At 42.7% G+C, this 72,089-nt stretch overlaps 2 pseudogenes across 1 annotated transcript; one reads left to right on the forward strand and one right to left on the reverse strand.

The window, feature by feature from the left end:
- Nucleotides 1-7,127: 7,127 nt before the first annotated feature.
- Nucleotides 7,128-26,587, reverse strand: LOC102724922 (putative aquaporin-7-like protein 3; annotated as a pseudogene).
- On the forward strand, nt 25,255-38,969 carry LOC102724904 (methylenetetrahydrofolate dehydrogenase (NADP+ dependent) 1 like pseudogene; annotated as a pseudogene). Its single transcript, NR_160669.1, has 4 exons — nt 25,255-25,894; nt 28,057-28,164; nt 30,506-30,658; nt 38,257-38,969. The product of NR_160669.1 is annotated as a methylenetetrahydrofolate dehydrogenase (NADP+ dependent) 1 like pseudogene (transcript).
- The last annotated feature ends 33,120 nt before the right edge of the window (nt 38,970-72,089 follow it).

The raw sequence follows: 72,089 nt of genomic DNA on the forward strand, positions 1-72,089 counted from the left end.
GTGTGTTCATTGCAGCACTATTCACAATAGCTAATACATGAAATCAACCCAAATGCCCATCAATGATAGACTGGGTAAATAAAATGTGGTACATATACAATATGGAATACTATGCAGCCATAAAAGGAAATGAGATCAAGTCCTTTGCAGGGACATGGATGGAGCTGAAAGCCATTATCCTCAGCAAACTAATGCAGGAACAGAAAACCTTGAAATATGAGCTATAATGAGGGGCACTAGAGGTACTTGGCTTTAAAAAGACATAGGTGCAGTGACATGATGTTAGTTACATAGCCTTTGAAGCCATGTTGTGTGAAAGAGCAGTTGGATATTGACATTGGCTACCAAAACCAATGGGTAGGCATTTAGATTTTGGTTCACTAGAAAACCTGAACTATCTATCGATTAAGCTCTCAAAAACTAAATAGACTGCTGCCTCCTAAATAAAATATGTCTCCCACTGTGGAAATGTCATTGATTTTCAATTTGTATAGCTTTTATTATTATTATTGTAAGGCCAGGAATGACAACTTCTGAGCCCTTCACATGTTGGTGATAAATCCAAAAGTCCTGTAATGTATTTGTTTTCTCATTTTTTAAAACCAAATATTTGAAGCTATTTTATTAAGGGTTTCCTTTTCCTCAAAAAGTAAATGCATTAAATATAATCTAGATATTCTACACTCATGAGAAAGATATTTCATTGTATATAACCAGAGCTATAGGCCTACAAACATTTGGACTTTATCAGAGGTAAATAATAAGAGATAATACTATTAGTTAAAATTAAAGTATAAATTTAGATCATTATTTTTAATTGGTTATTTTTTAAAGGTGACATAACTTTAATTTACAATGTAAACTCAGGAATGAAAAAGCATTAAGTAACTCATGATCTGTAATGAAAATTTCAAAATTTAAGGTAAGTAATGAGATTTCCCCATATTTCTGTGTTTAATTCATCAATGTTTTTAAAATACTTAAACCAGCTAAGAAGTGTGTTCAGGTTTCTATTTATTTTAAAAGTGAATTATGTATTTTTCTCACAAGGGAGGATGATTGTAGAGGAGTTTAGAGCCTGCATCGTGGTTCCAAGTTAGCATCACCGTTCCTGGTCCTTCCATCTTTCTGCTTAGTCATATTTAACTTGTGTTTATTTCTTCATGATCAGAATATGTGTCTTTTTCAACTATCATATGTATGTTCTAGGTAGAAAGGAGAAAAACAAGAATTTATGTTGTTCTGTCAAATTATAGAAAGTTTATTTGATAATAAATCAACTGTTAAAAAGTACCCATTAAAAGTTTAATAAGTATACAATATTAAAAGAAAGCATGGGACTTTGCACAATTGTGAAATCTATTGAGAATTTTGTAAGTTTTTAAATTTTGATCTGTGCTGTCATTTATTAATTCAGTCAAAATTTGCTTCAAAAACACATAGTTGTCAGAATATGTAAGTGCCTTAGAAGAGTGCAATCTATAAGTAAAATAATTCTGAATATTCATCTGAAATAGTTTGAAAAGGTTTTGAAAATCTACTGTCTCTCTTATTTCTTGTAATCAACATATTTCTCAATAGGAAAATTCACCATTTGCCATCAAAATGTATTGTCTGAAACTTCCACTGGAACCTTCATATGGCAAAATATGTAGGCATTCTGAGGAGATGCAAAGTTTGGTAAGCAGAATAAATGTGTTTTAATATTTAATAATTATAAATGATATTTGGAAAATTATAAAGATGTTCTTAGTTCAATTAATAGAGTAAGATTTATATATCTATTAAGAGTGCTGGGCCAGACAGGGTGGCTCACGCCTGTAACCCCAGCACTTTGGAAGCCCGAGGCGGGAGGATCACCTGAGGTCAGACCAGCCTGGCCAACATGGTGAAACCCCATCTCTACTAAAAATACAAAAATTAGCAGGGCATGGTGGTGCTTGCCTGTAATCCCAGCTACTGAGGAGGCTAAGGCAGGAGAATTGCTTAAACTCGGGACATTTCAATGAGCTGAGATCTAGCCACTGCATTCCAGCCTGGGTAACACAGTGAAACTCCGTCTCAAAACAAAACAAAAAAAACAAAAGTGCAGGCAACATATTATAATCAATATTAAAAGTTTTTATGTTGAAAGATGGATAAGAATTAAAACTTTGATTTTTCAACTGAGATATTTAGTTGAGATATTTGAAATTACTGGAAAGCAAAAGGAAATTTTAATGTACTGCGGAGTAGCCTAGGGTAGTATGTGTATGTATTTCTACTAAATGCAAAAGAAAGCACCAGATAAAAATGCAATAGGCTTCTACTTCTAGTTCAGGATGGGAAAAGATGGGGAAGACCAAAAAAGATCTGCATAATGCACAAATCCATGTGATTTCTGAAGGGAGTGGACACGATCAGTCTTGATAAACTGATAACTAGTTAGTGGATCTGCAGGTTTCATCTGTGGTATTTTCTTTTAGATGATTTGTGTAGTGACTAAAAAACAGTCAATACATTTAAATAAACTGCACATTGTGCACATGTACTCTAAAACTTAAAGTATAATAAAAAAATAATACAATAAATAAATAAACTTATTTTCTGGTTTAGTAATTGAGGTTCACCAATGTCTATTATTAATTGTTAACTATTTCCTAACCAATAATCTGTCTTATATTAAACTGTACATACACATTACAAGAAATTTGTTACACTCACACATAACTGAATAACATATTTAATGCTTATATAGGTGTGCATTTAATGTTAAAATCTAGATATAAAAATAAGAAAATGAAACCATAATTTTTAAGTAATGGAACTTGTTCCAAAAAATCAAATGTGGTTATGCATTGGTATGACAATTCTGAATCCTGTCCTCAGGCAGCATCTGAACACTGTTTTATTAGCTATCAATAAATTGTCTGCACTGCAGGCCGATGATGGTTTAAGGACAGCAGTGTTAATAATAATGTTCAAAGTGTCAGTCTGGAGGGGAGGCAATAATTGACTATATGAGACTATTAAGCTATAAAAACAATGTATAATTTTGAGCATCAAAATATGATAGACAGAGCTTCAAATGCTCTTGGTGAAGTCATTATTAACACATACAAAACTGATTTTCATTCAACATTTACTGTAGAGAAAATTATATTCCATCAGGCTTTAAAATTGAGAAGAAAACAGAAAGAGTAAGTCTTAAATGCCTTTCTTCCTCACCTTCCTCCTTCACCTAGTTTGCCTGCGGACCTACACTGTTACATTCCCACATACCTCCTGTGTGTATTTCTTTGCAGATCATTTACCTTACATTTCTACATTTCCCCTTAATTTTTTCCTCATCAATAGATGAGAAAAAAATTTGTTAAATCATGGTAGATGAATATGGACCAGATCATCCCATGAACTACGTTCAATCATTGGTTTTACCTTTCAAAAAATTCTGAATGAAATATGTAATAATTTAATATTCTAAAACTTTATTTTTTCAGGAATATTTACATATATTCACCCTTCCTTCTAAAACAGTGGCCAGAGCAGTTAGAAAACAAAAGCATGAGAAACAGTAACTCTTACAGTTGTATTATGCCTGTATGCCTCCCCAGTTCTGCAAAGATTATGAGGATTTTTTTAGGTCTGTACATAGTTTTAAAATATCCTTAAACAATCCACATAAATAAACTCATTACCATAATAATCTGCAAGATAGACATTGTCATCCTCAAGTAATATCAAATAAATCTTATTTGCCTGCAAGATCTGAATCTGAAAATCCCAAAGCTCAAGTTTACCTAGCTAATAGGTAGTAAGACTGGGGCCTCAATCTGGTTTATCTAATTCTGAAAAGTGTTTTGCTATAAAAGCACTATAGGAAATAAAACATTAGACTTTATACCTTTAGATAATAAGAATATTTATGTCATTGAACCTGAAAAGATACTGTTTAACTTTCATGTTCTACTTGTCATTTTTCTTTTCTGCTTTTATATGTAATTTAGGTAATAGATACCCAAGAATCAACTTAAATTCCCATCAGTGGTAGACTGGAAAAAGAAAGTACGGTACATATACACCATGAATTACTATGCAGCCATAAAAAAGAATGAGATCTGTCCTTTGCAGCAACATGGATGGAGCTTGGAGGCCATTATCCTTAGCAAAGTAACACAGGATCAGAAAACCCAATACTCCCTATTTTCACTTATCACTGGGAGCTAAATAATGAGAACACATTGACAGAAAGAGCAGCACAATAGACACTAGGGTGTGCTTGAGGGAGGAGGATGAGAGATGGGTGAGGTTCAGGGAAAAAAAATTGTTGGGTACTATGCTTACTACTCAGGTGACAAAATAATCTGTACATCAAACCCCTGAGTCACGAATTTACCTAAAGAACAAACCTCCACACGTTCCCATGAACCTAAAATAAAAGTTAAAATATTTAAAATAATAATAATAATTTAAAAATGTGAAATGTTGTGATAATTACTAAAATGTCAAATAGAGACACAAGGTGAGCACGTTGTTGGAAAAATAGAATGAATAGACTTGCTTGATGCAAGATTGCCACAAACCTTCAATTTGTGAAAAATGTGTTATTTGTGAAGAGCTATAAAGTGAAGCACACGCAAAAAAAGTGAGTTTGATTAATGCAATTCATTGTTGCTGAAAGATACCTTGAAATATGAGCTATAATGAGGGGCACTAGAGGTACTTGGCTTTAAAAAGACATAGGTGCAGTGGCATGATGTTAGTTACATAGCCTTTGAAGCCATGTTGTATGAAAGAGCAGTTGGATATTGACGTTGGCTACGAAAACCAATGGGTAGGCATTTAGATTTTGGTTCAGTAGAAAATCTGAACCATCTATCGATTAAGCTCTCAAAAACTAAATAGACTGCTGCCTCCTAAATAAAATATGTCTCCCACCATGGAAATATCAAGCTAGGGTCACAATTCAAGTAATGTAAATATGAATCTAATGACTTCCAAGATGCTTTTCCAACTTAAAGTTTTTGACAAGTACCTTTTAAAACAGTATACCATTTGAATTACCTGCAGCCATTTTAATATTTCTGAGAGGGTTTTTTTGTGTGTGTGCTCCTTCTGTCATCACATGGAGAGTTATTTTGCCTTTTAGGGTAAAATATAAAAACAAATGCACGTCACAATATGATGTGGCAAACGTTACCCAGAAGCCTTAGTGATGTTGTTGCGATGGTATTAGCATGCACAGAGTATGCAACTCGCAGCTCTGCTGTGTGCACTTGTTCTTTTGCTTTCTCTCATGTGTTCTGCTCCATATATTTTAAGAGAGTTTAATGTGGGTGTTCCAATTCAATCCCATTAGAGTACTATGTATATTATTGTTACTAAACCTTGCCTTCATAATCATTCCTATGTATGTGGTCTATTGAAAAGCAATCATTTATATCTTTAGGAGGATGAATGGGAAGTCACAGATCTAGAACAATAATCAACTTGAACTCATGCTGCTAGCACAGGTATGGATTTTTAATATAATCTCAGGCAGGGAAGTGCTTGTAGGCATGTTTTCTCAGTCAGGAGCTGAGAGCATATGCACGATGGCAGACACAAGGTAACTACCCTTTGGCTGGTTGAAAGATGAAGTCATTATAAAGCTGGATTTTAAACCAAATGCAGTGCTGGCTGTTGTCTGGACTTACCTAAAACATACACTATATTTTAAAAAGAAGGCTGAGAGTCACAGAAGTAAAACAAATAAATTCCAAAGTTGGTGTTTTATATTATCATTTATCTGCAATAAGTGATAATTGATATTCCAAAAATATACTTTGCTTTGAATTCAAATTGTTTATTTTGAACAATTAGTGAGTTCATCTCTGCACATGCCTAAAGAAGATAAATCAATAAATAAAAGAATAAAAATTAAAACTCTATATAATAAACACTTGATTTCTTAGTCCTGATTTCTCTTTTATTATGAAGACCAGAAGCAGAATGTTATTCTATTTTACCTAAAAATATATATATGATCTTTAGAAACTCCTTGTCAGCAATCATCTATCTGTGTGTGTGTGTGTATATATATATATATATATATATCTCATACAAACAATATGTATCACATTTATATGTTATCAAGCACAATCATATAATAAACCCACAAATGTCCAACTCCAAAACTAGAAAATTATTAATAGCTTGTACTACTCCTGTGTTCTTCCCCATCTGCCTGTAGGAATTATTTCTTTTTCTAAAATAGTTTTCTTACATACATATATATATCAAAGAATGTGTTTTTGCTTATTTTTCAGCTACAAGACTGTGTCACACTGTATATAGTCTACTGTATTACTTTTTTTTTTTTTTTTTTGAGACGCAGTCTCACTCTGTCACCCAGGCTGGAGTGCAGTGGCACAATCTCCATTCACTGCAACCTCCGCCTCCCGGGTTCAAGGGATTCCCTCCTGCCTCAGCCTTTTGAGCAGCTGGGATTACAGGTGCCCAACTACACCAGGCTTTTTTTTTTTTTTTTGAGACCGAGTCTCGCTCTGTCGCCAGGCTGGAATGCAGTGATGTGATCTTGGCTCACTGCAACCTCTGCCTCCCAGGTTTAAGCAGTTCTCCCACCTCAACCTCCCGAGTACAGCTGGGACTACAGGTGTGTGCCATAACACCCAGCTAATTTTTGTATTTTTAGTAGAGACAGGGTTTCACCATGTTGGCCAGGATGGTCTTGATCTCTTGACCTCGTGATCCACCCACCTTGGCCTCCCAAAGTGCTGGGATTACAGGTGTGAACCACCATGCCCAGCTACTGTATTACTTTTTATGCCTCCAGAATTTTTCTGTGTTGTTGCAGGTGTCTGTTGTGCCTTAATTTTTGCTATTGTAGAGGATTCTATTATGTGCAATTGTGCAGCAGTCTATGTATCTGTTCCCCTGTGGATGGACATTTGGGTTGTGTCCAGTGTCTCTTGACAACCTACCTTGTGCCATGCCCCCGACCCTCCTGCCATTACTCCACAATCTAGCTACATCCACAAAGCCATGACTTCACAAAACCCTGTCTTCCACTTCTGAGCTCCAGACCATATAAAAGGCATAATTGTGTTTATTGAGCACTTACTCTGAGCTAGAAATGATTCTCAACATTTTACATGTGGTAGCGCATTTAATATTCACAGCAACACAAATGGGAAGTAATATTCTTATCACCGTTTTACAAATGAGAAGCCCAAGGCCCAGAAGAGTTGAATATCTTGCTCAAGATCACACACCTTTTGCCACCCCCCATTCCAAGTCCCATAGGCAACTCAGACTCAGCACATCCATGATGTAACTTATCATCTTCCTCTCCAAACCATTTCCTCACTTGTGCCCTACTCTCAGTGGGGACATCTCCAATCCCCAGGCCCAAGCTGGAAACCGGAAGCCATTTCTGACTCCTCCCTCACCCACTCCATCCAAATGGAGCCCAAGTCCTGTACATTGTACTTCTTGGGTATTGATCAATCCCGGCCCTTGTCTCCACGCCCACGGTGCTGACCCATTGTTAGGTGCCCGGCTGCTGCTCCTGGGTCATCACTTCCCAGCACTCTCTTTGCAGGCCCATCTCCACCATTTCCAGCATCCTACACACTGCGGCTCAGGTGTGCTTTCTAAACCTCACCTCACCATGTCCCCATCTCCAGAATGAAGCCCAGCCTCCTCTGCTCATCCCCTCAAACTGTAAAGTGCAGATCCCAGACCCAAAAAGGACACCCCCCACCACAATACCCTGCTCTGTCTCCTCCTCTGGGAAGCCTCCTGGCCTTGGCCCAGAGGCTGGATGTGAGCTCCCCCACCCCAAGCCCCACAGCCTCCAAGCCTCCCACTCTGCACTCACCTTCTTCCTTATAATTACCTGTCACCCATTAAACTGCAACCCTCAAAGGCAGAGCCCAGTGCATCCACTGTGCATCCCCAGTGTCCAGGCAGGGCCTGCACACAGTAGGTGGACAATAATTGTTGAAAGGCAAAATACATGAGCAATGACAGGAACCATGGGTGATACTGCCTTCTGAGCCCCAGGCAACAGAGTGATTCCTGCCTGGCCCCAGGGTCAGTGGATCCTGGCCCCTCACCCCACCCAACCTCTGCAGCTGCTTCCCTGGAGCCCTTGGAGCCCTAAGAGGCCTCTTCCTGTGTCTTCATGTGTTCGAAGGATTTCCCTCTTTGCATCTTCCTTTCCTATTCCTTCATGTGGGAGCACTCTGGCACCAGGAAGAAGAAAGAGGAGCCCAACCCCTTACCAGCCTTCAATCTATAACAAGCATTCTCAAGGGAATTAAAACTGATTCTTAAAAGGGGAGGTGAAAAAAAACTTACTCTTTTTTACGTATAAAGCACAGAACATATACAGAACATAAACAGATGTATAGTATATCTGTGGTATTAAAATTTCATGTGATTAAGAAAAAAAAATCTGGAAGAATACTAGGGAAGGCACTAATGAAAAAAAGGCTAAAAAATTCTGATCTACCTTCTTGGGCCATGCCTTGTCTGGTCCAAGAACCGGCCAGAACTCGGGGAAGTGAACAACCAGGGGAGAGTCTAGAGTCCAATCTCAGGATCCCCTCAAAGTATTTCCAAAGCCAACCCCCCATCAGTCAGCTACAGTCCTTTCACCAAAACCGCCCTTCCTTCCCCCTTGCCTGAAAATCCCTCATTCTGTTTCTGTCATTCTTTCATCTTACCTTGTTCCTACTGAGGGCGCAGGTCAGTTCTTCCCCATTCTCCCCCTGGGGCACCCCAGTTCCCAGGGCATGAAAGACTTGAGGTGCCTCACCTCTACACCTTGGGCTAAGACATAGCCCTAGAGCTCCTGGAAGAACCCAGGAGGGAAGCCCAACCACAGGAGGCCCCCAGGAAGTGGGGGTACTGCTGTGGGACAAGCTTCTCTTTATTGGGGAAGGGATGGGATCACAAATAATCTCTGCTTAGAAGTGCTCTAGGGCCATGGATTCATGTAAGGGTGGGGCAGGGTGGACTGAAGATCTGTTGGCAGGGCTCATAGAGATGAGGGTAAGGGGAGAGATCATGGGTTCATGAGATCCCATCTTGGGCAATACAGTTATCCCATGGTCTTCATATGCCACAGAGTCCTCCAATTTCAGTGGCTCCCGTGGGATGGTGGAGCCAATGAAGACCAGGTAGATGATGCCACCTAGAGAGGCACCCAGAAGTGGTGCCACCACTGGCACCCACCACAAGTTCTCCCCATTGCTGCAGGCAAGAGGCAGAGGCCAGCTGAGGGGGCTGATGCCCAGGACAGCACCCTCATCCACCTCGGGCCAAGACTGGTTGAGCAGAGGAGTCATCCTCAGGCTAACCCAGGAAACACCCCCAACCCGGGGCCCTGGTCAGCCTCAGCCCGATTCAGGGACAGGGTTGACACTCAGTGCAGGTGCAGGATCTGTATCTGTACTGGCCTGGGGAAATGTTGGGACTCACTCCTGCTCCCCAGGCCACCTGGGGGCTCTGCAGGACCCTCCTGTGCTGCCCCTCACATCACCCCCCACACCTCAACACACAGGGGCCCCACAGAAAATCTCAAAGGAATGGGCCTGGGCAGGGGAAGTACCTGAAGACCTGTTTGCCCCAACCAGCAATGAAGGTGAAGATGCGGGGGGGGCAGGTCCCGGGATGGATTGATGGCATATCCTGTGTTCATGCCATGGGACACCCTGATGATGACCACGAGGATGCCTATCACCAGCGCGTGTGTTCCTGGCAGTGCTGGGTTTTTCTCCCGGTCCGTGATGGCGAAGAGACACAGCTGGAGCATCCCGGTCAGCCACTCCTGAGGAGCAGATGCTGTGGCAGCTCACCTGGGCCCCTCCCCAAGCCACAGGACCTCGGCAGTGCCCCAGACCCAAGCCCACCAGCAGAGACACATCTTGGTACAGTCTCCATCCAGAGTTCTTGTCCTGTCTATCCGGAGGGACTCCCTGCTGGCTCCGTCCTGAGGGGTGGAGGGCAGGGGGAGGGGTACTCATCCTGGACCACTGACCTCATTCAGGAAGCCCCGCCACAATGTCATGTGATCAGGAAGGTAGGTGGCAAAAATGCCAGCTGTAGCAACGGGACCGGTCACCATCAGCTCTCCACCCGAAAAGTGGAGAATGGCCACTGTGGAGACACAGACTATCATGCGAACCTGCCCCCAACTAAGCCCCACCGGGGTCCCAGAAATGAGGTTATAGGTTAGAGGGTGGGAGACCTCCAAGCCTTTTTTCTCCCAGCTATTTTTTACAAATCAGGACACTGAGGTCCAATCTGCCCATATTTCATAACAGGCAGTTGAGGCCAGAGGCGGACACCCGGGCAGGACGCTCACTGTAGAAGAGTCTGTAGATGGTGGCAGCCGCCAGGAAGGAGCCCAGGAACTGCCCCAGCACATAGACTGGAAACTTCCTCCAGGGCACACGGCCCAGTGCACAGTTAGTGAAGCTCACAGCTGCGTTCATGTGGGCTCCTGCGGGCAGCAGGCAAGTGTGTCAGGGAGTGAGAGCAGAACAAACAACAGTGACAAACAGTATGAGAACAACGATGGCTAGTGTGTATGACAGCATGCTCCGTGACAGAGTTCTCTCCTTGAGCCCTCACAACCACCCCGTGAGGCAGGGGCCACCATCTTCGTTTCACTCTTAAGGAAACTGAGGAACACAGAAGGCGATGGCTTGCCTAAGATCACCCAGCCAGTGAAAATGGTAGGTCGGGGGGGCCAGGAAGAATCTGGGGCAGACACGTCATAGGCACGGGCTTCAGAGGAGACTTCCTCCCGCCCGGTGGCCAGGCTGAGGCACTGGCTGTGCTGGCAAAGGAGCTGGCTGAGGCAGGCAGGAAAGAGCCTGTTGGGGACACCTGGTCTTGCCCGGTCCGGCAGGGCCTGGGCTCACTCACCAGAGATGCGGCCTGCCACGTGCACTCCCATGGTGACTCCGAAGCCAAAACCCAAGTTGACACCAAGGTAGCTCCCAAATGTTTTATTTAGAAGCATATGGGCCACGGAACCAAGGCCGAATACCTACAAGGGAGGGCCTCTAAGGGGGCTGCCTGCCCAGAAGCCCCAACCTCAGAGGAGGGCTCAGAGCTCAGTTCTAGCTCCTCACCCCCATGCCCTGGGCCTCCCTGGCGTTGCCTCGAAGACCCTCTGCCATGCCCTCTTCCTCCAGAGCCTTCCCTCCTCACTGCCTCCTCTCCTTGCCCCTGCTGAGGCCTCTCAGACCTGAGCCACTGAGAGCCGGGTGGAGCGGCAGAGTTAGAAGCTCTTACTACAAACATCCAAGCACCTCAGCCCCAGGCCCACCTGAAGTTTTGGGGTAAGGCAGGGCTGCAAGGAGGGGATGGCTGGCATGCATTGCACCCCCTCAGAGTCCCTCACACTTCAGGCTGACCTGAAGGAAGTTTCTTCAAGGGACCCCCAAATCCATCCATGCCTGACTCTGCCAGGAACCCCTCCCTACACATGCACACACTCCACCGCAATTCCCACAATGCTGGAACAGTGGGGCCCTAACTGTCTTGCCCTCAGCTTCATTTCCACTGACCTCAGGCGGCATTCCCAAGCTGCTGCTTCTTGCCCATCCCTCACGGCTCCTCAGATAATGCTGCCTTTACAGGGGAAGGGGCCTACCTTCAGGCCCATTACCCTCAGTCTAGAGCCACTGTTCCCTTCAGCCCTGGCTCCTGTGCTATCCTCTCCCTCTGCAGAGGCCTCCGTCTCCCCCATACCTTCCATCCTCCCATTGATCGGCTCCCACACACTGGAGTCTCATCCTTCCCAGCAAACTGTCCCACCCCTGCCCAGTGTCCTTCTCCAGCTGTGGGTTCCTGGTTGCCCCCTCCCTGTTTCAGTCAGGCTGCAGGAGAGAACACACTGGCCAGCTGCTTCACCCCTTCCCTCGCACCCCCTCCTCAATCTGGCTTCCACTTCCACATGTCACAGACACCAAAGCTCTCTCCAAGGGCTCCAGCAGCCTCCTGATTTTCCAAAGGTCTTTTCAGGCATGGTTTTACCACGTAGACAGTCTCATCTATGCCTGATGCACTGAAATTCCCATCATCTCCGTGGGGGAGCCAGATGCCTATTTGCAAATCCCCACTGCAACTCTCCTGGTGTTCCGCGGGCGTCTCAGGCTCTGATGAAGGTTCGCCATCTCACAGCACACCTGCTCCTCACTCTATGTTCCCCATCCCCGTTGGCCAAGCCAGAAACTCAGATGTTGCAAATGATAGTTAAGCACTATTATTCTCCCCCACTTGACAGATGGGTAATCTGAAGCTTAGAGAACTTGAATGGCTTGTCCAAGGTCACACAGCCTGTACATGGTGAGCCAGGATTAAATCCAGGCAGTTACCTGTGACAGATGGCCTCAAACCAAACAACTGCGCTGCTCCATGCATGCCTTGCTTTCTTGTGCCTCTGTTTTATTTGTTTGTTTGTTTGATGCTTGAGATAGGGTTTTGCTCTATCACCCAGGCTGGAGTGCAGTGACATGATCAGGGCTCATTGCAGCCTCCATCTCCTGGGCTCAAGTGATCCTCCCACCTCAGCCTCTCAAGTAGTTGGGACTATGGGCATGTGCCTCGGCACGCAGCCAATTTTTTTTTTTTTTTTTTTGAGACAGTCTTGCTCTGTCGCCGAAGCCGGAGTGCAATGGCGCAATCTCGGCTCACTGCAACCTCCAACTCCCGGGTTCAAGTGATTCTCCTGCCTTAGCCTCCCGAGTAGTTGAGATTATAGGTGCATGCCACCATGCCCAACTATTTTTTTGTATTTTTAGTAGAGACAGGGTTTCACGATGTTGGCCAGACTGGTCTCAAACACCTGACCTCAGATGATCAGCCTGCCTTGGCCTCCCAAAGTGCTGGGATTACAGGCATGAGCCATTGAGCCCTATCCCAGCTAAGTTTTTCAATTTATTTTGTGTAGAGATGAGGTTTCACTATGTTGCCCGGGCTGGTCTCGAGCTCCTGGCCTTAAGCAATCCTCTCACCTCAGCCTCCCAGAGTGCTGGGATTACAGGTGTGAGCCACCATGCCTGGCCAGAATATCCTAATAATTTTACATTGATTGCATCTTGAAATAGGATTTTTGCTATGTAGGTTAATTATTAAAATTAATTTCACCTGTTGCTTTTTACCTTTTTAATGTGGATACTAGAAAAATTTAAATTATACAGATGGCTTGTATTGTATTTCCCCTGGAGAACTCTGTTCTAGAGTTGATAAAGGAGAAAACCTGAAGAATTGTAGACATAAGGGCCGAAGTCAAAGCCGACAGAGGAGAAGGCCCCAGGAGAGGGTACAGGGTAAGAAGGCAGACCAGGCCGGGTGCAGTGGCTCATGCCTGTAATCCCAGCACTTTGGGAGGCCGAGGTGGATGGATCACTTTAGGTCAGGAGTTCAAGACCAGCATGACAAAACCCCGTCTCTACTAATAATACAAAAATTAGCCAGGCGTGGTGGTGCTTGCCTGTAATCCCAGCTACTCAGGAGGCTGAGACAGGAGAATTGCTTGAACCCAGGAGGTGGAGCTTGCAGTGATCCAAGATCACACCACTGCACTCCAGCCTGGGTGACAGAGCAAGACTCCATCTCAAAAAAAGAAAAAAAAAAGAAAAAAAAAGAGTTGAAAGGCACCAGTGTAGACTCCTCTTCGAGAACTCGCCTGAGGAGCGGGGAAGAGAGAACATGATCCCGTGAAGGGGCTGACAGGGTGAAGGGAAGGATGTTTCATTTTGTGTTGTTTTCAGTGGAGAAACTTCAGTATGTTTATAGGCTGAGAGAGGGATGGGCTGAAGATAAAGGACAGAGAAAAAGGACAGAGTAAAGTACCTGAATAGGCTGGACAGCTGGATTGGTGCAGAAGTGGAGGTGTCCTCCAGGAAGGAGAGGACCCCGCCCCAGCCAAGGGGTGATATGTGGATACACGGGTGGTTAATGGGTCTGGTGGTAAGAGGGACAAGAGGGTGAGCTGAACATAGGAAGTGTTGATTATTTTACCTATCAAGCAGCAGATCAAGCCATTTGCTGATTTAAAAAAAAAAAAAAAAGTCAGAGTACAGAGCAGCTTTGGGGAAGTCTGAGAAAATGTGAAATAGCCCAGATATGGTGGGGGAGAGGCAGCTGAGCAGAGCCCACTGGGTCCCTCAGAAGCCCCAGGACAGAAGCAGGGGAGCCCAGAGCTGGGCTGGCTTCAGATCCAGGATAAGATACAGCAGGAGAGGACAGGAACAGATGGGGGTGCAGGGGGGAGTGAGGTCAGGACAGGTTGACAGGCTGGCAGGGTCAAGAGGTAGAGGGACTGGAGGAGGCATGGAGGGTCTGAAAACAGAGGGGCCCCCATGGCCTTTCCTGCATTCCAATACCATGTGCTAAAAATACTGGATGAGCATAGGCCGGGCATGGTGGCTCACGCCTGTAATCCCAGCACTTTGGGAGACTGAGGCAGGCCGATCATGAGGTCAGGAGTTCGAGACCTGCTTAGCCAACATGGTGAAACCCCGTCTCTACTAAAGATACAAAAAATTAGCCAGGTGTGGTGGCACATGCCTGTAATCCCAGCTACTCGGGAGGCTGAGGCAGGAGAATCACTTGAACCCGGGAGGCAGAGCAGTGAGCTGAGATCACACCACTGCACTCCAGCCTGGGCAACAGGGTGAGACTCTCTCAAAAAAATAAAATAAATAAAATAAAATACTGGGTGAGTGAATGAACCCCACATGATTCCTTGTGTCAGGGTTGCCAACTGGCAACTCATGCACCTAATTCATCCAGCGCACAGATTCTGTTTAGATAACTTGGTTTTGAAGAACAGAAGTTTCCATCTCTCTTGAAAAATGAGCAGCTCAGGCAACACTGGCCTGCATTCCACCCTCCATGGCAACAGTCAGCTGGAGTGGCAGCAGCTATACAGCCTTGCACAGATTGGCACTCTGCAGCCAGCCAAAGTCCCCACCGCCCTGAGTGGCCGCTCTCTTGGCCCCCGTAGTATGTGATCTACAACCCTTGCCCCGTGTCTCACGTGTATGGCTGGTTTTCCAGGGCCCGGATGGCTCCAGCCCCTCCTCTCCCTGATCAGTGAATGTGGCCTAGCCCATCCAACTCTCCCCCACAGCCAGGAGGCCAGCTCCAAGGGCAACACACCTGGAAGCTGCAACACAGATCAGTCCACTTCCCTTGTCCTGGCTGCAATAAATGGGGCCAAGGTCACACTAGCTTTTTTGGCAAAACATTCACCCTGGTGACTCACTGAGATTCCTATATATATATTTACAAAAAAAAAAAGAAAAAAAAAGCCCTCACTTCTTGGCACAGCCTGGCAACTAAAAATAACAACACCACAATATCCGATATAGGCTTACGCCTCACAAAGTTCTTTTACAAGTGCTACTGTCTTCAATCCTCACAACAAATCTGCACAGCAAGAATTTTTCTCCCACTCTATAAGTGGGGAAACTGAGGCCGAGAGAGGCATCTTGAACTACCTGAAAGTGAGGACCTTACCCTGGCTGGGGGAGCATTAACAAGCCAGTCTTTAAAAGCTGGCAATATTTAAGCTAAGGTACAGAGCATAGAGGTTAAGGGTCAAGACTGTGATATTGGGCTGGGCACGGTGACTCATGCCTGTAATCCCAGCACTTTGGGAGGCCGAGGTGGGAGGATCACTTGAAGTCAGGAGTTCAAGACCAGCCTTGACAACATGGTGAAACCTTGTCTTTCCTAAAAATACAAAAATTGGCTGGGCATGGTGGCATGCACCTGTAATTCCAGCTACTCCAGAGGCTGAGACGCAAGAATCGCTTGAACCCGGGAGGTAGAGGTTGCAGTGAGCCGAGATTGCACCACTGCGACAAAGCAGGACTGTATCTGAAAAAAAAAAAACAAAAAAGACTGTGATATTAGACTGCACTGGATTTAATCTTGACTTAAAGTGTGACCTTGGGCAAAAGGCTTAGTCTCAAGGAGCCTCAGTTTTCCCATCTGTGAAACTGGGATAATAATAGTACCTGCTTCACAGGGCTATTGTGAGGATTTGGGAAGATGCTGCACGTAAGGGGCTTAGCATCACAGAGCCCGGGATGCATTAGGTGATCAATGAAAATCTCAACAAAAGGAGGAGGAACACAGATGTGGGCAGGTATCAAGCATGTGGGCGGTGCCTATTTCCCTAACAGCTCTCAGAGGATGCACCCTCCTGCCTCCGAGGTTCCAAGGGTTAACAGCCCTCATGGGGCTGGAATGTCTTGTGGTAAGTGAATTACTTTGCCCTGGATTAAGGAGGGACAGGATCCAACTGCTGTCCTCACAGCTCAGGAGCCAAAGCAGGTGGGGAGGTAAGAGAGGAGTAGGGGAGGGCCAGAGACAGAGAGGAGACAGCAGCTAGAGCACCCGTCGTAATAACAAGGGACCAATACATGGGTACCACACTGGGTGCTGAGACTTGGCCTTCTTCACACAAGTCCTCCTGTTAACAAATAAGGAAGCTAAAGTTGTGGGCCGGGCGAGGTGACTCACGCCAGCAATCCCAGCACTTTGGGAGGCCGAGGCAGGAAGGTCACCTGAATTCGGGAGTTTGAGACCAGTCTGGCCAACATGGTGAAACCCCATCTCTACTAAAAATAGAAAAATTAGCTGAGCACAGTGGCACGTGCCTGTAGTCCCAGCTACTCAAGAGGCTGAGGCAAGAGAGTCACTTGAGTATGGGAGGTGGGGGCTACAGTGAGCTGAGATCGTACCACTGCACTCCATCCTAGGAGACAGAGTGAGACCCTGTCTCAAAAACAAGAAAGCTAAATTTGTGAACAGTTAAGATACTTGTGGATAGTCGCACAGCTAGAAGATAACAGAGCTAGGATTCAAACACAGCTCCAAAGCCCACGAAGGCCTAATTCTACACGATATAAGTGAGAAGTCAGGCTTTAAGCCAGGGAGAGACCTGCCCAAGGCAACTGGTCACTCAGTGGCAGGGTCAGGCTAAGAACCCTGGTGTTCCAATTTCCTCTCTCCCTTGAGCTCCATGGGCCCCACCACACACACAAACAGCCTCTCTCACCCCACCTTCCTCTAGCATGCACCTGGCTGCCTTTGCCTCCCTTCCCAGAGGCTGCCCCTTCTTTTTCTAGACCCTGGACCCTGCATAAGATGCAATAAACATGGCTACAGTCATGTTAAGGGCAGAGGCTCACTGGGGTAAGTGGCAGGGCTGAAGCAGGTGGAGAGGGAGCAACCTCACATCCTGCCTGCAGTCTGGATTCTGTCCCAATCACACACTAAAGAAGAGCCCTTGTCAAGGTTACCAGCAACCTCCACGTTGGCAAACCCTAAGGCCCCTTGCCAGTGCTCACCTCGTGTGGCCCATCTGCCGCTGCCCATGCCGCTGACGGCTTCTTCCTGGTGGAACCACTGCCCCCTCTGTCACGCAGTCGGCTCTGGTTCTCCTCCCACCTCTCTGACCATTCCTTCTCAGGCTCCTTTGTGTGCCCCTCTTCATTCCTCAGGGCTCTGTCCTCAAACCATCCTTTTCTCTTTCTGTACACTCCTTCTAGACAGTGTTGACAACCACCACCTGTGTTGTGATGAACTTCAACTTTTTCCTTCCAGACCAAGCCTCTCCTGAGCTCCAGCCCCTTGCCTGTGTTTAACTATCTCCTGGATTTCCCCACAGGCATCTTGCCTCTCACCCTGTGCTGGGTCCCGTGCTCCAGAACAGCTCATCGGCGCTTTGCCCACATGTTCTGTTGGCAGAGTCTCCCCGATTCTGTCTTCCACAGCCCTCTCAAACATGTGCTTTCTTCTCCAACCCCAGATCAGTCATCACCCTCTCTGTCCCAGATCAAAAACAGCCTCTTAACTGGTTCCTTCTTGCCAGCCTTGCCTGTCCTGCTTATGCTCCACACTGCACCCAAAATTACCTTTAAAATCCAAATCTGATCATGTCACTCCCCTGCTTGCCAGCCTTCAACATCGCCCATTGCCCTCTGGATTCATTATCAGAGCCTGATCTTCAAGTTTCTCTTCAATCTCTCTCTCTTTTTTTTTTCTTTTTTTTCTTTTTTTTTGAGACAGAGTTTTGCTCCTGTCACCAAGGCTGGAGTGCAATGGTGTGATCTCAGCTCACTGCAACCTCCACCTCCTGGGCTCAAGTGATTCTCCTGCCTCAGCCTCCTGAATAACTGATATTACAGGTGTCTGCAACCATGCCCAGCTAATTTTTGTATTTTTAGTAGAGATGGGGTTTCACCATGTTGGCCAGGTTGGTTTCGAACTCCTGACCTCAGGTGATCCACTTGCCTAAGCCTCCCAAAGTGCTGGAATTACAGGCATGAGCCACTGCACCTGGGCCTCTTTAATCTCTTTACTCTGGGTTTCCCTTCTCCCCATTTCCAGCCTTGCCCCGGATACCCCAGTGCATGATTTCATTTGACCCCCACATATTATGAGCCCTTTCTGTCCAAAAAGACTTGATGAGAAAGCCCCCCCTCCTTACTTTCCTCGCTGCTTCCCCAGGCTCCCAGCTCAGAGGCAAGGAATGGACAATGTGACCCATGGGGTCAGAATGGGGAGGGGGTCATGGAAGGCCATGGCAGAGCCCCACTCACTTCGTGCTGCCCACCCACTCACCATCATGACATATGTGCTCATGAACTCAGCCAGGAACTCTCGCTCCATCTTCCTCTCATCTTCCTCGCACCATATTTCCTGGATCTTTGCTATCACGGACCAGGAGACCATTTTGGAGCCACGGGTGGACCTGATACAGTGGCCCGAGCCCATGGACAGTAAGGAGACTCAAGTCTGCCTGCTGCCCATCGGCTCTTCAACTCACAGCTGAGTTAATAGGTAACCCAGCAGACTTGCCACACACACCTCCTCTTGCCTGGAGCAGCTGGGACAGCTGGAATTGGAGACACTTGAGAGCCATGGGGACATGGAGAGGAACTGGGGTAGATGGCCAAGCCATGCCCCTTGTAGTTGGGACTGGACCAGTAAAAATGGCACACCAATGAGGCCACTTTGCAGACGGGCAGGTGGGGAGCTGAAAGTGCAATCCACGGTGCCAACAAGCCTCTGGGAAAAAGCAGGGTGGGAGAGAGCAGGCTGGAAAGTAGAGCTCAGTAGTCTATGTCTGTCCATCTGTCTGTCCGCCTATCTGCTAGAGCCAGAACTTTGGGGTCACAGGCCAGGGCCTGGCAACAGTGAGGCACTCTACAAACAGCATGAGGTGTGACAAAGTCTGCTGCTTAGCTCTGTAAACAGCACTGAGTGCTGAAACATGCGCCAGGTTCTGTCAAAAATGAAGGGGTCAGCAAAATGCACCAGGCTGTGCAACCAGGTCAGTGCAAACAGAGGTTTGTGAGAGAGTGAGTGAATGAATGAATGACCAAGAGAGAGGGAGGGAGAAAAGGAAGGACTGGATCTACTTCCTGGTGTATCTTCAGTGCCCAGCACCATGCCAGGCACATAGTAGATGTGCAATAAGTATTTGTTGAATGAGTGAAAACTGGGGAATCTGTCTTACTCCCAACTAGATCCTCAGAGCTTCCCAAAGGGCCTGGCACTTGATTTATATTTAGTTAAGTGCACGGTTAGATGGAAAGGTAGATGAAACAGGTGAGTAACATGTCCCAAATCTGCGTATAGGGAGAGGTATAGGACTGGAGTTTGGGGAAGGTGGCGGGGTGGGACTGGAGGATAAAGAGGAAGAAGAGGGGCTGGGCCCGGTAGCTCACGCCTATAATCCCAGCACTTTGGGAGGCCAAGGTGGGCAGATCACCTGAGGTCGGGAGTTCGAGACCAGCCTGACCAACATAGAGAAACCCCATCTCTACTAAAAAATACAAAATTAGCCAGGCATGGTGGCGCATGCTTGTAATCCCAGCTACTTCGGAGGCTGAGGCAGGAGAATCACTTGAACATGGGAGATGGAGGTTGTGGTGAGCCGAGATCTTGCCACTGCACTCCAGCCTGGGCAACAAGAGCGAGACTCCATCTCAAAAAAAAAAAAAAAAAAAAGAGGAAGAAGAGGGATACAGATACCTCTAAGTATGGCCTTAGTCACTCTGCTATCTCACTGTCTGCATGCCCGGAAGCTGACACCAACCCCTCAACTCCTCTGGCCAGCCCATCCTTGCACATCACGTACTGCCTTAGCTGCAGGCCTTTGCACATGCCAGTCCTACACCGAGAATGGTCCCCTGCCTCCCCAGAGGCTCCTTTACCCGCCAGCCTTCTTTTCTTGACCTAAATTTCCCTTTCTCTGGGAGAGCCTCCTACCCTCTCCTCTAGGCCATTCACTTCTTCCACATGCCACACGGTGCCCACTCTTTCAGCTGGGGCAATGCTCATCACACTGCATAGTAATTGCTCAGTTAGGCCAGGCACAGTGTCTCACGCCTGTAATCCCAGCACTTGCCGAGGCGAGCTGATCGCTTGAGCCCAGGAGTTCAAGACCAGCCTGGGCAGTATGACAAAACCTCATCTCTACAAAAAAAAAAAATACAAAAATTAGTCAGGTGTTGTGGTGTACGCCTGTGGTCCCAGCTAATGGAGAGGCTGATGTGAGAGGATTGCCTGAGCCCAGAAGGCAGAGGTTGCAGTGAGCTGAGATCACACCACTGCACTCCAGCGTGGGTGACAGAGCGACACCCTGTCTCAAAAAAAAAAAAAAAAAAAAAAAAAGCTTAATTAATTAACGGTTTTTCTTCCTAAGGGCTGGGATCATACCAGTTTGCTTCACTGCAGTGCCTGAACATAGTAGGCACAGTAGATTCAATAAATCTTTGGTTCCTTGGCTGGTTGTTGCCTGCTCTGTGCTGATGAGAAAGGAGCCAGGCTTCCAGGATTCTCTTGGTGTTCTTGGCTCCCTGCTCTGTCTACCTCTCCCCTGCCTCTATGGTACCTTCCCAGGACTGTCTTTGGGCTGCTGCTTGCATTGGTAGGGTCTCTTCTTCAGGGCTGAGGAGGCTGGTCATGTGATAATGAGACCCCTATACGATGCTACATGGGAGCTGGAGTTGGATGGGGCCAGTGGAATATCCGCACAACTCTGCATCCCCCTCCATCTACTCATCCCTGGTTTTGTTTCTCTGGGGTAAGGAATAGAGCAAGGACTGGGCTGGGTGAGCTATGAACAGAGGGTCTCAGCTGAAAAGTGGAAGATGTTTTATTCCATGCCTGGACGTCTCTCATTCCCTCTGCTTACTTTTTGCTGCTGTGAGGTCAGGGGAATTTAGGAGCCCTGAGGAATACTGCTGCTCTCCCTAGCAGGGTGAGGTGACCCTCCACTGGCTCCCATCCAACCCCACCTCCCATGCTGGAGGTAACCACAGAAGAGGAGAGAGAAGTGGACAGAGCAGAAATACAAGAACACCAAGAGAATCCTGGAAGCCTGGCTCCTTCCTCATCACCACACAGCAGGCAAGACACAGTAAGCAACAGATAACCACCAACCAGCCAATGAACTCAAGATTTCTTGAATCTACTGTGCCTAGAATGTTCAGTCACTTCAGTAAAGGACACTGGTACAATCCAGCCCGTGGGAAGAAAAGCAATCAATTGAGCAATTACTATGCAGTGTGATGAGCATTGCCCCAGCTGAAAGAGTGGGCACCGTGGGGCATGTGGAGGAAGTGAATGGCCTAGAGGAGGGGGTAGGAGGCTCCCAGAGAAAGGGAAATTTAGGTCAAGAAAAGAAGGCTGGAGGGTAAAGGAGCCTCCAGGGAGGCAGGGATCACTCTGGGTGTAGGACTGGCATGTGCAAAGGCCTGCAACTAAGACAGTATCCAATGTGCAGGAATGGGCTGGCCACGGAGGAGTGGAGGTGGCATGAGATGGGCAGAGAGGGGCCAGGGCCAGGTGGCAGAAGGCCTCATGGCCCACATTAGGGAGTCTGAACTCTACCAGAGGGCCATGGGCCAAGTGGAGGATTTCAGCAGGAGAGCTGCCTCCCCTGTGGAGGCCAGGATGGAGGAAGTGGAGTGGAGGCAGGGTGAGCATCAGCTTCTCCACAGATGGGTGGAGAAGTGGTGGCAGCCTGAGCCACAGAGATGGCAGTGCCAATGGCCACAAGAGCACAGTCAAGCTGACAGGCTTGGTGTTTGGTTAGAGAGGGAAGGGAGCGGGGCAGCTCAGCGATGCCCTCAGGTCCTGGCTAGGGCAGCGGAATGACTAGCGTGGGGCACAGCAGAGAAGCTGTGGAAGAATGGACAAGGAGGCCCTTTCTGGACATGTTGAGTGTGAGGAGCCCGCTAGACACTTGGGTGGGATGGCCAGTGAGGAGGCAGCTGGTCATGTGGTCTCACTTACAGACACATTTGGAGGACAGCAAATCACAGATGGTCATCTGAGCCATGGGCATAGATGAGAGAGCTCAAGGAGAGGGTACAGACTAAGAAGAGGGGCCCAAGAAAGCCAGCCTACAAAGCAAGAAACTGACAGCCAACCAGATCCCCTAAGTTATCTGTTAACCAAGGAACTAAATAGCTAACAACTCACTAATGCCTGTTTCTTTTCTTTTTCTTTTCTTTTTTTTTTTTTTTTTTTTTTTGAGACAGGGTCTCACTCTGTCACCCAGGCTGAAGTGCAGTGGCACAGTCACAGCTCACTGAAGCCTAGACTTCCCAGGGTTCAAGTGATCCTCCCACCTCAGCCTCCCAAGTAGTTGGGACTACAGGAGCATGCCACCTTGACCGGCTATTTTTTCCTATTTTTTGTAGAGATGGGGTTTTGCCATGTTACCCAAGCTGGTCCCAAACTCCTGGACTCAAGCAATCCTCCAGCCTCAGCCTCCCAAGGTGCAGGGATTTCAGGCATGAGCCACTATGCCCGGTGGCTTACTAACCCTTTGACTAACCTATCAAAAACCAACTAACTGATTCTCCTGTTAACCAGCTATTAACTCATTGAATTATCTAATCAACCAGTCAACCATAAACTATCCAACTAACCACGAGCCAACAATTCAACCTGCTAACCAACATTTCTTCATTCAACAAACATTTGTTGGCCAGGCATGGTGACTCATGCCTGTAATCCCAACACTTCAGGAGGCCGAGGCAGGTGGATCACTTGAGGTCAGGAGTTCAAGACCAGCCTGGCCAACATGGCAGAACCCCATTTCCACTAAAAATAAAAAAAAAAATTAGCTGGTCGTGGTGGCAGGCGCCTGTAATACCAGCTGGGGTGGGGGCTGAGATGTGAGAATTGCTTGAGCCCAAGAAGCAGAAGTTGCAGTGAGCCGAGATCATGCCACTGCACTCCAGCATGGGCAACAGAACAAGACTCCATCTCAAAAAAAGAAAAAATTTTTGTTGAGCACCTACTTATGAGTCAAGCACCAGGGATACAAAGTCAAAACCCACTCTCCACTCTTGGGTCATTCTGTTTAATAGAAGAGATGGGTAATGGCAACACCACCAGAGAGAAGCAGCCTGGGACTGGGGGAACTCAGGGGAGGCATGGGAGGTGAGGCCTGAAGGGAGTTTTGAAGAATGGGCGGGTGGTGGCCTGACATGGCCATGGAGGAGTAGGGTGGTGGTAGAAAGAATGGTGGAAGCTGTGCACATTCTAGATATTTTAGGAGATTGGTGACTGGATGTGAGGCATGGGGGAGAGGGAAGTATCAAGGACATGACCTTGACTTCTGGCTTGAGCAACTGAAGATAAGGGGACCCCTGACTGAGCCAAGAGCACAGGAGGAGTGGACTTGTGGGGGGCGGAGGAAGCTGTTTCCATCTAGGAGCTGAGTTGCCTGTGAGACACAAGTGGGTCTCTAGAAACAGGATCTAAAGCCCTGGAAAGAGATGTAGGCTAGAGGCAATGATGTCAACAGAGGGGCACTATTCATTCTCTCCGTCCAAGTGTACAACAGGCAAATATCCCTGCTTGTGTGGAGCTGACAGCAATGAAATGTAATAAGTAAGTACCTTTGTATAAGCGAAGGTACCAGCTCCTATGGAAAAAAACAGAGCAAGGGGAGGGGAATTGGGAGTGCAGGGGCTGGAGATGGGGTGTGATTTCAAATAGGGCAGTCAGAGTAATCCTTGTTGAGAAGGTGGCCTTGGAGCAAAGCCATGAAGGAGATGAGAGTGGGCTGTATGTTAACTGCAGAAAGCCTCTCAGATGGAGGGAATAGTCACCAGAGGACTCTCAGCATGTTTGAAGAAAGCAAAGAAAGTCAGTGTGAGGCCAGGTGCAGTGGCTCACACCTGTAATCCCAACCTTTTGGGAGGCCGAGGCGGGTGGATCACCTGAGGTCAGGAGTTCAAGAACAGCCTGGTGAACATGGCGAAACCCCATTTCTACTAAAAATACAAAAAAAAAAAAAAAAACTAATTAGCTGGGCATGGTAGCGTGTGCCTGTAATCCTGTAATCCCAGCTACTCAGGAGGCTGAGGCAAGAGAATCGCTTGAACCCGGGAGAAGGAGGTTGCAGTGACCCAAGATCGTGCCATTGCACTCCAGCCTGGGCAACAGAACTGGATTCCATCTCAAAAAAAAAAAAAAAAAGAAAAAAAAAACAGAAAAGAAACTCAGTGTGGCTGGAGGAGGGAGAGCAGGGGGCTGGAGTGGGGAGGCCAGAAAGCTAACAAGGACTACATAGGCAGGGCCTTGGCCATTGCAAGGACTGGCTCTTTTTCACCCCAAAGACAGCTGAGCCTGAGAGGGTGAGAGGTGCTGAGTGCAGTTGAGTTGAAGGCCACCTGCATGCCTTGACCCTCATCCAAGTATTTCTGAGCCTCCCCTCACCCCAGGACCCAGCCCAGGCAACAGGTGGAAGATGCTTTTCTTCTGGGACCTCAGAGACGAGTGGGTGGGTGGGGAGGAGGAGGTCGAGGGGGGACAGCTGCCCCAAGGGAGAGGCTGAGGATGGAGCAGGGAGGGCACTGAAGTGGGCTGGGTGGAGGACAGGGGGCTGGAGGGTGAGAAGAGGGTGGGGTACTTACCGCCTGTGCCCAGATGCTTGAACCATGTTTTGTCCTTCAGATTTGTAGATGCTGAGGAGCCAAAGAGAGGTCACTAGGGCTGGAGGACACAGAACTTGGCCCCACACTTCCATCAGACCTTGGTCCCCAGGGGAGAAGCCCTGGGGCAGCTCCTGCTAGTGCCACTCCCTTAACCCAGCCAAGCAACAGGGAGGGAGGAGCGGTGCTCAGCCAATGAGGCGACACCCTGGAGCCCCACCCCACCCATGCTGGCCCCAGGACCCCAGCCCCAGGCCAGACCCTCCAGTGCTCCTGCTGACCTTCCCTGTCTGCAGCCCAGCTTTGGACTGTGGAGATGCCCTCAGCCTCTACTCAGTGGCTCCAGCCTCATATTTGCGTGCTATACCTTTAACCTCAAGCCCTCTTGCTGCTAACTTAAGCTGTGACTGTCCAGGACCTGCACACACACACACATGCACGCATGCACACACACACACACACACACACACACACATAAGGTGAACACACAGGATGAGGCCCTGAAAACTCATTTCACCCGTGTACCTCACCCAAAAATTCCCCTTTGTACTCTTATCTTTATCTCTAACTGACAGCATGAAGGTAGCCCGAAGTCCCCTCACCCTGTCTGTCCTCCTGATTCTCTAGCCCAGTTCCCTCTAGCTCCAGCACAGACTCTTATCTCCAGCCCTGACTGCTGAAACCCTCCAGCCCCAGCTCCAGCCCCTCAGGAGGGGACTGCGTGGGAGGAATGACTCCAGCAAGCCGGCAGCTGACCCGTCTCCTGCCTGCACGCCTCCCGCTGTGGTCCACTGCTGGTGGTCTTCAGCTCTCTCCTCGTCCCACCCCCATGGTCTGCTGACAGCCCAGCCCAGTGCATCCCTGCCATCTCTGCTCTGCCACTGGTCCTCCCAACAACCAACTTACAGGTAAGGAAACTGAGGCCCAGAGAGAAGGTGTATGTGCCTGTGTCACACAGCAACACAGGACTGCACCATAACAAGAAAGCTGGGACTTCCACTCCCAGCCGGGGCTCCTTCCCCAAACAATCCCTCAGTCACCTCCTCGCTGTATGGTACCCAGCGAATGGCCCTTCCAGATCTGGGCACTGAGGAGGCTGTCCCATCCCCACCCTGCCTGGAGCCCCACTCACTCTGCTGAAATGTCTTCTGATTCTCAGCCTCTGCCTTGGGGGCTTCTCAGTTAAAGCGCATCTTGATCTTGTTCCTCTGTGACTGTCCCTGTCTCAGCTTCCACCCCCAGCTGGGGCTCAGCTATCCCTGTGTCCCCAGTCCAGAGCCTGCCTCTCAGCCCTCCCAGGGCGGCCTCGAGTGCTGCTCCTGCTCCTCCAGGGGAGAGGTCAGTAAGGCAGGGATTTGGCTGGTGCCACTTGAACCAAGTCCAGATGCACTGCCCAAAATAACATCCCTCATCTGGCCAGCAGTGCCGTGGAGACCGAGTTCTGAAGCAGGCCTTTGTGAGGTCAGAGGTGGAGTTCTGGGTGGGCACTCTGGGCCTCACAGTCCCAGAGGAAAGGCCTGTCCTCCAAGCCAATGTGCAGCCTGACTCTGGGGCCAGCGCCTGAGGAAGCCCTCCCTGAGCCCCAGCCCTGGGGAAGGCTGAAGAGGCCTCTGAACCCCCAGCGCTGGGGAGAGCTGTGCAGAATAGGACTGGAGGTGGAAGTGTTGGAGATTAACAGCCAGATGGAGGGGACGGCGGGAGGCCCTGGGTCAGTCCTCAGGGAACCCCATTCTGAAGGGGGAGAGGGAAACTCAGGCCCAGTCCTCAGGGGCCCCCAGTCTGAGAGGAAGGAGGACACACGAGCCATATTTGCAGAGAGACACCAGCCTGCGAGAGGAGGTAGAAGCCCAGGCCTGGCCCTCCGAGGGCCCCTAGTCTGAGGAGCAGTCCACCTGCCCTCGGGAAAACACCTCCCTTAGGAAAGGCCAGCAAGGCCCCCGTAAAGGAGCCACAGCTGGATCGGGGCATGGGGCTCGGGGCCCAGCGGCGTGGGAGCTCCGGGACCGAGGTGCAGTCAGGAGAGGCCCTGGGGGCCAGCGGCAGTCCAAGAGGACTTTTGGAGCCAAGGCCTGACTGGGTCTCAAACAATGGGGCAGGCAGTTTGGGGTTTCAGCAGGTGGCCCAGTGCTGAGACACAAGGGAGTTGTTTCTGGTCTGCAGACACTGAGGACACTTGCTATGTGGCGTGGTGGATGGTGGGTAAGTCCTGGGAATTTCTGGCACCAGGTTCCATGGGTGGGAAGGGGCATAGGATTCAGTTGTCCAAAGCTCAGGTGTGGGAATGGAACTGTCCTGTAGAGGGTGCCAAAGACCAGGTCTGGAAACTGCATAGCCCCAGTCCCCACCCCCACACACACCATCCCACCCCTTCCAGCTTTTTCTGCAGATCTTTCTGCAGGGGTGAGGCAGGGAGAGGAAGGGGTCGGCCGCAGTTCCGGGGCTTCCTAGTCAGAAGCCCTCTGTAAGGCACTAACTTCCCTCTTCCCTCTGCAGATTTTTTTTTTTTTTTTTTGAGACGGAGTCCCACTCCACCCAGGCTGGAGTGCAGTGGCACAATCTTGTCTCACCACAGTCTCTGCCACCCAGTTCAAGTGATTCTCCTGCCTCAGCCTCCCAAGTAGCTGGGATTACAGGCATGCACCACCAAGCCCAGCTAGTTTTTTTGGATTTTTAGTAAAGACAGGGTGTCACCATATTGGTCAGGCTGGTTTCGAACTCCTGACCTCAGGTAATCCACCCGCCTCGGCCTCCCAAAGTACTGGGATTATAGGTGTGAGCCACTGTGCCCGGCCTCCCTCTGCAGATTCTACGTGGGCTCTAAGCAGCCTCTAAATTGCCTGAACACCTAAGGCTTATTTGCTAGTTGACATCTGATCTATTCTGACACTGAAAATTTCAGTGCTTTAGGGTGCTAAAAGGAAAAAAGAGGGTTTGCAAGGAATCCTGCAGTTGCTGAGGGGGACCCTGATAAGGGAATTTTAAGCAATTATAGTAAGTGTCACTAAACTTTTTAAAAAATCTTTAACCAGATTAAACTTACACAATTTTGTTATAATTTGTGTTTCTGCAGCTTCCAATTGTGGACAAGATAAGGACCATTGCCCAGGCTGTCTATGGAGCCAAAGATATCGAACTCTGTCCTGAGGCACAAGTCAAAATAGATCGTTACACTCAGCAGGTAAAAGTTGTAATTTTAGGGGAAAAGAAAAAATTCACCTTAGGCTCTCAGAATACTCAGCTTGACTTGAGGATTTGTACATGTCTCACCAGCTAACCTCTGCTTAATCTATTTTCTGATTAACAAAGATGAAAGCAATATCCTCGGGTAGAGTGTACACTATATTTAGAACTTTATGGTGAGGCATGTATCCTCTGATCCATGCACCATTTACTTCTGTGACTATAAATGTGTCTGATATGGGTGGTATCCCTGTTTGTAGGTGATGTGTGATCTTTCATCCCTCCCACTCAGCCCAGAATGTTGAAACTATCCTTTGGAGTAGAGCTGCGGAGTCAGATTTACATGAATTGCAATGCTTCCTCTTCCTTACAGGCCTCTTACTACCTTAAAAATGCTAGCAAGGTGCCAGGGTAGGCAGATAGGAGTGCAACCTATAAAGATGGGAACGTTTGCTGTTCTTATGCAAGCGGTTCATTGGCTTTTTACTGAGCTGGTCCACTGAGGTTGAAGGCTCCATCATCTTCTACCTCTAGCCACTGAGAAAGGCAAGTAGGCAAACAGCTGGGAAGGTGGCTATGATCTGACAGCATGTGTCATCACCTAGTCCAGTGACAGTCATGATGAATCAACTCCATTACAGGAGGCTCAGCCACCTTTTACCAAAAGGACCATGTGCCTCCAGTGTCCCTCCTACTTTGGTGTAATCAGATAGATAGAAGTCAGAACATTTTAAGAGCCTGCTGGCTAAAGAGCTTCATGATTGGTAGTGTTGACCTTATCTTTAAAAACAATCTCCAACTCCTTATTCTTTTTTGTAAACCCATTTGAAATTTTGTTAAATGCTACCATTGCCAGCCAGGGTATTTGTTCTCCTAGGTTTGGTAAAATAGGAACTCAGAAAGTTCTAAATTCTTAAAATTTTCCCTGATGTTCTTGGCTTACCCTTTACAAAAAGGATTCCCAAGCACTGCTCTGTGCCTAGGCATTGTGGTGAAGTTTTCATTCATGTGCAATGAACCAAGTAAAATAAGGTCATTCTCATGAGGTTGCTTTGTTTTTTTTTCCCCTGAGTTTTTAATAATGATATTTAAGACTATCATTTATTGTAATATTAAGTCTTTTCTCCTTTCAGTGTTAAAATGTTATTTCTTTTATGAAGTAATGTGGTGACAGTATATAGCATACTGGTTGGTTTCTGTTTCTTTTTAATATGCCTACTGACAAAATTTTTACATTAGCAAACCTATAGAAATTACTTTAATATTTAACCATGTCTGAAATTCAAAATTCTGGCACCATTCTGAAAGGCAGTTGTGATTCTCACTCAGCAAAATTCTTATCAGTATAGAAGAGTGGAGATTTCAAAAAGAAAATGGCCCCAAGCCCAAGTCCTCCCTAAGTTGATAAGACTCTAAGATCTTCCAAATAGTTTTAGGCTAAGTCTTATGAAAATTTGACTAAAGATTTCATTCCCTTTATCTCTATCAAGGAAATACTCCTTAAAACTCGTGTCAACCAGGCATGGTGCTCACACCTGTAATCCCAGCACTTTGTTGGGGCAAGGCAGAGGATCAGTTGAAGCCAGGAGTTGAGACCACTCTGAGCAACATAGCAAAACCTCCATCTCTATTTTTATTTTTTTAAAAGTTAGTGCCAAGTATGTGGTTGCAATGAATTAGCAAAGCCTCTAAAGGAACACTGTGTGCCATTTAATCAGAAACAGGCTTAGAGGACACTGTGCTTTTTGTGAGACACCACATGTGACTTCCTGATCTTTCACCTTTGGAACTCTGGGTCAGACATAGACTTTGGTCCTTAAAAACAAGAAGCTTAAATAGTGACCTCATCTTAGTTCTTGTAATGTAGTTGCAGATCAAATAACCATGATTCATAAACCAACACAAAGGAACCCTTTGCTTCTTGACTGACTCCAGAATGAGTGAACAACATAACTAAGAGCCTAGTCGCAGAGCCTTTCTCCAGATTACCTTGCTGGGTCCCAGATATTAATAGTCTTGGAAAGCGGTTTCTACAGCTGCTGCTTTGCCTGAAAATAGCAATGCTTTTCCCAAACATGCACATAACACTGCCTTCTCTTAACGAGACCTCCAAAATAAACAATAGTCACCCTTGACCTACTAAACAGTCATCACATGGAGATGAGTTTTTATCCTCACCTTCTTGCTTCTTCAGTGAACAAGTAGTAACAAGCAGCTCCTGCGTGTGCCTCGATCTGAGCTGGCATACCATTGCTGCCGAGACTGTATAAAGTGCAAATTGAAGAACACAGGAGACTCACATCTATATCAGTGAACACATTTTCTTTCCTTTCTTACAGGGTTTTGGAAATTTGCCCATCTGCATGGCAAAGACCGATCTTTCTCTGTCTCACCAACCTGACAAAAAAGGTGTGCCAAGGGACTTCATCTTACCTATCAGTGATGTCCGGGCCAGCATAGGTGCTGGGTTCATTTACCCTTTGGTCGGAACGGTGAGTGAGTCACATTTTCCAAAATCCCTCCCCATTCTGCATTGTCGCAGTGCCTCAAATCGTTATGCTCCACCCGCTCTTTAAAAATCATGGATTAGGGAGAATTGGGAGTAATTAATAGTACAGTATTCGCTATTTTTCTAAACACTCTGTCTCACCTACCTTTGCCATTGTGGTTTGGGTTTTTCTTTTTTTAGATCATGTGTTCAGGATCCTTAGAGTCATAATACTAATTTCCTTCCTAAGGCAAGTAAGAACATAACTTGGGAGAATTCAGTCTATTTAAATGGTAGAATGGCTTAGGACAGTGGTTGTCAACCTTTATCACACATAGCACCCAAAATGATGTAATCAGTAGGGTTGAATGCTCACACCAGACAGGATCTGCCCAGTCACCACAAGGGCTGGGGAAAGCAGTCCTCACCCTCTCACTTCCCCAGCACATCAGGTGGGAAGTTCTGGCTTAGGAAATTACTGAATCATATGAATTCTCATTTTTGATGTTGTTGTGATGGGATTATGTTGCTATTGGTTGATTATTCTGTTATTTTGTGTTATCTATGGAGGTAAAGGAGATGAGCAGAGATATAAAAGCTTATCAAAGTGCTTAAAATCCATGAAGATTGGCTTCATTTGGTATAGCTACACAGTGATAGCCTTCCATTGGTACCATCAGTGGCCTAAATTTGATTTCTTGTCTTTGGGAGTGCTCCTGAATTTGGTTTAGAATAAAAAAGAATTCTTAAAACCTGGCAGATCCCATGGCAAGAAAAGAAAAAAAATTCTAACCCATCATTATCATCATCATTAGTGCAAAGTGATCTGAGCTTAAACAGCATACATTATAATAATTTTTTATAATAAACCATGTGGCTCTATTGTGCAAACAAGCAATAGACAGACAAAAAGTGCAGATTCTTGCCTTGATATTTACATACTTCATCTAATATTGGACACAATGTTTTTTCAATCAGCATCATTTGAATTCTTCCTGCATGTGAGGCACAGAGATTTTAAGATGAGCAGGTGTGAGATGCATGGATTTGAATAGCATAGAGGTATCTGGAGAGCATTGTGTTGGTATTCTGAATGCCCTCAGATCCCAGGGGGATAACAGCTCATTATGCCTGGGGTAGAACTTACCTGGGCTGTGGAAGAAGAGGGGATTCTTCAAAAAGGGCTCAACCTCTGAACTGGCAAAACAGTGAGTTTTGACTCAAAGGCACCAGAGTACTAATACATGACATCCTCTCCTGGGGTGATCCAATGTGGCTGGAGTTGGATGAGGTGGGGAGGCTGGGGATGGGAATGGGAATGGGATTGGGATAGCAGGACGGGGTCACATGGCCAAGGATCTTGAAGACCATCTCACGGAACTTGAGTCTGATCTCTACACACTGAGGAGCCACGGTAGGGTGGGTTTTTTGTTTGTTTCTTGGTTTTTTATTTTTTTGATTTTTTGTTTTTAAATAAGGAGGAGAAGAATGTGGTCTGATGTGTATTTTAGAAAAATAGCTCTGGCAGCAATGTGGAGAATGTTTAGTGAAAAGAGAACCAGGCCCAGATAGGTGGGTTAATTCAGCTGGGGCCAGAGGAAATCAAGGTCTGCACTTTGGCCACAGAAGTAGATACGGAGAGTGGGGGTGAATTGCAGACATACTCTAAAAGTATCCTCCTACAGTAGGGGCCGGGTGAAGGGACTGTTCTAGCTTGGTGACTGGCTGGTGATGCCATCACCGTGTCATGGAAAGGACACGGGAGGAGGCAGATTGGCCAAGCCAGAAATGAGCCTGGCTTGAAGAGAGAGAGCTCAGAGGGTTAATAGGATCTAAGGAACAGTCTGTGTCTCCACTGGAAATACAGATACAGCTCTCCAAAGAAAGGGGAAGGAAGGTCGCCCTGGTGGGTTTAAGGATATGGGTGAAGGCACTCATTAAACAAGAGACACAGGGATAGCTGGAAATCAGTGAGAAGAGAGTAAAGGAAGACACCCCTGAAACACCCACTTTAATGCAGCCGACTCCTGGCAGGGGTGCCTTCCAGAAGGCAGGAAGGAAGGAGCAGGGGCATGGCAGAGAACGTCCAGAAAAATCCCACAGACACCGCTCACAGCAATGTTGACACAGAGAGAAGGGTCCAGATGAAATGGGTTCTGAATGACATTTTCAGGTCTACAGTTCAGATCAGCAGTTGCCAGGAGTTGGGGGAGGGAAGTGTTTGACTGCAGAGGGGCAGGAGGGAACTTTTTGGGATAATGGAAATATCCTATGTTTTGACATGGTAGTGATTCCATGGCTATATACATTCTTCCAGACTCATAGACCTATACACGTGTGTTGCCCAGGCTGGACTCAAACTCCTGATCTCAAGCAATCCTCCCACCTCAGCTTCCCAAGTTGCTGTGACTATAGGTTCGTGCCACTGTGCTGGGCCTGTGTATCATTTAGTTATACCTCAGTTAAAAATGGGTACTGAAGAGCTTGCTGTATATTCCTTAGAATGGCCTCAGTCAGCCGGGTGCAGTGGCTCACGCCTGTAATCCCAGCACTTTGGGAGGCCAAGTTGGGCGGATCACAAGGTCAGGAGTTGGAGACCTGCCTGGCCAAAAGGGTGAAACCCCATCTCTACTAAAAATACAAAAATTTGCTGGGCATGGTGGCGGGCACCTGTAATTCCAGCTACTCGGGAGGCTGAGGCAGGAGAATTGCTTGAACCTGGGAGGCAGAGGTTGCAGTAAGCCAAGACTGCGCCATTGTGCTTCAGCCCGGGTGACAGAGCAAGACTCCATCTCTAAATACATACATACATACATACATACATAGAATGGCCTCAGTGATGGCCACTTTACTCCTGAGCTTTAGTTGGCAAAGGCCTTGGCTTAGGGATAAGAGGGTGGCTGGACAGTGCAGGCCCAGAGAGACTGGACCATCAGGGGAAGTGAGGGGTGACGGAGGTGCCCAAACAGAGCATGAAATGGTAGAGTAGATGAGAAGGTTAGCCTCGATCACGATCTGTTCTGTCCTACCCTCTGCGGACTCTAAACCCCGCAGCAGTTCACCCAACAAATTCATTCACTCGGCCAATGCTGCATAAGGCACTCAGCTCGGGGCTACAGGAAGCCCCAACCTAAAGAAGCTTTCTCTGCTTCAGGTAGTTTACAGCTGGTAGACGCAGATAGAAGTGAATTAGCAAAGAAAATAGTTTGATATAAAAATTGTGCATTTAACTGCAACCTTAATTCACTTCTGAGCATTTAATAGCCATTAAACAAAAACCAGGGCCCACACAGTGGTTCACACTTACAATCCAAGCACTTTTGGAAGCCAAGGTAGAAGGATTGCTTCAGGCCAGGAGTTCAAGACCAGCCTGGGCAACATAGCCAGACTGTGTCTCTACTTAAACCAAAATTAGCCAGGAGTCATGGCACACACCTGGAGTCCCAGCTACTCAGGAGGCTGAAATGGGAGGATTACTTGAGCCCAGGAGTTTGAGGCTACACTGACCTATGATCATATCATTGCACTCCAGCCTGGGAGATAGAGTGAGACCTCTGTCTCTAAAAAAATGGAATAAAATAATAAAAAACACAATATAATTTAAAATCTTTGGAGTCACTAAACAAATATACAATGTGAATCTCCTCCCACTCCAGCTAACACTACCATATCCAACATCAGGTAAAGACCAAAGCCGTTCTGGGAAATCAGAATCTGTTGCCATGGCTCATGCCTGGACACCAGGCTGTCCGCTCCTGATGTCACTCTTTGACTTATGACTTGTTAGAAAATGAATGCGTGGAATGGCCCTGGAGGAGCCGCTGCAGCTCTCTGGGTTTCCTGAAGTGAGCCCTCTGTGTCATTATCTGGTCTTCTCAGCCCTCAGCCGAGTTCCTCCTGTGGCCACATGTGGGGTCGCAGTGAGCATCAGTGCACAGTGATGAAATCTGGAACAATCGGGTGTGGGGTGTGAGGGAAGGGAGTGGTGCCTGACTACAGAAGTTCCTGGAGGTCAGGAAACTCTCACTGGAGGCGGTGGCCCTAGAGGGCTGCTTTCTATGACAGAGCAGGAAGCTGCATGTGTAGTGGGACACATGCATCAGAGGGGCCAGGATCTCCTAATAAGGACTGGTATTTACTTTTACTTGAACCCATTCTGGGCCTTACCACAGTCTGCTGAAATGCCTTGAACATTCATCACCCATGTGGGAGACAGGATAGTAATTTCCTGCTGAGATGACTGAGGGGACAGGGAATGGGGACACCAGGGGGACTGGCTCCTGCAGGTGGGAAAATTCTAGCAAAACGAATCACTCTTCTGCTTAGTCACCCAATGTGCGCTTATTAGAGTGCTGCTGAAAAACATATTCGTCTATCCACTCCAGAAAGATAGTCCAAACTGAGACCTCAAGATCAGAAAGGCTCCCAATCTCCTGCAGGGTTCATTCATTTACTCAGTGAATTATTAAATGCCTACAGCACGCAGGGCCATCAGCCCAACGGCTATGAGAAAGAGATTCAGTCCTTTCCTCACAGGCCTTATGATAGACTCCAGTAAATAAAACAATACAGGCACAGAATGTGGCAGGCTTTATAAGAAAGCCTCTCTTGTTGTGTCCTCAAGGGAAGCAGAGAATCTCCTCTCTGGCTCTAGTTGGAGAATCCCAACCCAAGCAAGTCCATCTTTGAACAATAAACATCTCCAGTATTGCTGGCTTTGGAAGACCCCATGGTGAGATGCTGGAGCTTTTTTCCACTCCTGATTTCACTTTCTAAATATTTACTTTTACTTTCCATGTTCACTTGTAGGCCAGATTTTTTTTCCTACCATTGAATTATTTCATCATGTTCTATTTAATTATTGTTTTAATTGGCATTGGTGACCACAAATAATAATAAATACTATTAACTGGTGTAACAGCTTCACTAGTCTATTTAACTTCCCCATGCTGTTGTAACTGAAGCACCCAGCACAAGCATTCCCAGCTCGTGGACGTCTAAGACCTTTGAGGTCATTCTTACATGCATTGCTAGTGTTTTCCATATTCCTTGATGGTAACCAATTTTTCCTTCCTAAAATAACTTTCTTCATTCCTAGTAAGCTTCATATGTATTTTGTGTATTCTTCCCTCTTTTTTATGACATTATACATATTATTGAAAGCTAGAAAATAATACAAGATGCTTGACTGACATAATACCACTTAGTACATCTTTTTGTAAGAAATAGATTTTCTAATACAAATCTTTGATATAGGAAGAAATGAGCAAGTTGTTTTTTAAGGTTTTCCAACCCTATATTCTACTACAAATTACCCTGTTATAGTATGCTTCCAAAATTCTTTCAAGGATTACAGTTTATAGTGTTCAATAAACCTAATAGTTTATAAAACTTCTCAAAAAGTAATCTCATGCCAAAAATAATTTAGTAGTAGGTGGTCTTTGTCTTGTGGTCACATTGTTTTGATATTGTCTTTAAGTTTCTGTAATTTACAAGGGCCGTTTAATCAGTTGGCATAAATTTCATGACAAAAATGCTAATATGTAAGCAAAGTATATGAAATGATATTTTTGAGAAGTAAATTACATTCCATATAGAAAAAGACTAGAAAGACTACACCAAAACCTTAAATTAGACAGTGATATTATAAGTAGCTTTTTTTCTTCTCTTTTTTGTATAGATCAAATTACTACGTTGGGTGTATATCACTTTTATAACATGAAAATACAGTAAATAGGGCGATGATAAACTGCAAGTGCTTGGGGAGAAGGCTTAACTCAGGCCACTTGCAAGAGAGTGAGAACACACACGCAGCCTGTGGGAGCGGGCTCCGTGCCGTCACCTGGCCGGTCCTGGCTGTGTTGCTGTGTTTTCGCACCTCAAAAGTTGGGACAGCAAGGAAAGGCCATAAGAGCTAGAATGTTTCTATAAGAAGTGTATTCAGTATGATTTGTCTAGCTCTGACTAATGTGTGCAAACCCCAGATTCCACTAAGCAAATGCAAGATTGTTTTTCCCTGTTAATTTGTTCCTGGGCCCTTCTTGCTTACTGTGTTGGGCATTGGAGAGGGGGTGATTGACTTCGTTCTTCTCACAGTGTTTTCTCTCGCTCTTTTTTTTTTTTTTTTTTTTTGAGACAGAGTATTGCTCTGTCACCCAGGCTGGAGTGCAGTAGCATGATCTCGGCTCACTGCAACCTCCGCCTTCCAGGTTCAAGTGATACTCCTGCCTCAGCCTCCCAAGTAGCGTGGACTACAAGTGCAAGCCACCATATCTGGCTCAATTTTTATATTTTTCATAGAGACTGGGGTCTCACCATATTGGCTGGGCTGTTCTCAAACTCCTGACTTCAAGTAAGCCACCGTGCCCAGCCATCTCTCACAGTGTTTTTTAAAACAACAATGCATTTTCACAACAGTTGGCCTGGAGAAGTGTCCAACCAAGTTGGAATTCATAGCAGATATCCATTTGAAGTTAATTTTTGGTGTATTTGACTGTTTTCCATTGACTTCACATTGAGGCAGTGAGAGAGACTTGAAGAACTTAGAATATGAACCCTTTTCTCACTGGCAAACATGGGACATAGAGGCATGTCTTGACAGCAATTTATGGCAACACTCTGGGCTGGAATCTAGGGGTTAGGCAGCCTGGCCGGTTTTGTAAATTAGCCAGGCCACCCTCAGAGTCAGTTTGAGGGTTTAGTGGGAAGCCTGAATAAAAAGAGAAGTTAAACTTTTAAGAAAAGGGTCAAGCTTTAAAACTGGAATTGGCTTTTCAAATTTAATGAGTAAAAAGAAACCCCAAAACTGGAATTGTAATTGTGGAGAAGTACAAATTATAGTATTTGGAATATCATCTACAAGGAATGAAACTATTCAGAAGCATTTAGATGGTAGTCATTGATTGTAGGGCATCTCTGGGGGCAGGGTGGCTCCTGGCACTGTAGAGAAAGACCATCGGTGCTTCCGTCTCCCAGTTGGAGGAAAGGGATACACTGTGGAGGTCCCAGCAGCTTAGGGCCTGCCCCCATGTGGTTATGTCTGCATGGTTTCCTTCCCTCTGTCTTCCTGTAACTCTTTCACCCTGGCCCCTGTGCCCTTTCTGGGCAGAGGGTGACAGGAGGCACTGCATGGGTGCATTCTTTTTTTTTTTATTTTTTGAGACAGAGTCTTACTCTGTTGCCTGGGCTGGAGTGCAGTGGTGTGATCTCGGCTCACTGCAACCTCCATCTCCCGGGTTCAAGCGATTCTCCTGCCTCAGCTTCCCGAGTAGCTGGGATTACAGGCAGCCACCACTACGCCCAGCTAATTTTTTCCAATTTTAGTAGAGACGGGGTTTCACCACATTGTTCAGGCTGGTCTCAAACTCCTGACCTCGTGATTCACCCGCCTCAACCTCCCAACGTGCTGGGATTATAGGTGTGAGCCACCGCCCCCGGCCAAGTACATGCTTTTTTTCCTCTTGTTGGGATTGGCCTGGGCTATACCTATCTCATGGTGGAAGCCTGCCTAGGGACCAGGCCCTAGAAGACCAGCAGTTTATTTAACTGGGTTGGCTTTTGTCCCCACTCCCTGTGACCCAGCCCTGCCATATCTTTACCCAGGTGCACCACTGACATCATTGCTCGGCTGGACTCTGGAAAGCAGGAAATTGCTGGAGCATGTTTGGGGCATCAGTGATGTCACCCGCTACGAATGCCGGGTGGGGTTACTGGACTGAGGGCCATGAAAAAAGAAAGCTGCGGCCCTGCCCCGTGGACTCACTGCCATTCTGTTCTTTCTCACGTTTCAGTTCAGCTCACTTTGTTTTCCGTCCCCCTCCCTCTACTGTAAAAGTATGTACTCAGTGTTTCATTTCCTGCTGGATCTGATTCAGGTCAGTGATGAAGTTCTTTGCGAGCTCAGTGGGGAGGCGTTTCCTCCCTTTCATACCGGCCCTGCTTAGGGATGCATGGTTGGTTATATACTTGCTTCACTCAGTTAGGCATGGAGGAGAATTCCTTCAGACCTCATAGGTTTAAATCAAATGCATGACCCTTCACATTTTCCAGAGATTTAGACAGTTACAGTGAGACAATTAAACATTCACCCCCCAAGCTGCACTTGGAGATGTGTAAGCAGTAATGTAGTCATGCGCTCCCCATGATATGAGAGTGTGCAGAATGCCACTCCCCACAGCAGGTCCACCAGGACCTCCTCAGGGAGCATCTTGCCTACAAAATCACCCATCCCTTTTTCCCCACTCTCTTCACTTACCCTACGTTTCCACTCCCACACCCACAAATAAACAAAGAAACTTTGAGCTTATTTTACAAAAGTCTTTGAAATGGCCCTCCTCTCTCCGATGCTCCTGGGCCCTGGTTTGGCCCCATCTGTGCAGTTTCTCTGATGAGTGTGAAATAAGCCAGGTTTGGCTCATGCTCTCCCTGTGAGCTTGCTCTCCCCGTGAGCCTGCCCTCTCCATCTGGCCTCACTTTGTTTGTGTCCCTGTGTCCTTTGTCTCTGATCCTGGGATCCTGGTGGTTTCCTCCTCCCCGCCCAGCTTGGATCCTTTTCCCCAGGGTTCTTCCCTATCTCTACATCAGAATTTCCTGCTTTCTCCCAAATATGCATTTCCCTGGCCCAGGCATCCATTGCTTCCTCTCATCGTGAGGTCCCTGCAGCAGGCTGCCGATGGTGTTGTGGCCATGCCTTCCTCCACAACCCAGGGAAAGCTACATGTGTGTCTGTCCCATAGGGAAGGAGTCATCCCTGTCTCTTCAGTGTGGCATGTTCAGGAGGAAGGAAAGTAACCAGCGTCGTTCTCAATTTCCGGAAACTGTTTATCATACTGACAAGAAGAAGAAAGCTTTGTGACTCATGAGAATGATGTTTTCCTCTCTGGTACATAAGGTTATGTAGGTCCAATCCATTGTGTAGAGGATCTTTTCTCCCTTAATGGGATGTACACTTATTTTTAGCACAAGTATAAAACTACTTTAAATGAAATCAGCCTCAGCCAGGGAAATATGCTGAGTAATAATGTTGCCAGGTACTATACCACTGAGTTGAGTTTGCAGTTCACTGCTATTAATCCCTGCGTGGTAGTTCTGAATTTTTACTCTTTGCATACATAGAAAAATGGTGTTTCTCTTCAGAGTCAAGGAGGGAAAAAAGAAAAGATAAAAGACGCTTATAACACTTTTGTGTCCACCCCTAAAATCAGCATATTGATCTACTATTTTTCTAGGTATTGATGGAATATTGACTCATATACTTTCATACAACTGGTAATATATATATATATATATATATATATATATAGACTCATTTTTCTTCCACTTTCATCTACAGCCTACTTGTTTTTTTCCCGCCATTTTTCATTTGGATTCATAGCAAAAATTGACAACAAAGATACATCTCAATTTAGAGCTTCCAAAAGGCACCCATAAAAGTATCTGGTGCTCATGGAACTTCTCTTTCTTCTGTGTCTCTTAGTTACACTTTTCTCTTATTACACTTTTCTATCCAGCCGTGGCTAAGAGGCATATAATCAGAAGCAGCTAAGCAATGTATGCAAGGGAAATAAAATGAACGCAAACCAAGATAACCGGTTTTGTAAATTAGATAGCAAGGCCACCCTCAGTGTCAGTTTGAGGGTTTCGTGGGAAGCCTAAGAAATATAACTGATATAACTGATATATTATCAGTTATAAAAAAAGTTATAAGAAAAGGGTCAAGCTTTAAAACTGGAATTGGCTTTTCAAATTTAATGAGCAAAAAGAAATCCCAAAACTGGAATTGTAATTGTGGAGAAATAGAACTGATAATATCTGGAACTTACAGCAGTTTACAGGCTTAACTATGTATGTGTTCCTTAAATTATCCACCCGCAGATATCAGATTACAAGAAGTCCTCACTTAATGTCATTGATAGGTTCTTGGAAACTACCACTTTAAGCAAAAGGACATAATGCATACAAAACCAATTTTCCCAGAGTCTAATTGATAGGAAAAAGAGTTGAGTTATGAAGCCACACAGTACCTCGTTTGGCTTAAAGTCACTGTTTCCAAGAACATATCCACAATGTTAAGTAAGGACTTACTGTAAATGAAAATATTTGCAGTAAATCGCTTTTGAGAGAATTGGTTATCACACTCTTCTCTGGGTATCACTGAAAATTCAGAATGTTTAGTTACATCAGGCTATACTCACTGGTATGAAATCAGGGAGCAAGTATAAAGTAGGTGTAGGGAAATAATTTATGTTGGATTAAATGATCCAATGAAGGAATTTTATTAAGCCCCTAGAAATCCCAGAATGAAAATGTATAACTGCATGACTAACCCCTGTAAGAATTTGCTGGGGTTTCTGCATTAAGTACGCTTCCCAGGCCATTTGTAATGAAGGTACCGTGATCTGTTAAGGAAGAGACCTACACCTGGGAACATAAACAGCCAATTCCATCCTGGACATCAGTCTCCTGTTTGACTCATTCCAACCCCAAGAATATGTTGTAGAGTGTAGGACCCATGAAAGTTACCTACTGTGCTTCCCTGTACCTTCCATCATCCAGTTCCCAAACATACCTGTGTTTCTTCTCTGAATGCATAGTTACTTGGGATCCCATGTTGTATTAGTCTGTTCTCACACTGCTGTAAAAAACTACTTGAGAGTGGATAGTTTATAAAGAAACAAGGTTTAATTGACTCAGTTTTGCAGGCTATACAGGAGGCATGGCTGGGGAGGCCTCAGGAAACTTACAATCATGGGGAAGGCAAAGGGGAAACAAGTACATATTCACATGGCGGCAGGAAAGAGAGAGAGTGAAGGGGCAGTTCCACACACTTTTAAACAACCAGATCTCATGAGAACTCACTAGCACGAGAAAAACAAGGGGGAAATTCATCCCCATGATACAGTCACCTCCCACCAGGCCCCTCCTCCAACACTGAAGCTCATAATTCATGAGATTTGGCTGGGGACACAGCGCCAAACCATATCATATGCCTTTCCCAGGACTGGTGTTGGAGGAACAGTGCCTTTGTCACACCTACCAGAATATACTCACCCACTTCCAGACACTCCATTTCTCTTTCAAGCACACCTCCTCACTTGTGCCGCCAGCTAAGGTTTACTGCAGTTACTTCCTTTGTGTGTCCTCTTACCTTACCAAGTCGCCTCACCCACCATCTACTGTTAATTAAATTACCACCTCCCCCACTTCCCCACCTCCAGAGTAGAGACTGTGTCTTCAGTTCTCTTGGCCTTCCCACAATGGGAAGTCTGGTGTGGAACATACCCTAGGAGCCAACTAAATGTGGTAGTGGCCTGCCAACCCTGCAGAGGGCTAGCAAATCTTCAGGGAGTCTGCTGCCGGTGGAAACTCACCAGTACTAGAATCCCAGGCTCCAAAGAAGTTTAGAAAAGTACGTCTTTTAAGGAGCTAATAAGAGGTTCAAGTTTCCACAAATCCTATCTGCTCTTGGCCTAGTTCTTTTGGGATCAGTGTGCTAGTCTCTCTTCTCAAACTAGTTACTGACCAGCAAGACTAAAAAACCAGGCCCAAACACATTCTATTCATGTGCTTAGATATAGACCTATGGATCAAATATCCCACTATAAAGCAAAAAAGCAAACTGTTTTTCCCTTGTACTCTCACACTCAACAATAGCACACTTCTGTGGCTGGCTGTGTGGGGGCTTTTCCTTACACACCAAACATTTCTCACAGAGACCAACTGGGTGTCCTCTTATTCAATTCAATCCTGACACTGTCTACCTGCAGATAGTGTCCAATCCCACAGATTGACGGCTTGATCCCATGAGACCAGCCCCACTTCAGGTACTAATTCCAAGTCCAGGCGACGCATACTTCTGACTGCCTGGCTAAAAACTACATCCACGGCCGGTCATGGTGGTCCACGCCTGTAATCCCAGCACTTTGGGAGACCAAGGCGGGTGGATCACTTGAGATCAGGGGTTTGAGACCAGCCTGGCCAACATGGTGAAACCCTGTCTCTATTAAAAATACAAAAATTAAGCTGGGCACGGTGGCTCACACCAGTAATCCCAGCACTTTGGGAGGCCGGGGCAGGCTGATCACGAGGTCAGATCAAGACCATCCTGGCTAACACGGTGAAACCCCATCTCTACTAAAAATACAAAAAAAAAAAAAATTAGCCAGGCATGGTGGCCGACGCCTGTAGTCCCAGCTACTTGGAAGACTGAGGCAGGAGAATGGCCTGAACCTGTGAGGAGGAGCTTGCAGTGAGCAGAGATCATGTCACTGCACTCCAGCCTGGGTGAGAGAGCGAGGCTCCATCTCAAAAAAATAAATAAATGAAATAAAATACAAAAATTAGCTGGGTGTGGTGGCGGGCTCCTATAAGCCCAGCTACCAGGGAGGCTGAGGCAGGAGAATTGCTTGAACCTGGGAGGCAGAGGTTGCAGTGAGTTGAGATCCTGCAACTGTACTCCAGCCTGGGAGACAGAATGAGACTCCATCTCAAAAAAAAAAAAAAAAAAAAAAAGGGTTCGCATGAGCCCCCTCCCTGGGTTCAATTAAGTTCCTAGGATGGCTCACAGAACTCAGAGAAACATTTACAGAGCTGTTATGATATATATTGATTTTCGTTATGAACATTGATGCAAAAATCCTCAATAAAATACTGGCAAAACGAATCCAGCAGCACATCAAAAAGCTTATCCACCATGATCAAGTGGGCTTCATCCCTGGGATGCAAGGCTGGTTCAATATACGCAAATCAATAAATGTAATCCAGCATATAAACAGAACCAAAGACAAAAACCACATGATTATCTCAATGGATGCAGAAAAGGCCTTTGACAAAATTCAACAACCCTTCATGCTAAAAACTCTCAATAAATTAGGTATTGATGGGACTTATTTCAAAATAATAAGAGCTATCTATGACAAACCCACAGCCAATATCATACTGAATGGGCAAAAACTGGAAGCATTCCCTTTGAAAACTGGCACAAGACAGGGATGCCCTCTCTCACCACTCTTATTCAACATAGTGATGGAAGTTCTGGCCAGGGCAATCAGGCAGGAGAAGGAAATAAAGGGTATTCAATTAGGAAAAGAGGAAGTCAAACTGTCCCTGTTTGCAGATGACATGATTGTATATCTAGAAAACCCCATTGTCTCAGCCCAAAATCTCCTTAAGCTGATAAGCAACTTCAGCAAAGTCTCAGGATACAAAATCAATGTACAAAAATCAAAAGCATTCTTATACACCACCAACAAACAAACAGAGAGCCAAATCATGAGTGAACTCCCATTCACAATTGCTTCAAAAAGAATAAAATACCTAGGAATTCAACTTACAAGGGATGTGAAGGACCTCTTCAAGGAGAACTTCAAACCACTGCTCAAGGAAATAAAAGAGGATACAAACAAATGGAAGAACATTCCATGCTCATGGGTAGGAAGAATCAATCTCGTGAAAAAGGCCATACTGCCCAAGGTAATTTACACATTCAATGCCATCCCCATCAAGCTACCAATGCCTTTCTTCACAGAATTGGAAAAAACTACTTTAAAGTTCATATGGAACCAAAAAAGAGCCCGCATCACCAAGTCAATCCTAAGCCAAAAGAACAATGCTGGAGGCATCACACTACCTGACTTCAAACTATACTACAAGGCTACAGTAACCAAAACAGCATGGTACTGGTACCAAAACAGAGTTATAGATCAATGGAACAGAACAGAGCCCTCAGAAATAACGCCACATATCTACAACTATCTGATCTTTGACAAACCTGAGAAAAACAAGCAATGGGAAAAGGATCCCCTATTTAATAAATGGTGCTGGGAAAACTGGCTAGCCATATGAAGAAAGCTGAAACTGGATCCCTTCCTTACACCTTATACAAAAATCAATTCAAGATGGATTAAAGACTTAAACGTTCAACCTAAAACCATAAAAACCCTAGAAGAAAACCTAGGCATTACCATTCAGGACATAGGCATGGGCAAGGACTTCATGTCTAAAACACCAAAAGCAATGGCAACAAAAGACAAAATTGACAAATGGGATCTAATTAAACTAAAGAGCTTCTGCCCAGCAAAAGAAACTACCATCAGAGTGAACAGGCAACCTACAAAATGGGAGAAAATTTTCACAACCTACTCTTCTGACAAAGGACAAATATCTAGAATCTACAATGAACTCAAACAAATTTACAAGAAAAAAACAAACAACCCCATCAAAAAGTGGGCGAAGGACATGAACAGACACTTCTCAAAAGAAGACATTTATGCAGCCAAAAAACACATGAAGAAATGCTCACCATCACTGGCCATCAGAGAAATGCAAATCAAAACCACAATGAGATACCATCTCACACCAGTTAGAATGGCAATCATTAAAAAGTCAGGAAACAACAGGTAATGGAGAGGATGTGGAGAAATAGGAACACTTTTACACTGTTGGTGGGACTGTAAACTAGTTCAACTACTGTGGAAGTCAGTGTGGCAATTCCTCAGGGATCTAGAACTAGAAATACCATTTGACCCAGCCATCCCATTACTGGCTATATGCCCAAAGGACTATAAATCATGCTGCTATAAAGACACATGCACACGTATGTTTATTGTGGCATTATTCACAATAGCAAAGACTTGGAACCAACCCAAATGTCCAACAATGATAGACTGGATTCAGAAAATGTGGCACATATACACCATGGAATACTATGCATCCGTAAAAAATGATGAGTTCATGTCCTTTGTAGGGACATGGATGAAATTGGAAATCATCATTCTCAGCAAACTATCGCAAGAACAAAAAACCAAACACCGCATATTCTCACTCATAGGTGGGAATTGAACAATGAGAACACATGGACACAGGAAGGGGAACATCACATTCTGTGGACTGTTGTGGGGTGGGGGGAGGGGGGAGGGATAGCATTGGGAGATATTCCTAATGCTAGATGACGAGTTAGTGGGTGCAGTGCACCAGCATGGCACATGTATACATATGTAACTAACCTGCACATTGTGCACATGTACCCTAAAACTTAAAGTATAATAATAATAATAATAAAATACATCACCAAAAAAATAAATAAATAAAGAGGGCATTATAAAAATGCCTCATGGAAAAAATATTATTTTAACAATTAGTAAAGTAAAATAAAAATTTGTGACTCATAAAGACACACTTCATTTTCATACTCTATTTTTTTTTTTTTTTACAAATGGGACTTGAATATTTTAAGATACAATTTAAAAAGTCAAGTAATTTTAATCAGAAATTTCAAAAAAATAAAACCCTGAATCCAATTCAAATTTCACTTACTTGGAAATTGTCACTGATATAAATTTATTTATATAAATGTGATATAACCAATAAAGATATGTAATAGAGTCATTGTTAATTTGGGTAAAAAAATTTTAAAAACAATGCAAACTTGTATTACCTCCATATGTATGTATGTACACATGTACACATATATGAATATTTATATATATATTTGCATACACACACCATATATATACCTGTGTATAAATGAATAACAATGGAATGTCAGTTGGCCTCTACTACAACATTTGAAGGCCCATTGCACAATGGCCAGAACAGAGACGACATCAGAATGCAACTTAAAATTTCCAAGATGACTTGAATTATATCTGAATTTCTAACAGGGCATAGAGAAATTAAAATCTTGTTTGATTATGCTTCTTTGCTTATTACTGGGAGAGCCTCACATGAAAAGCAGATCAGGATATTCTCTTACCAAATGTGTTAATTAACAGTCAGTTCATAATGTAAGGGTGACTCAAATAGCAGATTCAATATCAAACAGGAAGGGCTTTTGTAGCCCGTTCTATTTTCGGTCAACCACAATCCACCCACTCCTGCTGAAATAAAAACTTAAAAGGCAGGTGGAGGAAAATATGTTCTAGACCAAGGGGTAGGTTCCGGGTCTGCAAAAGACATAGTGTGCCACCCACAAACACACAAGTTCAAGGAGCGTGGCTCAATCCTTCAGAAAATTGGTTCTAACTTTCAAATCATTAGGGATCTTCTTTATGAAAGATATAGCAAACAAAAACACAAAATATACCCCTCTAAGATTATTAGGAAGTTAAAAAAAAGTGACTTGTAACTTTTAATAAATAACTAGGGAGGTAAGCTTGTTCATTTCTGAGATTCACAACTTTTATAAAGATGCTGTATTAATACTTGAATTGTGCTATGTTCAATAGAAGCAATGAGACATAAGCCATACTGAGAGAAGAAAAAAATTTTACAACAAGAAAATCTAATGCTGTTTAATTTCTTTAAATATTTATTAATTTCTGAATGCTATGTGATTGCTTTTATATTAATTTTTCAGTAGAGAAATTGAATACAATTGAATACAATTTCTCAGTTGAGAAATTAAATACAATGGATTTTAGTGTGATGACATACTTGATGGGATAATTTTAAAATCATGATTTTAATTAGATATAATACTTTTAGGTAGAATAATAAAAATAAAGGAAAACCGATTTTCTTTAAATTCCATCAATTATTTCTTTCTCACAATAATTAATATGTAATTTACCAATGATGTAGTAGATTAATACCAGATTCTCTTACTTTTGGTTTCATCAAAAAATGACGAGAATTTTTCTCTGATTGATGTTCAGTTACTTTCAGATGGCTTGTAATCTTGTACTTTCAACATTAAAGATTTTTTTCACATATTGATACCAATCATTTTATGATATATCTGATTTTATAATTATGTATTCATTGTATTCAAATGAGAGTTATGGTTGTATACAGTAAGAATTATAATAGAGGAAGTTATCTGGTGCTCCAGGAATTTAAATAAGAGAAGATATAAAGATCTCAGACTTTGTATCAATATTTTAATTGGATCCTGAAAAATGAATGAAGATAGACAGAAAACAAGTAAAAAATGGTCTAAGCAGATGGAATAAAAGAGTAAAAGGAAAGTAATAGAAAAGTGTGTGTGTCTTTGAAGGAACATAACCTGTTCTGGGTGTGGCTACAGCACAGGTTTGTGAAGGAAAATGTTAAATGATTGAGGAGAATGTCTCTCAATATCAGTGATTTTGTATTTTACCCTTCAATGATGGGACATAAGTAAACAATTTTTAAAAGCATAGTGGGTGTGTGTGTATATATAGTATATATAGTATATAGCATGTCTATACTTATACTATATACATACATATAATGTGTATGTATATATGTATATATAGTATACATATATACTTTTCATTCTAGATAGAAGTTTTTGAGATGCAGTTAGAAGAAAAAGTCAGAAAGAATAGTCAAGATTATTCCAGCAGTACAGGCATGATGTGATGAATGACTAAATTAAAACATTAGCAGCAACACAGAAGAGAAATGGCAGAATAGAAAGGTAATTCAAGGTAGAAACAGCTGAACTTAATAATTCATTTAGAAGGAAGAGTCAAGGTATAAATACTCTAAATTTTCTTGGCGACTGGCTTGATATTATCATCATTAGCTGAGATGGGCAATGCTTTAAAAGAAATAGATTTATTTGCCAAAATATAAAATGTGTTTATGGCTATGTCAAATTTGAGATGCAGGTGGTGAAGACAGAGGGGGAGAATCAGTTGACATTTTAAAATATACGTTTGAAACCTACAGGAAAATATTGGAGTAAAAAAAAATAAAGAAAATCAAACGTCAAAGGAAATGCTGGAAGTGTAGGAATGGATAAAAGGAGCACAGGAAAAGTGTGCAGAGCATTGTTACCCAAAGTGCTGTGGGAATTTTATACACATATGAATACAACTCGCAAAACACACAAATATTTTTGCTTCCCTGGATCATTTACTGGAGTCTTTTACATACACATTCTGAAGTATAAGGTATGCAGAATTTTCTAAGCGTATCATAGAATTCCATTCCAAGAATACATTTCAGGAAAACTATTGTCAATCAGGGAAACATTGGTGCAGAATAGTAAGAAAAGAAATACCCATTAAGACTAGTACTTACACAGTGGACTTGAAAAAACTAGGCAGCAAGGAGTTATTAAAAAGAAAGCATGGGCTGGGCATTGTGGCTCATGCCTATAATCCCAGCACTTTGGGAGGCCGAGGCGGGCGGATCACCTGAGGTTGGGAGTTTGAGACCAGGCTGACCAACATGAAGAAACCCCATCTCTAGTAAAAATACAAAATTAGCTGGGCATGGTGGCACATGCTTGTAATCGCAGCTACTCGGGAGGCTGAGGCAGGAGAGTCTCTTGAACCTGGGAGGCGGAGGTTGCGGTGAGCCGAGATCACACTGTTGCACTCCAGCCTGGGTGAAAAGAGGGAAACTTCATCTCAAAAAAGAGAAAAAAGAAAAAAAAAATGAAAGCATGGGGCCAACATTGAATGGTCTTAAGGAAGTCAAGGTAGAAGGAAATTTAAAGAAGGAAATGAGAAGCAATGCAGAATGTTTAGAAAGTCAATTAGGAAGCTCCCATAAATATTCTCACTATGTATTATAGGGAATTCATTTATAACTTCAAAAATACCACTCAAAAAAGATGGTAATTGTTGAAATGAGATTTCAATGGGTGAAAGAGGCTAGGCACAGTGGCTCATGCCTGTAATCCCAGCACTTTGGGAGGCCGAGGTGGATGGATCACGACGTCAGCAGTTCAAGACCAGCCTGGCCAAGATGTGAAACCCCATCTCTACTAAAAATACAAAAATTAAACGGGCATGGTGTTGGGCACCTGTAATCCTAGCTACTTGGGAGGCTGAGACAGGAGAATCGCTTGAACCCAGGAGGTGGAGGTCGCAGTGAGCCGAGATGATGCCACTGCACTCCAGCCTGGGTGACAGAGCAAGAGAAAGAAAAGAGAAAAGAAAAGAGAAGAGAAGAAAGAAAAGAAGGACGGAAGGGATTTTAAAAAGAGATGAGAAGTCAGTATACTGTTTTGGAGGAAGTGTAATTTATGATTTTGGCTATAACTTGCTATGAATGGAAACAGCAACACACCACTGGATTTCAACTTTTGAGTGCTTAAGAAGGTGGAGATGGTGATTAAAATAATAATAATAATAATAATGCTAAGTGTGTAATAGTTGCTAAGTGTGTGGTGTCTGAACCCAGGATATCAGGATGTCTGGAACTGGGATTGAATCCCAGCTCTTCCACTTTCTGGTTATGTGAGTGACTGTAGGCAAATTACTTAATCTTTTAATGCTCCAGTTTCCCATATGTAAAATGAGAATTATAATAGTAAACTACTTCATGGCTTGTGAGGATGAAGTGCATGTAGAGTACTTAGTGAGTTCTCTTTGTGTATTATGTATTAGTTTCAAAATGCAGATTCTAGAGCCCTTAGATTCTCATTCAATAGGTATGAGGCAAGCACGGGCCAGGATTCTGCATTCTTTAAGGAGGTGTAATTTCCTATATCTGCTGTGACAAAGTGGTTCACATCAGGTCGCTTAAAATGAGATAAAGTTATTCTTTTACGGTTCAGGAAGCTAGAAATCTTAAATGAAGAAGTTAGCAGTGCTGCATTTTTCTCTCAAGGACCTGGGAAAAAATCCTTTCTTGCTTCTTCTAGCACCGGGTGATCACTGAGCTTCATTGTCATTGCTTGGCTGGAGGATACCTCACTTTATTCTCTACCTCCATCCTCACATGGCCATCTCCTCCCTGCGTCTCTGTTTCCTCTTCCCTTCTTAGGAGGATATCAACCATATTGAATTATGGCCCACTCTAATGCATTATGAGCTCATCTAGCATATCATAATTATACAGCATCTGCAAATAATTTGATTTTAAATTAAGTCATACTCACAGACATCAGGGGCTAGAACTCTAATATATATATTTTCTTTTTGAAGACACAATCTAACCCACAAAAGGAGGGGAGCCGCTTAAGATCATAAATAACTCAAGTAACAAGACTGTGTGTTTAAAATAGCATTTAAATTTCTCCAAATGGCAGACAGCTTAATTCAGATCAATACCAATCAGGAGATAAACAAGTGTTTGTCTCCTAATTGGCATTTACCTGAGATTAAAACATTATGGTAAAATACATTATCTTCGGTGATCTTTGGTTTAGGTGAGCATTCACAAGGCACACAGTTATTATCACTTGAGCCATCTCTCTCTAATAACTATTTTCTAATCTGCTGGCCAACAATATCAGGTTCTTTCAAATCTCTGATTATCGGACCAAACCATAAGGCCCTCCACGTGATTTGGTAGAAATATTTTTTACAAAGCTAAATGAAATTTTATTTACTTGATGGATTTCTCTTCTCCTTTGTACAAAGGGGTGACCCTTTGACAGCACAGGGAAAGAACACGATAGAAATAGACTTTCAGAAGGAAGGGCCTTCCATAACAAGGAATGCCATCTGTAATCCAGACTTTTTTCTCCTCAGGAATCCAGTCATAGGCAAATCTCTATGAATCACAGATAAATAGAAAGAAGGGTGGGAGTGTGTCAGGAGTAGGATGCTGAAAATGTGAGTAGCCTGTTCATTAATTGGTCCCTTGGAAACTGAGAAGGCAACGTGGCATACATGCAATTTCCATGGAATGATGGAAGACTGGTTGTAGTTACTATGATCCTATAATGCTCAGATCACAATGGGGTCACCCTTATTCATGACTGAGCATTCCTTCTTATTAGTATCCCAATGTGAAATTGTTTCTCAAAAAAGGAGGGGTCAGGTAATTTTTGTACAAAAGTCTTTTACTCCAAAATAAAGTGGCTTGTACTGTATTTCTCCTCTGGAGCCTTGCCGCTGGCTCCATAGGAAAATTCTGCCTCTCATAGATACCTGAGGCATTGGATTCCCTAAACAAAATTGTAGATCCACTTGTACTGCAGGCCTCTGTAGTCCAAAACGTTTCTCTTTCTCTGAGTCCCACTCACAGCTGACATCCTTCTTGACATTTGCATTTTATTTAGAATACACATCCAAATATGTTTTATGTTGCCTCTAACATTCAAAAGAGCCTCTAACAGTCTTCCTTTCCCTATCCCTTCCTTCCATTTGAAGGGTGTTTGCTCCACATCACTTTCTACTGCATTCTTAGACTCCCTGAAGGTAGGAAACCCACACTTTTGTCATTTGCTCGATGTGTCTTTCCTGAAGTCTATGGTAGCTGCTATTTTTCTCTAGAGCATATCAACCGGATGCTGTCCATGTATTCCATAAGTTATGTCCATTTGGCTAGTGACATGGCCAGGGTTCCTGAGTACAAAATTGTGACACAGACAAAAATAGTTATACTTCTACAGCTAAATAGTGAAGACACTCTGCCTGGAAAAAGTAAGAAATTTCAGGTATTTACCATTTATTTAAGATACAGAAAAATAATTTGCCTAAATGTATAGCAGGAAAAGGAGATAAGTGTATTCACTAAAGCAAGGAGACTACATCTGGATTTTAAATGTGTGCCCTCAGATAGGATTCCAGTACACAGTGGCTGGATTCTGAGTGTTTGTCCCTCACACAGGATTACAGAACACTGCTATGAGGTTCTGAATGGAAAAGGAAATATCTTCACATAAAGACAAGAAAGAAGCATTCTGAGAAACTTCTTTGTGATGTGTGCATTCACCTCACAGAGTTGAACTTTTCTTTTGATTTAGCACTTTTGAAATACTCTTTTTGTAGTGTTTGCAAGTGGATATTTGGAGCGCTTTACATTCTATGGTGGAAAAGTAAATATCTTCACATCAAAACCAGACAGAAGCATTCTGAGAAACTCCTCTGTGATCTGTGCATTCATCTCACAGAGTTGAATGTTTCTCTTGATTGAGCAGTTTTGAAACACTGTTTTTGTAGAATCTGCAAGTGGATATTTTGAGTGCTTTGGGGCCTATGGTGGAAAAGGAAATATCTTCACATAAAAACTAGACAGAAGCATTCTGAGAAACTTCTTTGTGATGTGTGCATTCAACTCACAGAGTTGAAATATTCTTTTGATTGAGCAGTTTTGAAACACTCTTTTTGTAGTATCTGCAAAGTTGGAGGGCTTTGGGACCTCTAGAGGAAAGGGAAATATCTTCCCTTAAAAACTAGACAGAAGCATTCTGAGAAACCTCTTTGTGATGTGTGCATTCATCTCACAGAGCTGAACATTTCTTTTGATTGAGCAGCTTTGAAACACTCTTTTTGTAGAATCTGCAAGTGGACATTGGGAGCGATTTGAGGCCTATAGAGGAGAAGGAAACATCTTCACATAAAAACTACACAAATGCCTTCTGAGAAACTTCTTTGTGATGTGTGCATTCATCTCACAGAATTGAACCTTTCTTTTGATCGAACAGTTCTGAAACACTTCTTTTGAAGGATCTGCATGTGGATATTTGGATCAGTTTGGGGCCTGTGGTGGAAAAGGAAATATCTTCAAATAAAAACTACACAGAAGCATTCTGAGAAAGTTCTTTGTGATGTGTGCATTCAACTCACATAGTTGAAGATTTCTTTTGATTGAGCAGTTTTGAAACAATCTTTTTGTAGTATTTGCAAGTGGATATTTGGAGCAGTTTGAGGCCTATTGTACAAAAGGAAATATCTTCACATAAATACTAGACAGAAGCATTCTGAGAAACTTCTCTGTGATGTGTGCATTCATCTCACAGAGTTGAAACTTTGTTTTGATTGAGCAGTTTTGAAACACTCTTTTTGTAGAAACTGCAAGTGGATACTTGGAGTGCTTTGAGCTCAATGGTGGAAATGGAAGTATCTTCAATTAAAAACTAGACAGAAGCATTCTGAGAGACTTCTTTGTGATGTGTGCATTCAACTCACAGAGTTTAAACTTTCTTTTGATTGAGGAGTTTGGAAAATCTCTTTTTGTAGAATCTGCAAGTGGATATTTCGAGCGCTTTGTGGCCTATAGTGGAAACGGAAATATCTTCACATAAAAACTAGACAGAAGCCTTCTGAGAAACTCCTTTGTGATGTGTGCATTCATGTCTCAGAGATGAACCTTTCTTTTGATTGAGCAGTTTTGAAACACTTTTTGTAGAATCTGCAAGTGGATATTTGGAGCGCTTTGTGGCCAATGGTGGTAAAAGGAAACATCTTCACATAAAAACTGGATGGAAGCATTCTGAGAAACTTCTTTGTGATTTATGCATTCAGCTCACAGAGTTGAACCTTTCTTTTGATTGAGCCGTTTGAAACACTCTTTCTGTATGATCTGCAAGTGGATAATTGGAGCGCTTTAAAGTCTACGGTGGAGAAGGAAATATCTTCACATAAAAACTACACAGAAGCATTCTGAGAAACTTCTTTGTGATTTGTGCATTCAACACACAGAGTTGAACCTTTCTGTTGATTGAGCAGTTTGAAACACTCTTTTTGTAAAATCTGCAAGTGGATATTTGGAAAGCCTTAAGGTCTATGGTGGAGAAGGAAATATCTTCACATAAAAACTGGACAGAAGCATTCTGAGAAACTATTTTGTGATGTGTGCATTCATCTCACAGAATTGAAACTTTCTTTTGATTGAGCAGATTTGAAGCACACTTTTTGTGGAATGAGCAAGTGGATATTTTGAGGGCTTCAAGACCTATGGTGGAAACTGAAATATCTTCACCTAAAAACAACACAGAAGCAGTCTGTGTAACTTCATTCTGATGTGTGCATTCATCTCACAAAGTTGAATATTTCTTTGGATTCAGCAGTTTTGAAAAACACTTTTTGTAGTATCTGCAAGTGGATATTTGGAGCGCTTTGGGGCCTATGGTGGAAAGGGAAATATCTTCACCTAAAAACTACACAGAAGAATTCTGAGAAACTTCTTTGTGATGTGTGCATTCATCTCACAGAGTTGAACCTTTCTTTTCATTGAGCAGTTTTGAAACACTCTTTTTGTAGAATCTGCAAGTGGACATTTAGTGCGTTTTGTGGCCCAAGGTGGAAAAGGAAATATCTTCACATAAAAACTAGACGGAATCATTCCAACAAACTTCTTTGTGATGTGTGCATTCATCTCACAGAGTTCAAACATACTTTTGATTGAGCAGTTTGGAAACACTCTTTTTGTAGAATCTGCAAGTGGATATTTTTAACGCTTGGCAGCCTATGGTGGAAAAGGAAATATCTTCACATAAAAACTAGACAGAGGCATTTTGAGAAGCTCCTTTGTGATGTGTGCATTCATCTCACAGTGTTGAACATTTCTTTTGATTTAGCTGCTTTCAAATATTCTTTTTGCAGAATCTGCAAGTGGATATTTGAAGCGCTTTGAGGCCTATGGTGGAAAAGGGTCTGCAAGTGGACATTTGGAGAGCTTTGAGGCCTAAGGCGGAAAACAAATATTTTCATATTATAATTAGACAGAAGTATTCTGAGAAAGTTCTTTGTGATATGTGCATTCATCTCACAGAGTTGAAACTTTCTTTTGATTGAGCAGTTTTGACACACTCTTTTTGTAGAATCTCCAAGTGGACATTTGGAGCGCTTTGCGGACTATGGTGGAAATGGAAATTTCTTCACATAAAAACTGTTCAGAAACATTCTGAGAAACTTATTTGTGATGTGTCCATTCGTCTGACAGAGTTGAATCTTTCTTTTGATTGAGCAACTTGGAAACTCTCTTTTTGTAGAATCTGCTAGTGGACAATTGGAGTGCTTTGAGGCCTATGGGGGAAAACAAACTATCTTCACTTAAGTACTAGACAGAATAATTCTGAGAAACTTCTTTGTGATGGGTGCATTCATTTCACAGAGTTGAACCATTCTTTTTTTTTGAGCAGCTTTGAAAAACTCTTCTTGTAGACTCTGCAAGTGGACATTTGGAGCTCTTTGCAGCCTATGGTGGAAAAGGAAATGACCTCACATAAAAACTAGAAAGAAGCATTCTGACAAACTCCTTTGTGATGTGTGAATTCATTTCACAGAATTGTACCATTCTTTTGATTGAGCAGTTTTGACACAATCGTTTTGTAGAATCTCTAATTGGACATTTGGAGCGCTTTGCAGCCTGTGGTGGAAAACGAAATATCTTCTCATAAAAACTAGAAAGAAGAATTCTGAGAAACTTCTTCGTGATGTATGCATTCATCTCACAGAGTTGAACATAACTTTCAATTGAGCAGTTTTGAAACCCTCTTTTTATAGGAGCAGCAAGTGGACATTTGGAGGTCTTTGAGGCCTATGGTGGAAAAAAGTATCTTCTCATTATAACTAGACAAAAGCATTCTGAGAAACTTCTTTGTGATGTGTGCATTCATCACACAGAGTTGAACCTCTCCTTAGATTGAGCAGCTTTGAAACACTCTTTTTGTAGAATCTGCAAGTGGACATTTGGAGCGTTTTGAGGCCTACGGTGGAAAAGGAATTATCTTCACATAAAAACCATACAGAAACATTCTCACAAGCTTCTTTGTGTTGTGTGCATTCAACTCACAGAGTTGAACCTTTCTTTTGACTGAGCAGTTTTGAAACACTCTTTTTGTAGAATCCGCAAGTGGACATTTCATGTACTTTGAGGCATATGGTGGAGAAGGAAATATCTTCACTTAACAACTAGGCGGAAGCATTCTGAGAAACTTCTTTGTGTTGTGTGCATTTATCTTACAGAGTTCAACCATACTTTTGATTGAGCAGCTTTGAAAAACTCTTTTTTAGACTCTGCAAGTGAACATTTTGAGCTCTTTGTGTACTACGGTGGAAAAGGAAATACCTTCACATAAAAACTAGACAGAAGCATTCTGTGAAACTTCTTTGTGATGTGTGCATTCATCTCACAGAGTTGAACATTTCTTTTCATTGAGCAGTTTTGAAACACTGTTTTTGTAGAATCTGCAATGGACATTTGGAGGGCTTTGAAGCCTATGGTGGAAAAGGAAGTAACTTCCCATAAAAACTAGACAGAATCTTTCTTAGAAAATTCTTTCTGATGTGTGCATTCATCTCACATAGTTGAACATTTCTTTTGATTAAGCAGCTTTGAAACACTCTTTTTGTAGAATCTGTAAGTGGACATTTGGAGTACTTTGAGGGTGATGGTCAATAATGAAATATCTTCACTTAATAACTAGACAGAAGCATTCTGTGAAACTACTTTGTGATGTGTGCATTCATCTCATAGAGTTGAACATTTCTTTCGATTGAGCAGCTTTGAAACACTCTTTTTGTAGAATCTGCAAGTGGATATTTGGAGCGCTTTGAGACCTATGGTGGAAAAGGAAATATCTTCACATAAAAACTATACAGAAACATTCTGACAAATTTCTTTGTGATTGGTGTATTCATGTCACAGAATTGAACCTTCCTTTTAATTGAGCAGTTTTGAAACACTCTTTTTGTAGGATCGGCAAGTGGATATTTGGAGAGCTTTGAGGCCTATGGTGGAAAAGGAAATATCTTTACATAAAAACTAGACAGAAGCATTCTGAGAAACTTGTTTGTGATCTGTGCATTCGTCTCACAGAGTTGAACCTTTCTTTTGATTCAGAAGTTTGGAAACAGTCTTTTGTAGATTCTGCAAGTGAACATTTGGAGTTCTTTGAGGTCTATGGTCGAAAAGGAAATATCTTCACACAAAAAGAAGACAGAAGCATTCTGTCAAACTACTTTGTGATATGTGCATTCATATCACGGAGTTGAACCTTACTTTTGATTGAGCATTTTTGAAACACCCTTTTTGTACTATCTGCAAGTGGACATTTGGAGTGCTCTGAGACCTATGGTGGAAAAGGAAATATCTTCACATAAAAACTAGACAGAAACATTCTGACAACTTTCTTTGTGATGTGTGCATTCATCTCACAGAGCTGAACCTTTCTTTTGATTGAGCAGTTTGGAAACTCTCTTTTTGTTGATCTGTAAGTGGACATTTGGAGTGCTTTGAGGCCTGTGGTGAAAAGGAAATATCTTCAGATAAAAACTAGACAGAAGCTTTCTGAGCAACTTCTTTGTGATATGTGCATTCATCTCACAGAGTTGAACATTTCTTTGTATTGAGCAGGTTTGAATCACTCTTTTTGTAGAATCTGCAAGTGGACATTTGGAGAGCTTTGCGGCCTATGGTGGAAAAGGAAATATCTTTCCATAAAAACTAGATATAATCATCCTGAGAAAATTCTTTGTGATGTATGTATTCATCACATAGAGTTGAACCTTTGTTTTCATTGAGCAGTTTTGAAACACTCTTTTTGTAGAATCTGCAAGTGGACATTTGGAGCGCTTTGAGGCCTATGGTGGAAAAGGAAACATCTTCACATAAGCACTAGACAGAAGCATTCTGAGAAACATCTTTGTGATGTGTGCATTCATCTCACAGAGTTGAACATTTCTTTTGATTGAGCAGTTTGGAAACACTCTTTCTGTAGAATCTGTAAGGGGACATGCGGATCTCTTTGAGGCCTGAGGTGGAAAAGGATATATCTTCACAAAAAAAATAGGTGGAAGCATTCTGACAAACCTATTTGCGATATGTGCATTCATCTCACAGAGTTGAACCTTACTTTTGATTAAGCAGTTCTGAAAAACCCTTTTGGTACTATCTGCAAATGGACATTTTGTGTGGTTTGAGGCCTACAGTGGAAAAGGAAATGTGTTCACATAAAAATTAGATAGAAGCATTCTGACAAATTACTTTGTGATGTATGCATTCATCTCACAGAGTTGATCATTTCTTTTGAGTGAATAGTTTGGAAGCTCTCCTTTTGTAGCATCTGCAAGTGGACACTTTGAGCGCTTTGAGGCCTATGGTGGAAAAGGAAATATCTTCACATAAATATTAGACAGAAGCATTCTGACAAATTCTTTGTGATGTGTGCATTCATCTCAGAGAGTTGAACCTTTCCTTCGATTGTGTAGTTTTCAAACACTCTTTCTGTAACATCTGCAAGTGGACATTTGGAGTGAGTTGAGGCCTAAGGTGAAAAATGAAATATCTTCACATAATAACTAGACAGAAGCATTCTGAGAAAGTTGTTTGTGATGTATGCATTAATCTCACAGAGTTGAACATTTCTTTTGATTGAGCAGCTTTGAAACACTCTTTTTGTAGAATCTGCAAGTGGACATTTGGAACACTTTGAGGCCTATGGTGGAAAAGGAAATATCTTCATAGAGAAGCTAGACAGAAATATTCTGAGAAATTTCTTTGTGATGTGGGCATTCATCTCACAGAGTTGAACTTTCTTTTGATTGAGCAGTTTTGAAACACTCTTTTTGTAGAATCTGCAAGTGGATATTTGGAGCGCTTTGCGGCATATGGTGGAAAAGGAAGTATCTTCACTTAAAATACTAGACAGAAGAATTCTGACAAACTTCTTTGTGATGTGTGCATTCATCTCAGGGAATTGAACCTTACTTTTGATTGAGAAGTTTTGAAGCCCACTTTTTGTAGAATCTGCAAGTTGATATTTGGAGTACTTTTAGGCCTATGGTGGAAAAGGAAATATCCTCACATAAGAACTAGACAGAAGCATCCTGAGAAACTTCTTTGTGATGTTTTCATTCAACCCACAGAGTTGAATCTTACTTTTGGTTGAGCAGTTTGGAAACACTCTTTTTGTAGAATCTGCAAGTGGACATTTTGTTCGCTTTGAGGCCTATGGTGGAAAAGGAAATATCTTCACTTAAGATCTAGACAGAAGCATTCTGAGAAACTTCTTCATGATGTGTGCAGTCATCTCACAGAGTTGAACATTTCTTTTGATTGAGCACCTTTGAAACATTATTTTTGTAGGATCTGCATGTGGACCTTTGGAGCGCCTTGAGGCCTATGGTAGAAAAGGAAATATTTTCACATAAAAACTATACAGAAGCATGCTGACAAACTTCTTTGTGTTGTTTGCATTCATCTCACAGAATTGAACGTTTCTTTCCATTGAGCAGTTTTGAAACACTGTTTTTGTACAATCTGCAAGTGGACTTTTGGAGCGCTTTGAGGCCTATGGTGGAAAAGGAAATATCTTCACTTAAGAACTAGACAGAACATTCTGAGAAACTTCTTTGTGATGTGTGCATTCATCTCACAGAGTTGAACCTTTCTTTTCAATGAGCAGTTTTGAAACACTCTTTTTGTAGAATCTACAAGCGGACACTTGGTGTGCTTTGAGGTCTATGGTGGAAAAGGAAATATCTTCTCATAAAACATGGACAGAAACATTCTGAGAAACTTCTTCATGACGTGTATATTCATCTCAAAGATTTGAACCTTTCTTTTGATTGAACAGTTTGGAAACACTCTTTTTGCAGTATCTGCAAGTGGACATTTGGAGGGCTCTGAGGCCTCTGGTGGAAAAGGAAATATCTTCACTTAAGAACTGCAAAGAATCATTATGAGAAAATACTTTGTGATGTGTGCATTCATCTGACAGAGTTGAACCTTACTGTTGATTGAGCAGGTTTGAAACATCCTTTTTGTACTATCTACAAGTGGACATTTGGAGTACATTGATGCCTATGGTATAAAAGTATATATCTTTACATAAAAACTAGACAGAAGGATTCTTAGAAATGTCTTTGTTATATGTGCATTCATCTCACAGAGTTGAAACTTTCTTTTGATTGACTAGTTTGGAAAATCTTTTTGAAGGATCTGCAAGTGGACATTTGGATCACTTTGAGGCCTATGGTGGAAAAGGAAATATCTTCACATAAGAAGTAGACAGAAACATTCTGAGAAACTTCTTTGTGATGTGTGCATTCTTTTCACAGAGTTGAACCTTTCTTTTGATTGAGCAGCTTTGAAATGCTTTTTTTGTAGAATCTGCAAGTGGACATTTGGAGCGCTTTGAGGAGTGTAATGGAAAACGAAATATCTTCATGTAACAACTATGCAGAAGTATTGTGAGAGACTTCTTTGTGATGAGTGCATTCATCTCACAGAGTTGAAACTTTCTTTTGATTTTCTAGTTTGGAAACACTCTTTTTGTAGAATCTGCAAGTGGACATTTGGAGCGCATTGAGGCCAATGGCAGAGAAGGAAATATCTTCACATAAAAACTAGACAGAAGCATTCTGATAAACTTCTTTGTGATATGTGCATTCAACTCACAGGTTGAACCTTACTTTTAATTGAGCCGTTTTGAAACTCCCTTTTTGTACTATCTGCAAGTGGACATTTGGAGTGCTTTGAGGCCTATGGTGGAAATGGAGATATCTTCAAATAAAAACTAGAGAGAAGCATTCTGACAAACTACTTTGTGATGTGTGCATTCATCTCACAGAGATGAACCTTTCTTTTGATTGAGCAGCTTTGAAACACTTTTTTTGTAGAATCTGCAAGTGGACATTTGGAGCGCTTTGAGGAGTGTGATGGAAAACCAAATATCTTCACGTAATAACTACACAGAACTATTCTGAGAAACTTCTTTGTGATGAGTGCATTCATCTCACAGAGTTGAAACTTTCTTTTGATTTTCTAGTTTGGAAACACTCTTTTTGTAGAATCTGCCAGTGGACATTTGGAGCGCTTTGTGGCCTATGGTAAAAAAGGAAATACCTTCACATAAAAACTAGACAGAAGCATTCTAACAAACTTCTTTGTGATATATGCATTCGTCTCACAGAGTTGAACTTTATTTTGATTGCGCTGTTTTGAAACACCCTTTTTGAACTTTCTGCAAGTGGACATTTGGAGTGCTTTGAGGCCTGTGGTCGAAAAGGAAATATCTTCACATAAAAACTAGACCGAAGCATTCTGACAAATTTCTTTGTGATGTGTGCATTCATTTCACAGAGTTGAAACTTTCTTTTGATTGGTTAGTTTGCAAAATCACTTCTTGTAGATTCTGCAAGTGGACATTTGGAGTGCTTTGAGGCCTATGATGGAAAAGGTAATATCTTCACTTAATAACTAGACAGAAGCATTCTGAGAAACTTCTTCGTGATGTGTGCATTCACCTCACAGATTTGAAACTTTCTTTTGATTGAGCAGATTTGAAACAATCTTTTTGTCGAATCTGCAAGTGTACATTTGGAGCACTTTGTGGCCTCTGGTGGAAAAGGAACTATCTTCACATAAAAACTAGACAGAAGCATTCTGACAAACTTCTTTGTGATGTGTGCATTCTTCTCAGAGAATTGAACTTTACTTTTGATTGACCAGTTTTGAAACACGGTTTTTTTTTCTGGTTTTTTTTTTTTTTTGGCTTTCTCCTTTTTTTATTATTGTTATTATTATACTTTAAGTTTTAGGGTACATGTGAACAATGTGCAGGTTCGTCACATATGTATCCATGTGCTGTTTTGGTGTGCTGCACCCATTAACTTGCCATTTAGCGTTAGGTATATGTCCTAATTCTGTCCCTTCCCCCTCCCCCCACCCCACAACAGTCCCCGGAGTGTGATGTTTCCCTTCCTTTGTCCATGTGTTCTCATTGGTCAATTCCCACCTATGAGTGAGAACATGTGTTGTTTGGTTTTTTGTCCTTTCGTATTCCCATTGAAAACTGGCAAAAGACAGGGATGCCCACTGTCACCACTCCTATTCAACATAGTGTTGGAAGTTCTGGCCAGGGCAATCAGATAGGAGAAGTGAATAAAGGGCATTCAATTAGGAAAAGAGGAAGTCAAATTGTCCCTGTTTGCAGATGACATGATTGTATAACTAGAAAACCCCATTGTCTCAGCCGAAAATCTGCTTAAGCTGATAAGCAACCTCAGCAAAGTCTCAGGATACAAAATCAATGTACAAAAATCACAAGCATTCTTGTACACCAATAGCAGACACACAGAGAGCCAAATCATGAGTGAACTCCCATTCACAATTGCTTCAAAGAGAATAAAATAAATAGGAATCTAACTTACAAAGGACATGAAGGACCTCTTCAAGGAGAACTAGAAACCACTGCTTAATGAAATAAAAGAGGATACAAACAAGTGGAAGAACATTCCATGTTGGAAGAATCAATATCATGAAAATGGCCATACTGCCCAAGGTAATTTATAGATTCAATGCCATCCCCATCAAGCTACCAATGACTTTCCTCAGAAAATTGGAAAAAAACGACTTTAAAGTTCATATGGAACCAAAAAAGAGCCCGCATCGCCAAGTCAATCCCAAGCCAAAACAACAAAGCTGGGGGGATCACGCTACCTGACTTCAAACTATACTACAAGGCTACAGTAACCAAAACAGCATTGTTCTGGTACCAAAACAGAGACATAGATCAATGGAACAGAACAGAGACCTCAGGAATCATGCCGCATATCTACAACTATCAGATCTTTGACAAACCTGACAAAAACAAGCAATGGGAAAAGGATTCCCTATTTAATAAATGGTGCAGGGAAAACTGGCTAGCCATATGTAGAAAACTGAAACTGGAAACATTCTTGTTGTAGAATCTGCAAGTGGACATTTGGAGGGCTTTGAGACATATTGTGGAAAAGGAAATATCTTTACATAATAGCTACAGAGAAACATTCTGACAAACATCTTTGTGATGTGTGCATTCATCTCACAGAGTTGAACCTTTCTTTTGATTGAGCAGTTTGGAAACACTCTTTTTGTAGAATCTGCAACTGGACATTTGGAGCACTTTGTGGTCAATGGTGGAAAAGGAAATATCTTCACATAAAAACTAGACAGAAGCAATCTGAGAAACTTCTTTTTGATGTGTGCATACATCTCACAGAGTTAAACATTTCTTGTGATGGAGCACTTTTGAAACTCTCTTTTTGTAGAATCAGCAAATGGACATTTTGAGCTCTTTGAGGCCTATGGTGGAAAAGGAAACATCTTCACATAAAAACTAGACGGAAGAATTCTCAGAAATTTCTTTGTGATGTGTGAGTTCATCTCACAGAGTAGAACCTTTCTTTTGATTGAGCAGTTTGGAAACACTCTTTTTGTAGAATCTGCAAGTGGACATTTGGAGAACTTTGTGGCCTATAGCGGAAAAGGAAATATCTTCACATAAAAACTAGACAGAAGAATTCTGAGAAACTTCTTTGTGATGTGTGCATTCATCTCATAGCGTTGAGCATTTCTTCTGATTGAGCAGCTTTGAAACACTCTTTTTGTAGAATCTGCATGTGGACATTTGGAGCGCTTTGAGGCCTATAGTGGAAAAGGAAATATCTTCATATAAAAACTATACAGAAACATTCTGACAAACTTCTTAGTGATGTGTGCATTCATCTCATAGAGTTGAACCTTTCTGTTCATTGAGCAGTTTTGAAAAACTCTTTTTGTGGAATGTGCAATTGTACATTTGAAGCAATTTGAGGCCTATGGTTGAAAAGGAAATATGTTCACATAAAAACTAGACAGAAGCATTCTGACCAATTACTTTGTGATGTGTGCATTCATCTAACAGAGTTGAACCTTTCTTTTGATTGAGTAGTTTGGAAATTCTCTTTTTGTAGGATCTGCAAGAGCACATTAGGAGTGCTTTGGGGCCTAAGGTGGAAAAGGTAGTATCTTCACTTAAGAAGTAGACAGAAGCATTCTGAGTAACTTCTTTGTGATGTGTGCATTCATCTCACAGAGTTGAACCTATCTTTTGATTGAGTAGCTTAGAAACTCTCTTTTTGTAGAATCTGCAAGTGGACATTTGGAGCGCATTGAGGCCTATGGTGGAAAAGGAAATATCTTCATTTAAGAAGTAGACAGAAGCATTCTGTGAAACTGCTTTGTGATGTGTGCATTCCTCTCACAGAGCTGAAACTTTATTTTAATTGAGCAGTTTTGAAAAACTCTTTTTCTAGAAATTGCAAGTGGACATTTGGAGTGCTTTGCAGCCGATGGTGGAAAAGGAAATATCTTCACATACAAACTAGACAAAAGCATTCTGACAAGCTTATTTGTGATGGGTGCATTCATCTCAAAGAGTTGAACCTTACTTTCGATTGAGCAGTTTTGAAACACTCTTTTTGTAGAATCTGCAAGTGGACATTTGGAGAGCTTTGAGGCCTGTGGTGGAAAAGGAAATATCTTCACACAAAACTAGACAGAAGCATTCTGAGAAACTTATGTGTAATATATGCATTCATCTCACAGAGTTTCAACTTTCTTTTGATTGAGCAACTTTGAAACACTCTTTTTGTAGTATCTGCAAGTGGACATTTTTGGCGCTTTGAGGCAATGGTGGAAAAGGAAATAGCTTCACATAAAAACTATACAGAAACATTCTGAAAAACTTCACTGACGTGTGGATTCATCTCCCAGAGTTGAACCTTTCTTTTGATTGAACAGTTTTGAAAGACTCTTTTTGTAGAATCTGAATTTGGACATTTGGTGCACTTTGCGGCCTATGGTAGGAAAGGAAATATCTTCACATAAAAACTAGACAGAAGCATTCTGACAAACTTCTTTGTGATTTGTGCATTCATCTCACAGAGTTGAACCTTTCTTTTGATTGAGCGGCTTTGAAACACTCTTTTTGTAGAATCTGCATGTGGACTTTTAGAGCTCTTTGAGGCTTATGGTGGAAAATGAAATATCTTCACATAAAAACTATACAGAAACATTCTGATAAACTTCTTTGTTATGTGTGCATTCTTCTCACAGATTTGAACCTTTATTTCCATTGAGCAGTTTTGAAAAACTCTTTTTGTGGAATCTGCAATTGTACATTTGAAGCGCTTTGAAGCCTATGGCTTAAAAGGAAATATGTTCACATAAAAACTAGACAGAATCATTCATAGAAAATCCTTTGTGTTGTGTGCATTCATCTCACCGGGTTGAACATTTCTTTTGATTGAGCAGGTTTAAACACTCTTTTTGTAGAATCTGCAAGTGGACATTAGGAGCCCTTTGAGTCCTGTGGTGGAATAGGAATTATCTTCATTTAAGAACTAGACAGAAGCATTCTGAGAAACTTCTTTGTGATGTGTGCGTTCATCTCACAGAGTTGAAACTTTCTTTTCATTGAGCAGTTTTGAAACAATCTTTTTGTAGAATCTGCAAGTAGACATTTGGAGCGCTTTGTGGCCTATGGTGGAAAAGGAAACATCTATACATGAAAACTAGACAGAAGCATTCTGACAAACTTCTTTGTGATGTGTGCTTTCATATCACAGAGTTGAATATTTCTTTTGCTTGAGCAGTTTGGAAACACTCTTTTTATAGAAACCGCATGTGGACATTTGGAGTGCTTTGAGGCCTACGGTGGAAAAGGAAACATCTTCATATGAAAACTAGACAAAAGCATTCTGACAGACTTTTTTTGATGTGAGAATTCACCTCACAGAGTTGAACCCTACCTTCGATTGAGCAGTTTTGAAACACTCTTTTTGTAGTGTCCAGAATTGGACATTTGGAGTACTTAGAGTCCTATGGAGGAAAAGGAAATATCTTCATATAAAAACTAGAGAGAAGTGTTTTGAGAAACTCTTTGTGATGTGTGCATGCATTCATCTCACAGATTTGAAACTTTCTTTTGATTCAGCAGCTTTGAAACACTCTTTTTGTAGCATCTAGAATTGGACATTTGGAGCGCTTAGAGTCCTATGGTGGAAAAGGAAATATATTCACGTAAAAACTAGAGAGAATCATTCAGAGAAAATTCTTTGTGATGTGTGCATTCATCTCACAGAGTTAAACCGTTATTTTGATGGAGCAGTTTGGAAAAACTTTTTTTGTACGATCTGGATGTTTACATTTGGAGCGTTTTGAGGCCTATGGTGTAAAAGGAAATATCTTCAAATAAAAACTAGACAGAAACATTCTGAGAAACTTCTTTGTGATGGGTGCATTCATCTCACAGAGTTGAACATTTCTTTTGATTCAGCAGCTTTGAAACACTCTTTTTGTAGAATATGCAAGAGGACATTTGGAGTGCTTTGAGGCCAATGGTGGAAAAGGAAATATCTTCACATAAAAACTAGACAGAAGCATTCTGAGAAACTTCTTTGTGACATGTGCATTCATCTCAGAGTGTTGAACCTTTCTTTTGATTGAGCAGCTTTGAAACACTCTTTTTTTAGAATCTGCATGTGCAGATTTGGAGTGCTTTGAGGCCAATGGTGGAAAAGGAAATATCTTCACATAAAAAGGATTCAGAAATATTCTGAGAAACTTCTTCCTGATGTGTGCATTCATGTCACAGAGTTGAACCTTTATTTCATTGAGCAGTTTTTATTTATTTATTTATTATTATTATACTTTAAGTTTTAGGGTACATGAGCACAATGTGCAGGTTAGTTACATATGTATACATGTGCCACGCTGGTGGACTGCACCCACTAACTCGTCATCTAGCATTACGTATATCTCCCAATGCTATCCCTCCCCCCTCCCCCCACCCCACAACAGTCCACAGAGTGTGATATTCCCCTTCCTGTGTCCATGTGTTCTCATTGTTCAATTCCCACCTATGAGTGAGAATATGCAGTGTTTGGTTTTTTGTTCTTGCGATAGTTTGCTGAGAATGATGATTTCCAATTTCATCCATGTCCCTACAAAGGACATGAACTCATCATTTTTTACGGATGCATAGTATTCCATGGTGTATATGTGCCACATTTTCTGAATCCAGTCTATCATTGTTGGACATTTGGGTTGGTTCCAAGTCTTTGCTATTGTGAATAATGCTGCAATAAACATACGTGTGCATGTGTCTTTATACCAGTATGATTTATAGTCCTTTGGGTATATACCCAGTAATGGGATGGCTGGGTGAAATGGTATTTCTAGTTCTAGATCCCTGAGGAATTGCCACACTGACTTCCACAGTGGTTGAACTAGTTTACAGTCCCACCAACAGTGTAAAAGTGTTCCTATTTCTCCACATCCTCTCCATTACCTGTTGTTTCCTGACTTTTTAATGATTGCCATTCTAACTGGTGTGAGATGGTATCTCATTGTGGTTTTGATTTGCATTTCTCTGATGGCCAGTGATGGGGAGCATTTCTTCATGTGTTTTTTGGCTGCATAAATGTCTTCCTTTGAGAAATGTCTGTTCATGTCCTTAAAAATCAATGTACAAACATCACAAGCATTCTTATACACCAACAACAGACAAACAGAGAGCCAAATCATGAGTGAACTCCCATTCACAATTGCTTCAAAGAGAATAAAATACCTAGGAATCCAACTTACAAGGGATGTGAAGGACCTCTTCAAGGAGAACTACAAACCACTGCTCAAGGAAATAAAAGAGGATACAAACAAATGGAAGAACATTCCATGCTCTTGGGTAGGAAGAATCAATATCGTGAAAATGGCCATACTGCCCAAGGTAATTTAGACATTCAATGCCATCCCCATCAAGCTACCAATGACTTTCTTCACAGAATTGGAAAAAACTACTTTAAAGTTCATATGGAACCAAAAAAGAGCCTGCATCGCCAAGTCAATCCTAAGCCAAAAGAAAAAAGCTGGAGGCATCACACTACCTGACTTCAAACTATACTAGAAGGCTACAGTAACCAAAACAGCATGGTACTGGTACCAAAACAGAGATATAGATCAATAGAACAGAACAGAGCCCTCAGAAACAACGCCACATATCTACAACTATCTGATCTTTGACAAACCTGAGAAAAACAATCAATGGGGAAAGGATTCCCTATTTAATAAATGGCTCTGGGAAAACTGGCTAGTCATATGTACAAAGCTGAAACTGGATCCCTTCCTTAAACCTTACACAAAAATCAATTCAAGATGGATTAAAGACTTAAACGTTAGACCTAAAAGCATAAAAACCCTAGAAGAAAACCTAGTCATTACCATTCAGAACATAAGCATGGGCAAGGACTTCATGTCTAAAACACCAAAAGCAATGGTAACAAAAGCCAACATTGACAAATAGGATCTAATTAAACTAAAGAGCTTCTGCACAGCAAAAGAAACTATCATCAGAGTGAACAGGCAACCTACAAAATGGGAGAAAAGTTTCACAAGCTACTCATCTGACAAAGAGCTAATATCCAGAATCTACAATGAACTCAAACAAATTTACAAGAAAAGAACAAACAACCCCATCAAAAAGTGGGTGAAGGACATGAACAGACATTGAGCAGTTTTGAAAAACTCTTTTTGTAATATCTGCAAGTGGACATTTGGAGCGCTTTTTGGCCTATGGTGGAAAAGGAAATATCTTCATTTAAGAACTAGATGGAAGCATTCTGTGAAACTGCTTTGTGATGTGCGCATTCCTCTCACAGAGCTGAAACTTTATTTTAATTGAGCAGTTTTGAGAACTCTCATTTTGTAGAATCTGCAAGTGGGCATTTGGAGCACTTTGCGGCCTATGGTGGAAAAGGAAATATCTTCACATTAAAACTAGGCAGAAGCATTCTGACAAGCTTATTTGTCATTTATCTCATGGAGTTGACATTTATCTCATGGAGTTGAACTTAACTTTCGATAGAGCAGTTTTGAAACACTCTTTTTGTAGAATCTGCAAGTGGATATTTGGAGAGCTTTGAGGCCTGTGGTGGAAAAGGAAATATCTTCACACAAAACTAGACAGAAGCAATGTGACAAAGTTTTTGTGATGTGTGCATTCATCTCGCAGAGTGGAACCTTAATTTCAATTGAGCAGTTTTGAAACACTCCTTTTGTAGAATCTGTAAGTGGACATTTGGAGCGCTTTGATGCCTATGGTGGAAAACGAAATATTTTCACATAATAACTAGACAGAAGCATTCTGAGAAACTTCTATGTGATGTGTGCATTCATCTCATAGAGTTGAAACTTTCTTTTGATTGAGCCACTTTGAAACACTCTTTCTGTAGTATCTGCAAGTGGACATTTTTGGCGCTTTGAGGCAATGGTGGAAAAAGAAATATCTTCACACAAGAACTATACAGAAACATTCTGAAAAACTTCACTGAGATGTGTGGATTCATCTCACAGAGTAGAACCTTTCTTTTGATTGAGCAGTTTTGAAAGACTCTTTTTGTAGAATCTGCATGTGGACATTTGGAGCTCTTCGAGGCCTATGGTGGAAAAGTAAATACCTTAATATAAAAACTATACAGAAATATTCTGACGAACTTCTTTGTTATGTGTACATTCTTCACACAGATTAGAACCTTTCTTTTCATTGAGCAGTTTTGAAAAACTCTTTTTGTGGAATCTGCAAGTGTACATTTGAAGCGCTTTGAGGCCTATGGTTTAAAAGGAAATATGTCCACATAAAAACTAGACAGAATCATTCATAGAAAATCCTTTGTGTTGTGGGCATTCATCTCACCGGGTTGAACATTTCTTTTGATTGAGCAGGTTTAAAAACTCTTTTTGTAGAATCTGCAAGTGGACATTGGGAGCCCTTTGAGTCCTATGGTGGAATAGGAAACATCATCATTTAAGAACTAGACAGAAGCATTCTGAGAAACATCTTTGTGATGTGTGCATTCATCTCACAGAGTTAAACATTTCTTTTGATTGAGCTGTCTTGAAACTCTATTTTGTAGAATCTGCAAGTGGACATTTGGAGCGCTTTGAGGCTTATGGTAGAAAAGGAAATATCTTCACATAAAATCTAGACAAAAGCAATCTGAGAAACTTCTTTGTGATGTGTGCATTCATCTCACAGAGTTAAAATTTTTTTTGATTGAGCAGTTTTGAAACTCTCTTTTTGTAGAATCTGCAAGTGGACATTTGGAGCCCTTTTAGGCCTATGGTGGAAAAAGAAATATCTTCACATAAAATCTAGACAGAAGAATTCTGAGAAACTTCTTGGTGATGTGTGCGTTCATCTCACAGAGTTGAAAATTTCTTTTGATTGAGCAGTTTGGAAACTCTCTTTTTGTAGAATCTGCAAGTGGACATTTGGAGCACTATGCGGCCTATGGTAGAAAAGGAAATATCTTCACATAAAACCTACACAGAAGCAATCTGAGAAACTTCTTTGTGATGCGTGCTTTCATCTCACAGAGTTAAACCTTTCTTTTGATTGAGGAGTTTTGAAACTCTCTTTTTGTAGAATCTGCAAGTGGACAATTGGAGCACTTTGAGGCATTTGGTGGAAAAGAAAATATCTCCACATAATAGACAGAAGATTTCTGAGAAACTTCTTTGTGATGTATGCATTCATGTCACAGATTTGAACATTTCTGTTGATTGAGTAGTTTGGAAACACTCTTTTTTAGAATCTGCAAGTGGACATTTGGAGCGCTTTGCGGCCTATGGTAGAAAAGGAATTATCTTCACATAATATCTAGACAGAAGCAATCTGAGAAACTTCTTTGTGATATGTGCATTCATCTCACAGAGTTAAGCCATTCTTTTGATTGAGCAGTTTTGAACCTCTCTTTTCGTAGACTCTGCAAGTGGACATTTCGAGCACTTTGAGGCTTATGGTGAAAAAGGAAATATCTTCCCATAAAAAGTAGACAGAAGAATTCCGAAAAACTTTGTGATGGGCACGTTCATCTCACAGAGTTGAAACTTTCTTTTGATTGAGCAGTTTGGAAACCCTCTTTTTATAGACTCTGCAAGTGGACATTTGGAGCACTTTGCGGCCTATGGTAGACTAGGAAATATGTTCACATAAAATCTAGACAGAAGTAATCTGAGAAACAACTTTGTGATGTGTACATTCGTCTCACAGAGATAAACATTTCTTTTGATTGAGCAGTTTTGAAACTGTCTTTTTGTAGAATCTGCAAGTGGACATTTGGAGCGCTTTGAGGCCTATGGTGGAAAAGGAAATATCTTCACATAAAAACTACATAGAAGCATTCTGAGAAAGATTTTGTGATGTGCGCATTCATCACCCAGAGTTGAATCTTTCTTTTGAAGGACCAGTTTTGAAATACTCTGTTTGTAGAATCTTCAAGTGGACATTTCGAGTGCCTTGAGGCCTATGGTTTAAAAGGAAATATCTTCACATAAAAACAAGACAGAAGAATTCTGAGAAAGTTCTTTGTGATATGTGCGTGCATCTCGCAGAATTGAGCCTTTCTTTTGATTGAGCAGTGTTTAAACCCTCTTTTTGTAGAATCTGCAAATGGTCATTTGGAGCACTTTGAAGCCTACGGTGGAAAAGGAATTTATCTTCACATAAAAACTAGAGAGAAGAATTCTGACAAACTTCTTTGTGATGTGTGCTTTCATCTCACAGAGTTGAAACTTTCTTTTGATTGAGCTGTTTGGAAACACTCTTTTTGTAGAGTCTGCAAGTGGACATTTGGAGCACTTTGTGGCCTATGATAGAAAAAGAAATATCTTCACATAAAATTCAGACAGAGCCAGTCTGAGAAACTACTTTGTGATGTGTGCATTCATTTCACAGAGTGAAAACTTTAGTTTGGTTGAGCAGTTTTGAAACTCTCTTTTTGTAGAATCTGCAAGTGGACATTTGGAGCACTTTTAGGCCTATGGTGGAAAAGGAAATATCTTCACATAAATACTAGACAGAAGAATTCTGAGAAACTTCTTTGTGATGTGTGCATTAATCTCACTGAGTTGAACCTTCATTTTGATTGAACATTTTGGAAGCACTCCTTTTGCAGAATCTGCAAGTGCAGATTTGGAGCGCTTTGCGGCCAGTGGTAGAAAAGGAAATACCTGCACATAAA

The sequence above is a fragment of the Homo sapiens genome, chromosome 9 (genome assembly GCF_000001405.40).
Source record: "Homo sapiens chromosome 9, GRCh38.p14 Primary Assembly".
Taxonomy (NCBI): Eukaryota; Metazoa; Chordata; class Mammalia; order Primates; family Hominidae; genus Homo; species Homo sapiens.